This window comes from Garra rufa, chromosome 1, assembly GCF_049309525.1.
Source record: "Garra rufa chromosome 1, GarRuf1.0, whole genome shotgun sequence".
Lineage (NCBI taxonomy): Eukaryota > Metazoa > Chordata > Actinopteri > Cypriniformes > Cyprinidae > Garra > Garra rufa.
The window spans coordinates 101,142,721-101,213,412 of NC_133361.1; the positions used below are offsets into that span (position 1 = coordinate 101,142,721).

A 70,692-nucleotide genomic window follows, 5' to 3' on the forward strand; every position below is an offset into this window, starting at 1 on the left:
TTTTAAACATGATTAGCAAGTCGCTAGCCTGATTTTAACATGACTAGCAAGTCGCTAGCATGATTTTAACATGACTAGCAAGTCGCTAGCATGATTTTAGCATTATTTTTGCATGACTAGCAAAGTCGCTAGCATGATCCTAGCATGACTAGCAAGTCGCTAGCATGATTTAAGCATGACTAGCAAGTCGCTAGCATGATTTTAAACATGATTAGCAAGTAGCTAGCCTGATTTTAGCATGACTAGCAAGTCGCTAGCATGATTTTAGCATGACTAGCAAGTCGCTAGCATGATTTTAACATTATTTTAGCATGACTAGCAAGTCGCAAGCATTATTTTAGCATTATTTTAGCATGACTAGCAAGTCGCTAGCATGATTTTAGCATGACTAGCAAGTCGCTAGCATGATTTTAGCACGACTAGCAAGTCGCTAGCATGATTTTAGTACGACTAGCAAGTCGCTAGCATGATTTTAGCACAACTAGCAAGTCGCTAACATGATTTTAGTACGACTAGCAAGTCGCTAACATGATTTTAGCATTATTTTTGCATGACTAGCAAAGTCGTTATCATGATCCTAGCATGAGTAGCAAGTCACTAGCATGATTTTAGCATGACTAGCAAGTCGCTAGCATGATTTTAAACATGATTAGCAAGTCGCTAGCCTGATTTTAGCATGACTAGCAAGTCGCTAGCATGATTTTAGCATGACTAGCAAGTCGCTAGCATGATTTTATCATTATTTTAGCATGACTAGCAAGTCGCTAGCATGATTTTAACATGACTAGCAAGTTGCTAGCATGATTTTAACACGACTAGCAAGTCGCTAGCATGATTTTAGCAAGACTAGCAAGTCGCTAGCATGATTTTAGCATAACTAGCAAGTCGCAAGCATGATTTTAGCATTATTTTAGCATGACTAGCAAAGTCACTAGCATGATTCTAGCATGACTAGCAAGTCGCTAGCATGATTTTAGCATGACTAGCAAGTCGCTAGCATGATTTTAGCAAGACTAACAAGTTGCTAGCATGATTTTAGCAAGACTAGCAAGTCGCTAGCATGATTTTAACATGACTAGCAAGTCTCTAGCCTGATTTTAGCATGACTAGCAAGTCGCTAGCATGATTTTAGCATGACTAGCAAGTCGTTAGCATGATTTTATCGTTATTTTAGCATGACTAGCAAGTCGCTAGCATGATTTTAGCATGATTTTAGCATGACTAGCAAGTCGCTAGCATGATTTTAGCACGACTAGCAAGTCGCTAGCATGATTTTAGCACGACTAGCAAGTCGCTAGCATGATTTTAGCATTATTTTAGCATGACTAGCAAGTCGCTAGCATGATTTTAAACATGATTAGCAAGTCGCTAGCCTGATTTTAGCATGACTAGCAAGTCGCTAGCATGATTTTAGCATGACTAGCAAGTCGCTAGCATGATTTTATCATTATTTTAGCATGACTAGCAAGTCGCTAGCATGATTTTAACATGACTAGCAAGTTGCTAGCATGATTTTAACACGACTAGCAAGTCGCTAGCATGATTTTAGCAAGACTAGCAAGTCGCTAGCATGATTTTAGCATAACTAGCAAGTCGCAAGCATGATTTTAGCATTATTTTAGCATGACTAGCAAAGTCACTAGCATGATTCTAGCATGACTAGCAAGTCGCTAGCATTATTTTAGCATGACTAGCAAGTCGCTAGCATGATTTTAGCAAGACTAACAAGTCGCTAGCATGATTTTAGCAAGACTAGCAAGTCGCTAGCATGATTTTAACATGACTAGCAAGTCTCTAGCCTGATTTTAGCATGACTAGCAAGTCGCTAGCATGATTTTAGCATGACTAGCAAGTCGTTAGCATGATTTTATCGTTATTTTAGCATGACTAGCAAGTCGCTAGCATGATTTTAGCATTATTTTAGCATGACTAGCAAGTCGCTAGCATGATTTTAGCATGACTAGCAAGTCGCTAGCATGATTTTAGCACGACTAGCAAGTCGCTAGCATGATTTTAGCACGACTAGCAAGTCGCTAGCATGATTTTAGCACGACTAGCAAGTCGCTAGCATGATTTTAGCATTATTTTAGCATGACTAGCAAGTCGCTAGCATGATTTTAAACATGACTAGCAAGTCTCTAGCCTGATTTTAGCATGACTAGCAAGTCGCTAGCATGATTTTAGCATGACTAGCAAGTCGCTAGCATGATTTTATCGTTATTTTAGCATGACTAGCAAGTAGCTAGCATGATTTTAGCATTATTTTAGCATGACTAGCAAGTCGCTAGCATGATTTTAGCATGACTAGCAAGTCGCTAGCATGATTTTAGCACGACTAGCAAGTCGCTAGCATGATTTTAGCATTATTTTAGCATGACTAGCAAAGTCGCTAGCATGATTCTAGCATGACTAGCAAGTCGCTAGCATTATTTTAGCATGACTAGTAAGTCGCTAGCATGATTCTAGCATGACTAGCAAGTCGCTAGCATTATTTTAGCATGACTATTAAGTCGCTAGCCTGATTTTAGCATGACTAGCAAGTCGCTAGCATGATTTTAGCATGACTAGCAAGTCGCTAGCATGATTTTATAGATAGATAGATAGATAGATAGATAGATAGATAAGGTTTGAAGATAGATAGATAGATAGATAGATAGATAGATAGATAGATAGATAGATAGATAGATAAGGTTTGAAGATAGATAGATAGATAGATAGATAGATAGATAGATAGATAGATAGATAGATAAGGTTTGAAGATAGATAGATAGATAGATAGATAGATAGATAGATAGATAGATAGATAGATAGATAGATAAGGTTTGAAGATAGATAGATAGATAGATAGATAGATAGATAGATAGATAGATATGGTTTGAAGATAGATAGATAGATAGATAGATAGATAGATAGATAGATAGATAGATAAGGTTTGAAGATAGATAGATAGATAGATAGATAGATAGATAGATAGATAGATAGATAGATAGATAAGGTTTGAAGATAGATAGATAGATAGATAGATAGATAGATAGATAGATAGATAGATAGATAGATAGATAGATAGATAAGGTTTGAAGATAGATAGATAGATAGATAGATAGATAGATAGATAGATAGATAAGGTTTGAAGATAGATAGATAGATAGATAGATAGATAGATAGATAGATAGATAGATAAGGTTTGAAGATAGATAGATAGATAGATAGATAGATAGATAGATAGATAGATAGATAGATAAGGTTTGAAGATAGATAGATAGATAGATTGATAGATAAGGTTTGAAGATAGATAGATAGATAGATAGATAGATAGATAGATAGATAGATAGATAGATAGATAGATAGATAGATAAGGTTTGAAGATAGATAAGGTTTGACGATAGATAGATAGATAGATAGATAGATAGATAGATAGATAGATAGATAGATAGATAAGGTTTGAAGATAGATAGATAGATAGATAGATAGATAGATAGATAGATAGATAGATAGATAGATAGATAGATAGATAAGGTTTGAAGATAGATAGATAGATAGATAGATAGATAGATAGATAAGGTTTGAAGATAGATAGATAGATAGATAGATAGATAGATCGATAGATAAGGTTTGAAGATAGATAGATAGATAGATAGATAGATAGATAGATAGATAGATAGATAGATAGATAGATAAGGTTTGAAGATAGATAAGGTTTGACGATAGATAGATAGATAGATAGATAGATAGATAGATAGATAGATAGATAGATAGATAGATAGATAGATAGATAGATAGATAAGGTTTGAAGATAGATAGATAGATAGATAGATAGATAGATAGATAGATAAGGTTTGAAGATAGATAGATAGATAGATAGATAGATAGATAGATAGATAGATAGATAAGGTTTGAAGATAGATAGATAGATAGATAGATAGATAGATAAGGTTTGAAGATAGATAGATAGATAGATAGATAGATAGATAGATAGATAGATAGATAGATAGATAGATAGATAGATAGATAGATAAATAGATAGATAGATAGATAGATCGATAGATAAGGTTTGAAGATAGATAGATAGATAGATAGATAGATAGATAGATAAGGTTTGAAGATAGATAGATAGATAGATAGATAGATAGATAGATAGATAGATAGATAGATAGATAGATAGATAGATAAGGTTTGAAGATAGATAGATAGATAGATAGATAGATAGATAGATAGATAGATAGATAGATAGATAAGGTTTGAAGATAGATAGATAGATAGATAGATAGATAGATAGATAGATAAGGTTTGAAGATAGATAGATAGATAGATAGATAGATAGATAGATAGATAGATAGATAGATAGATAGATAGATAGATAGATAGATAGATAGATAAGGTTTGAAGATAGATAGATAGATAGATAGATAGATAGATAGATAGATAGATAGATAAGGTTTGAAGATAGATAGATAGATAGATAGATAGATAGATAGATAGATAGATAGATAGATAGATAGATAGATAGATAGATAGATAAGGTTTGAAGATAGATAGATAGATAGATCGATAGATAAGGTTTGAAGATAGATAGATAGATAGATAGATAGATAGATAGATAGATAGATAGATAGATAGATAGATAAGGTTTGAAGATAGATAGATAGATAGATAGATAGATAGATAGATAGATAGATAGATAGATAGATAGATAAGGTTTGAAGATAGATAGATAGATAGATAGATAGATAGATAGATAGATAGATAGATAGATAGATAGATAAGGTTTGAAGATAGATAGATAGATAGATAGATAGATAGATAGATAGATAGATAGATAGATAGATAGATAAGGTTTGAAGATAGATAAGGTTTGAAGATAGATAGATAGATAGATAGATAGATAGATAGATAGATAGATAGATAGATAGATAGATAAGGTTTGAAGATAGATAGATAGATAGATAGATAGATAGATAGATAGATAGATAGATAGATAGATAGATAGATAGATAGATAGATAGATAGATAGATAGATTAAAGCTTAATTGAGTATCAATGGCTTCTAGCAGTTTACATTAAACATAGTTCAAACAGACATGGACTTTTGGTCAATGAAAGTCTATGGGACCTTTTTATGATTTTTAATATTAATTTTTAAGAAAACCATAACTCAAACCAGTCTGAAAAGATATAGCAATCTAAGTCTGAACAGTATGAAGATCTGACCCGAGTTTGGAGTATGTAGCTTGAACGGTCTAGGAGGAGTTAGTGTCTAAATATTTTCCGCTCAGAAAAATAAGAAGAAGAAGAAGAAGAAGAAGAAGAAGAAGAAGAAGTTTAAATAGGATTTCAGTAAGTTGGCTTTCCCAAGCCAACTTAATTAAGTACCAAATGTAAAAAATGAATTCCTAAATAAGAAATATATCTTTAGTGTGTGTGTGTGTGTGTGTGTGTGTGTGTGTGTATCTTTATTAAAAGGGGTGCTATTGTGCTTTTTCACTTTTTAAACTTTAGCCAGTGTGTGGTGTGTATGTTTGGGCATAAAAACATCTACAAAGTTACAAATCTCAAAGTCCACTCCAAACGGAGATAATTAGTTTAAAAAAAATCCCTTTTCAAGAACTACAGCGAAACGACTCGTTTGGACTACAGCGTTTGTTTTCCGCATTCAATGATGTCACAACGCGGTATCCCGCCTACAGAAATTCAATTAGTTGGCGGGTGGGGGATTCGCCTAACTTTACCCATGTAATATGGACAGCCGCTTTTGGGATGCTACAACAAGCTGTAGGTCGGCTAATTTAAACACAGCTTTAACTAAAGGGTCCACGAACTGTTCCGGTAGCCGTGCTAAAGCAGCGCCATTCACGTTCACAGAGGGTCCAAACACACACAGATCCGCAGCTGATGTAAACAGGAACAAGTTCCTGTACTGGTGTGAATGTCTTTATTGATATATCTTTAAAAATCCAAATACATGTAAACATTATTAAGGGGCTTAACTTACCTCTTAACGTTAATTTCGTCTGCTCATTCAAAATGTCATGCGATCACTGCTGTTGTTGAGATTCAAATGAAGGTGACTCAATCAAAATTGGATTATTGGTCCAATTTTCTTAAAAAAAAAAGAAAAAAAAAAAGAAACCTTTGTTCCTCAATATTTTTGCCTACATGTTCCTCAAATTTAGCCTGGAAAAATTACCCAAGTTTGCTTAAAAATAGATGTGAAATTTATCTCTTAATTTTATTAGTGAAATGTTCTCAATATTTTAAAAGAAATACAGAAAACTGTTTTTTTTAATGAAATATGCACATTATTTTTAATGATTACATCAAATTTTTTAATGAAAATTACAAGCCTCATGATTAATTTTTTACAGTGTAGTTAACGTTTATAGTATGAGGAAGAAATTGAGGAGTATCCTGGCAAATAAAAATTATTTAAGACATCTCAAATTCTTAACTCTGCAAGTAAGTGACAAAATTCATGCAAAGATTGACATGAACCTTTTTATTATGTGACTTTGACTGTGTATAGATCCTTTTCACATTTATGGGGTTCTCAGAAATTGTAGTCAGCGTTTTGTAAACTTCTGTAGAGGTAAATAGAAACTGTGACAAATATATTGTCGTGTCCTCATTTACCCAAACAGCAAAAGAAAAATAAGATCCCTGACAGCGTTTCAATGATTTTTCAAGAGGAATAAATACACAAACAATATATCAAGACACTGATTACAATAGTCAAAAGAGTTATAAATCAAATTTGCCAGCAAACCCTCTTTGTAACAGTTACACAGCAGCATTAACTAGTTTAATGTGAGTTTAATGGTAAGGTATAAAAACAGAAAGCGGTAGTTTTTTTTAAATATACATAAAAAAATATAGAAAATATTCCTAGATTCACGATGTTAATAACTTTAGACAAGCACCATCATATGAGTACGAAATTTTATTCTATATACAACATTTCTATGATGTATTTGTGATTCTAGAGAGCAGTGCACCAATGGGACTTTTATTTTGCTCTGGTGATGTGACGTCATAAAGCTTCGCCGCGCTCCTCATCTGTTGTGATTCACATGAAGAAAGGTTTGTGGTTTTAAAGTTTTTAAACCAATGTATATTGTTGCATCAATAAAGCGTTTTTACAAGCTATGTAAAGTAAATCATCCTTATTAAATAAAACGTTGATGCTTTAGTGTTACTGAAGACGCTATCCTTTAGAAACAGAATGTGCGTCTCATTTCTGTCTCTATATCATGAATCAATCGTGTGTTGATGTTGATGTATGTTGAAGTGATGAGAGCAGGGGCGTCGTAGTTGGGGGAAAAGGGGGACTAAATTACCAGGGCCCCAAGTGTGGGGAGGGCCCCCGAGGATCAACCCCCCCCCCGGAACGTAGTACAGGGGGGCCCCTTAGCTGAGTCAGTGCACAGGGCCCAGAACGACACAGCGACGCCCCTGGATGAGAGAAACTGAGAATCCGAATCATTTGAATCAAATCATTTGTGAAATGATTCAGTGATTCGATTCAGCGGCACGCGGACTACAGACGACAACAACAAACACAAACGAGTGAATCACAACCGAGAATGATTTCATGAAAGTGTAATATATTAGATATGAACAAATATTTCAATACGAAATTTAAATAAAAAAATTGCCTGCCTAAATATAAACCTTCTGGGTAATTTGTGTATTTTATAAATTGTATATTAACTTTGTCTTACTAGTGCACTGAATACTGAACTAGGAGCTGATTGAGACGCACCCAGAGATTTAGTTTGCATTGATTTTTCTTTCTATTAATTATTCTCATCTTAAACAGGACAAAGTTTTCAAACACACAGAAAAACTGGAGAATCAACAGAGATCCACAAGATACACTATTCTAAAGATGGCTTTTATTAAAGAGGAGAGTGAAGACATGAAGATTGAAGAAACATTGAAACATGAAGATACTGAGGAACAAACACAGATGGTGTTTATTAAAGAGGAGAGTGAGGTCATGAAGATTGAAGAAACATTCAGAGTCAAACATGAAGAAACTGAGGAACAAACAGGTTGGTTTTTATTCTTAAAGCTGAACTCATCACAGAAATAAATATACAGAATATTTATTAATAATGTCTCACGAGTGTAGAAATGTTTTGACATTTGACAGAAGTTTAGGTCACATACTAACGCTGTCTTTAAGCGCAGCTGAGAAGATCCTGCTTTTAATCTGGCCATTTGTTATTATGACATCGGGCATTTAATTTGTAGCATTAATATGGAATTAGCTACCCTGGAAATCCAGAGGTCTGGCCAGAGCACAATTTGAATTGTCTCTGCAAGATAGACTTGTAGTCAAGCCCAGAAGGTATAGAGACCAAGACAAGACCAACACCAAGACCAAGACAGACCATGTCAAGACCAAGACCAAGTAGAGACCAAGAACGATACCAAGTCGAGACCGGAGAAAAAAAACAGACTAGTGTTGAAGCCAAGGTTAATGTACTTTAGTATAGTTTTCAAATTTTCTATAAAATTTAGTTTAGTTTTTATTAGTTTCATTAGCAATTTTGTTAGTTTTAGTTTAGTTTCTATTTTGTGAACACATTTCTATTTAGTTTTTATATAGTTTAGTTTCAGTTTTAGTTTTAGTTTTTTGAGATTAAATAGTGATCACGATTTCCTCGCAATTCTAAACTAAGCAAAATATTGTAAAATAAAAGTGTTTAATGCATTTGAATGAAATATTAATAATTTAATACGTAATATTTATATTTAAAATACAATATATTTAACACACCAATTTTTTATATTAAATTTATGAAAAAGTAGTTTGAATGAACAAATGACTTGCTCACAAAAACATCACTGGATGAATCTGCGTTTTTTAATCAATCTATTCATTGGAAAATCCATTTTTTAACAGTTGTTTCCATCTAGTGGCGAAACAATGCAATCGACACAAACTTTATTTGAAGCGTCAATTACTTTCAAAAGATGAAGTGCTCTGTTTTCATTTCTTCCATTGACATCACATCAGTGTTTATATCCAAACTATGACCTTTAATCATAATATTGCTGTGCTAATATGAATGACTGGGTATTTGAAAAGACTGTGAAGCTGTTTTTTACATGAACATGATGAATGCTCTCTCTGTTAGCGGCAGTGCAAATACAGATTTGAATGTAAGGCTTTTTCAAAGGTTTAATAGATATGGAAAATCGTTGTCATTTACAAATGAGATCGCTTGCGTGTTTGAATGTCTATCCTTTAATGATTAAGCAGCTCCAGTATATTGGCTTGATCTCTTGTGTTATATAAAATACATCAATAGAAATTGATGCAGTAGCCTAGATTTAATTCAGGTGCTGTTCAGGTCGCAGTCTTTATTTTTCTGCCATGGCTTTTGAACGCAATGATTACAAAAATGATTATTTATTTTAGATAATTATTATTTTGTTTCAGTTTTTCAAGAAAAATTTCAAAAACTGTTAATATAGAGGGCATAACGTTACATGGATGGATGAGCGCCAACAGCTGTCGCAAAAAACAAAAACAAAAAAAACATGCATGTGATTGGTTGCATTTGATTTGAAGGGCGCAAAATATTAATGTTACATTATCAAACGTTGTGTTTTCGTGGATACCAAAGATTCTAGAGCGTATATTTATTTATTTATTTATTTATTTATTTGCGTGTAGTACTGCTAAATCAGTCTTGACGGTCTGAGACACGTAAAAGTAGTCTCGAGACCGGTCTCGAGACATACATCACTACTGCAAGACACTCTGTTTTACAGATGAAAATCAGTTGTTTGAAACGGCTTTGGCTGCTACAATCACCGAGTTAGACTTGGCTTTTCATTTAAAAGAGGAACGGAAAGCCACGTTCGAATCGTTCCTTTGCAAGAAGGACGTTTTTGCTGTTTTGCCGACTGGATACGGCAAGAGTTTAATTTCTCAGTTAGCTCCGCTGGTAGTTAAGCGTATGGGGCGACCACTAAGAGGAAAAGATCCGAAGCGGGCAATGCCAGATAGCATTCGGCAGTCTCGAGTCCTGGCTGTTAAAAAGAAGTGGCGATAAATGTTATCGAACAAGGTCTCTGATTGTGGTGGATGAGGTCCATCTCATTTATTGATACTGGTAAGAGTCACTTGGTAAGCTTACTGTAACGAAAAACTGAACTATTCAATAGTTATACATAAACCTAATTTGAACAGGATGATATGTCTCGCTGCTGAATGAAACGCTAGTGACCATTCACATATTAGTTGATAGTTAATGAATAGTTTGAACTTTTCATTGCTCAATGCCAGACCCTTAATCTTAATAGATTAGGGTATGGATTTTTCCAGGCTAGGAATTAGCCTAAACCTCATAAAAGATCACTAAGACTATACAAATGCAACAGATGATACTCTTTCATACGATGTGATTTCATGAGATTATTTCATTTACCTTTTTTTTTTTTTTTTGTAGACCAACACAATGTAGGACATACAGAAAAACAGTACAAAATAGGAGAAAACAGAGTTGTAAATATAAAGCAAGTCTGATAATAATAAACACAAAATAAACAAATAAACAAAAGTAAGGCAAAACAAAAGCATTAACATTTAAGTTAAATTCTGATGGGGGGGGGGGGGGGGGGTTGCAAGGAATCAAGAAAACTAGAAAACAGTCCGAGATCGAAAACACGAAGGCAAGGCAGGGAAACAAAAACAAGGAAACTAGATAAATGCTACAGCTAAACAACAATCAGCAAACAAAGGTGTGAGGGACAGACTTGTATACCAAACAAACGTGAACACATTACAAAACCAACCAATGGGAAACGGACACAGAGAACAGAGGAACCAATCAGAAAATGACACAGACAAGGGTGAAACATGGTAGGTTGAGTGAACAAAGACAGAGTTTGTACTGGAGTGAACTCTACTGAAGTTCAGAGACACTCCAACTGATGACCGTAACAAATATCAATATAATCAAGTAAATAAATAGATGACCACTGGTCAGGAATCATAGATCAAACTTACACCAAGGTACTGTAATTTTAAGATGAGAACGGTATAAACCAGTGGTTCTCAAACTGGGGTATGTGAGGTGATAGAGGGGTACAAAAAAAAGGCTGAGCTTTGGCATTAATTTAATTCTACCCCAACTTTAGGTTAAGTTGATGAGTAGGCATACATTGGGCTCAGGTTGATGTGTTCCCCATGCATTGATTTATTTGTGGTGACACAAATATTATATATCATGAGAAGTGCCGGCGTTCCACAAGTGTCTGGGGGGCACCAAAAATTTGGGTCGTGAAAAATCATCACAACAGGCTACTAGTATAAATAACAAATAAAATATGTCTGAAGCATGTTGTCAAAATAAATGCCAATTGCATCATTATCAGAGCCGCGAGAGGAAATGACTCGCTGCAGATGAGATGATTGTGGTTTGTGTTTACATTCATAGTAATTTACATAGCAGACGGTTGTTTGCAAAAACCGATTTACACAGCAGTCTGGGATTTAGAGCGCCTGTTCACTACTTGTTTATAGTGTAAAATAGCTAAAAGTTTTAGAAGTTCCTCAAAATGTCCTCCTCAGTCCAAGAAAATAGCAGAAGCAGGGACCTAGAGCTGTACAATTAATCTCTAAAAGATTGCGATCTCGATTCGACCCCCCACACGATCTTAATCCAGCATTTATAAGATTCAGCCAATTATATTTTCCAGGACAGTAGACGAGCATAACTCGTTTTGCGACAGCAGGGCTTGAAATTGCGACCCTTTTGGTTTAATCTGCGCAACCTAAAAATTATATTTGAATATATAGAGCATTTGTGCGAGTGCGAGAAATTGTCGTGGTACAACTTGGTTTCAATCCTTTACACAACTTTCACTAGCCTGACTACTGATACAGTGACAGGTTCGGGGGACGCGCTTTTCAAAATCCCGTTCAAAACAACTTTCAAATGGTTTTGTTAAAGGAACACTCCACTTTTTTTTGGAAAGTTGGCTCATTCTCCAACTCCCACCGAGTTAATAAGTAGATTTTTACCGTTTTGAAAATTCATTCAGCCGTTCTCCTGTTCTGGCGATATCACTTTTAGCATAGCTTAGCATAAATCATTGAATCCTATTAGACCAGTAGCATCGCGTTCAAAAATGACTAACTATTTTCCGTATTTGTCCTTTTTAAAACTTGACTCTTCTGTAGTTATATTGTGTACTAAGACCAGTGGAAATGCAAAGCTGTGAGTTACTGGGCCGATAGGATTAGGAACTACACTCCCATTCCGGTACAATAGTCAAGGAAGTTTGCTGCCGTAATATGACCGAAGCAGGCGCAGTAATATCACACAGCGCCTGAAATTAGATCCCAGCTATGTAACTTCCAGTGTGACCGGTGCTAAGTTTGTGTAATTCCGGTTGTTGCAGCTGTCAGAGTTGCAGCTGGTAAATTGTAAGTGGCTGGATTTAACTGTGTGTGATTAGCTATGGTTATGTGCATTGTAAGGGGCTGTGATAGTAAGTCGAAGACGTACTCTACTACCATGTTTCATAGAATTCCCACGAAAAAAATAGTAATTTCGACTAATGAATCAATGGCTGGCTGCTCTGAACATGGATCTCAAAACACTGTGAGAAACGATCAAGAAATGGCGTGTTTGTTCCGAGCATTTTGATTGATATGGTTCAGGATCTGCACCAAAGTAAATATCTTCTAAATCGTCTCTCACAAATGTCTGGCGAGGAACGCTGCCTGTGCATGCAGTTGGTCACGTTGGATAAGTTGACGGAAGTAAACATTTGCACATGTGCTGTGTGATATTACTGCGCCTGCTTCGGTCATATTTCGGCAGCAAACTTCTTTGATTATTACGCTGGAATGGGAATGTAGTTCCTAATCCTATCAGCATAGAAAACCGCAGCTTTACATTTCCGCTGGTCTTAGTAGGCGATATAACTACAGAAGAGTCAAGTTTTAAATAGGATAAATATCAAAGCTCGTTGGTCAATTTTGAATGCGATGTTACTGGTCTAATAGGATTCAATGATTTATGCTAAGCTATGCTAAAAGTGATATCGCCAGAACAGGAGAACGGCTGAATGAATTTTCAAAACCGTAATCATCAATATTAAAACAATAAAAGGCTTGAACTACTTCAGTTAATGTGTAATGAATCTAAAATGTATGAAAGTCTAATGTTTATCAGTACATTACAGAAAATAATGAACTTTATCACAATATGCACATTTTTTAAAAAGGACCTGTATTTTACCATGAGAACGATATAAACCAGTGGTTCTCAAACTGATGGAGGAGTATGTGAACAAAATGCTGAGCTTTGGCATTTTTTTATTTCTACCCCAACTTAAAGTAACATCAAATTAAGTATTTCTGACAAGCAAAATGCCAGTTTCAGTATATACACAGTTAAATGTGATTTAATAAATGTCAAATTATATTAATTTACCTCAATTTTGAAATCTGACTGCATCTCGGTCTCCCTCTCATCTCTGAGAATTAAGTCCTGTGCTCCATGGAGCTTCGTGAGTCAACCATACAAGGGGGGTGTTCCATAAAACAAGTTTATCAAGTCAGGCTTATTTCAGTTAGTCTGACTTATTTTTAGCCAAATCGGTGACAATAAGTCAGACTAACTAAAATAAGCCTGGCTTATTTGGTAAACTTGTTTTATGGAACACTCCTCTGGTCTGTGTGCATGCTTCTCACAGGAGCTCCCATCATGTGACTGCTCTTATGGTTTAAGTTGGCAGTGTCTCCTAACCTTAACTCAGTTTATGTCATGTTTATGTCAAGCTCTGAGGGCTGTTTCCAAAAGACTCTTAGAAAAACTGGGATTAAAGTCCAAAACCTGATTTGAGATAAAATAATAAACCAATCTGGGTTAAAGTGGTTCCATAAATGACCATTTAAAGTCACACAATCTCTCTAATGTGATCCTGGTTCAGTCAGTGAAGGCAATTTGATGTGCACGCTTGTTTTTAAGCAGTCCTTAATCCGATTGTGGATCTATTTGAACAGTTTAATACATTTGAGATGTTGTGTTTTCTCAGGGCATATTCTTCATTTGTATATGTTAGAAAGACATGCAAACATATCAAGTTTACTGTCAGGAGTGGACGAGGTTTACACAAGTAAATGAGTAGTACACAAGTAAACTGCTGCACGCTAAAAAGACTGAGCACAATATAGTAGTAGCTCAATGATTCTGGGAAAAGTAGACATTTTGCTAAAATATTTGTTGTTGGACATTAAATGTGTCACACGTACAATTATTATCCTATATGTAAGTGTATTTTTATAATAGCAGTAAATGAAAATAAATTGTAAGCTGACTAATACAGTCTTAATTTCTAGCTCAAACGAGTAAATGTCTGTTTCTCTTCCCAGTTAAAATGTAGGCTTTTTTCTATTATTTCATTTTTAATTTAGTTCATTTAAGACTGTAATTTTTTTTATATATATATTTAAACAACATCATTAAATCTTGGGCACATAACATTAAATAAAGTTGTACGTAGTCTATGGTTTTTATTCTTTTTTTGCGTTCTATTTCCTATTTACTTTTATGTTTAAAGTGATAATAAAGTTAATTATCACATGGAATGTCTGGATACTGGATTCTGATTGGCTGGGAGGTATGCAGTAAAACTGTTGAATGCACAGGTAGTTCAAAGTCAGTTTAATCACCGTTCTATATTAATGCGCTGCTTTAATTGATGCACGCAAATGCACAGAGAGAGAGAGAGAGAGAGAGAGAGAGAGAGAGAGAGCAACAGGTCGGAGATCGCATTGTGCTCCGCACATACATAAACTTCTTGTCAGCGCTTGCCCGTGATTCTTATTAAAATAGCCTAGATACTAGATCGCTACATTATATTCCTCTGCAACGAGGTGGTAAAGCTGCTGTTTTTGAATGAATTCGTTGTTTGTAGAGAGAGCCGCACAGCAGGCAGGTATGAACAAACATACACACAAAACTGTCATCACTTTATGGCCTTCTCTAGGTCGACTGATCGATAATTCACTGAAACGAATGCTATATTTAATTCGAATGAATGTGATCTTAGCGCACTATTTCATCTCTGTGGCTGATTTGAAGCAGGCAGAATGCTAGAGCTGTGTCATAACTGATGAAAATAACCGTCTGTTTTAACCGTGTGCCGTACATTAAAGGATTTAAAATGCACTTCGTGGAGGCTATTAGACCTTGTGGGGAAATTTATTAGGTCCCCATGAGAATACAGGCTCATAAATCATGCACAATGAGTTTTTTTGAGGAAGTAAAAGTGTGCACAATCTCCTGTGAGGGCTAGGTTTAAGTGTAGGTCGATAGAAAATACGGTTTGTACAGTATAAAACCATTACGCCTATAGAATGTCCTCATAAAACATGTAAACACAACTTGTGTGTGTTTATGTGTGTGTTTGTGTGTGCACGCACAGTTGGATGGATTAGATGTAGAGCACAAATTCACCATACTTCAGCATATCTCACTTCACATTCAACTGGTGTAAAAATATTGACTGTTCCCTTCCAGGAACATCGAGCTGTGTCGAAACGCTATGGGAACGGCCTCAGCATGACCATGCTGTGAATCACGTGTGTAATCTGTCCAATGGAATCGCATGACGTCACCAGCGTGATGACGTCACCGACCAGGAAGCTTAAAAGCATGTTGCTCTTCCTATTTATTTTTTAACCATCAATACATAATGTCGGCCAGAAAGGAAGTGGGGAGGTGGGGCAATCGTACTCGAGCCCGGTTCACGGCAACCGTGCCTAGTGTCAGTACACCCTTAGAGAGTGATTGTTTGTCTGTGTGTGTGCCAAACAATAATTATAAGGGTGAAATGCAGAAACACCACAAGAACCGTGTGTTTCTCCGTGCACTCGTTTTATTTTGAGTGTGGACACACATGGCTTGTGTGTTGTTTGTTTGGCAGCAACGCATACGGCATCAGCCCTCAAGGCTGGTTGTCCGCACTGCGAACGCATGCATCTGCCTCCGCTCCCGGGAAGGCTATCTTTGAGGAGGGAGTTTTCAACAGCGTTCCTCGCGGGTCTGGTCCCGCTTCCGCCGAGGCAGAGCGGCGATTGCACCCGTGGGGATCGCAATTGGATCTGGCAGAGGGTACGGAGACGGTCGAGTCCCTATCTTCTACCTCCCCTGTCAGATCCACCGCCTGCTCACTGGAATCGGAAGCCCGCTCTGCGGTTTCTCCCCCCAGGGAAAGGGCGCGGTGCTTCTCTTGTCTTCCTCCGAGGAGGTAGATGTAGAGGGCGTCGATGAGGACGGTCCTGAGAGTGGTCTTGTAGGCTAAGAAGGGCCCGGCAAAAAGGCCCTAACTATTATGGAGAGCCGATAGGGACAGTCCCCTCTGGGCAAGAGCGATTAACACCTCATTACACGGTGCCCATCTCTCCTCAGTGTCACCAGGGGATCATTCTGCCAACCCTGCCACCTAGGATGCTTCAGGGAGCAGCGACCCCTGCGAGCATATTTGTCAACTACCGCCCGAGATCGTAGAGGTATCTGAAAGCTTATGACCTCTACGAAGTTCCCCTCGACAGTTGGCTGGGTGCATTCCTGTCGGTTTGCCACTTCAAGACCCCATGTCAGCTGTTTCTCTAACACCCGAGGTCAGGCTCGAGAGGCTGATTCCTTTAGTAGACTGTCTGGCAGCGTGGAAACTTCTGCTGAATGTCTCTCAATAGGTCCTGCACACTGTAGAAAGAGGTTACCGCATTTAGTTCGGTGTTCCTCCTCCCTGTTTCAGCTGAGTTTTTCCCACTAGAGCAGGCTCTGGTTGTGGAACAAGAAGTAAACACTCTTCTGGGGAAGGAGGCAATTGAAAAAAAAAAAGTAACTCCACATGAGCAAGAGTCCGGGTCCTACAGCCGGTGCTTCATTGTTCCCCAGAAGGATGGGGGCCTTAGGCCCATCTTAGATCTACGCTTGTTGAACTGTACAGTCATGCGCATTAATTCCATATGCTTACGGTCTAGCAGGTCGTGTCACAGATCAGGTCCGAGGACTGGTTTGTGACGTTAGACCTGAAGGACGCCTTTTTTTTTATTGTCTCCATCCTTCCCCATGACAGGAATTTCCTGAGGTTTTTTTTTTTTCAGGGGGGAAAGCATACCATTATCGGGTTCTTTTTTGGCCTTGCACTCTCACCCCACACTTTCACGATATATACTCAACTTTATCGTCAACTGGCTGGAGTTGGCGGTTCAACATCGTCGTACATGAAAGAGCTGGGGTTAAAACTAAACATCAAGAAAAGTGTGCCTTCTCCATCACAGAGAACCACTTATCCGGGTGTAGTGTGGGATTCATCCACGTTGTGGGCCAGCTGTCTCCTGCTCGTGTAGTTTCAATCCTCATAGGGGTCACAAGAGTAAGAGAAGGCCGGTCACTCACTGAAAAGCGGTTCCAAAAACTGCTGGGTCTGATGGCAGCTGCGTCCAACATAATTTCTTTTGGCCTGCTGTACATGAGACCCCTACAGTGGTGTCTCTAAACCAAGGGGTTCTTCCCAAGGGGAAACCCGATTTGCATGATCAAGGTCACGCGGTGAAGCTTTCGTGCCTTAGACATGTGAAGGAAACCTTGGTTTCTGAATCAGGGCCCGGTGCTGGGTGCTCCCTGACGCCGTGTCACACTTGCGATGGATGCATCCCTCAACGTTTGGGGAGTGGTCATGAGTGGCCGCTCTGCCAGCGGTCTGTGGAGAGTTCATCATCTCATGTGGCACATTATTGCCTGGAGATGTTGGCAGTGTCTCAGGCTTTGAGACTCTGCTCCCGGGAGTTCTGGCGAGAGTGCGCCGGGAAGGGGGTCCGACGACTTCTACACCGCGTTCCAAATTATTATGCAAATTATATCTTTCTCTGGTTTTCAAAATTAGTCCATGCAAATGACAGTCAGTATAATTTTTAAGTCATCAACCATTAGGGTATAATTCGAATTTTATTGAACAAACCTCCTAATGATAACAGTATTTATTTATAAAAATAAAAAAACTGAAAATGCACTGTTCCACATTATTATGCACAACAGAGTTAAAACATTGTATAGGTTGTAAAGAACTGAAAATGGGCATTTGCTGAATTTGCAGCATTAGGTGGTCAAATTTACTGAAATCTAAATCTATTTCAATCAAAAACGTCCTAACTGGGCAAGTTACATCTTACCATAGGAACCCTTCTTTGATATCGCTATCACAATTCTTGCATCCATTGAATTTTGTGAGTTTTTGGATATTTTCTGATTGAATTTGTTTGCAGGATGCCAGAATAGCCTCCCAGAGCTGCTGTTTTGATGTGAACTGCCTCCCACCTTCATAGATCTTTTGCTTGAGGATGCTCCAAAGGTTCTCAATCTGGTTGAGGTCAGGGGAGGATGGTGGCCACACCATGAGTTTCTCATCTTTTATGCAGATAGCAGCCAATGACACTGAGGTATTATTTGCAGCATGAGATGGTGCATTGTCATGCATGAAGATGATTTTGCTACGGAAGGCACAGTTCTTCTTTTTGTACCATGAAAGAAAGTGGTAAGTCAAAAACTCGACATACTTTGCCGAGGTCATTTTAATATCTTTAGGGATCCTTAAGGGGCCAACCAGCTCTCTCCCTATGATTCCGGCCAAAAACGCCACCTCCTTGTTGTGGTCGCAGCCTTGTTGGGATATGTTCCATCCACTACTCCATCTATCTGGACCATCCAAACATGCACAACACTCATCAGTAAACAAGACTGTTTGAAAATGAGTCTTCATGTATGTCTGGGCCCACTGCAACCATTTCTGATTGTGAGCATTAGTTAGGAGTGGCCGAATAGTAGGTTTATACACAGCTGCAAGCCTCTGGAGGATCCTACACCGTGATGTTCGCGGGACTCAAGAGGCACCAGCAGCTTCAAAAACCTGTTTGCTACTTTGTAATGGCATTTTAGTAGCTGCTCTCTTAATCTGATGAATTTGTTTGGCAGAAACCTTCCTCATTCTGCCTTTAACTGCACGAACCTGTCTGTGCTCTGAATCAGCCTCAAATCTCTTCACAGTACAATGATCACGCTTACGTTTTCTTGAAATATCTAATGTTTTCATACCTTGTCCAAAGCATTGCACTATTTGACGCTTTTCGGCAGCAGAGAGACCTTTTTCTTTCCCATAATTGCTTGAAACCTGTGGCCTGCTTAATAATGTGGAACATCCTTCTTAAAGGTTTATGAAACCCCAGGCAACTTTTCCTGAGATTTTAGCAGAAGTGTTTGTGTTGCACATCATAGAAAGCAACGTTGGCATCTGTTAATATTAATTGTTAGAGATAACTGGTTAATTTTGAGCATTTTTGCGCTATTTTCATCTTCCGGGTTTAAAATCTACATTGTCCTGACGTCACCTTTTGTGACGCGGCGATGGACTATAGTACATCGATGACGCGTCGGTGTCTCATAAATATTCATGCTGCTGCATGTTCTTATCCTATGAGAAGTCCATTTCGCTTAATTATTCACGACAGCACGTGCTGATTTGCTGTGGCAGGCGCTTCAGTCTCAGTCTATGAGATCGCCCAGAGCCGTTTGTTTCGCAATGGCTCTGAGATCGCTTACATTAACTGAGAGGAACGTTCATGAGTGAAAGAGTCTGACACACGCGATTCATTCACAAAGTAAGTGTAAGCGGTTTTTCTTTGACGCAACCCATCAAAAGGCTTATATAAACGCGCCAAAATAAGCCTTAACAGTTATTAGTGGTTCAACTGTGTGTTCATATATAGGTTTTCGATGCATAGTGCAAAAGGATGTACATTTATTTGTGTTTTAAACTCGTGGGGAGCGAAATGAAACTGTCTGAACCCAAAGTTGTCTGTGTGGTCTCTCTCCATGAGTTTAATTGAAAAACAAAAAACTGTGTGTTTATGACACTTACATACAATTTGGAACGCGGTGTAGACGCCCCGTACTGGCCGGGTCGAGTAAGGAAAGGAAAGGAGGTGAAGTGAGGCCAAGTATGGTGACCCATACTAGGAATTTGTGCTCTGCATTTAACCCATCCAAGTGCACACACACACAGTAGTGAACACACACACACCGTGAACACACACCCGGAGCAGCCATTGCTGTGGCGCCCAGGCAGCAGTTGGGGGAACAGTGCCTTGCTCAAGGGACTCACCTCAGCTATGGTATTGAGGGTGGAGAGAGTGCTGTACATTCACTCCCCCCACCTACAATGCCGGACCTGAGACTCAAACCTGCAACCTTTGGATTACAAGTCCAACTCTCTAACCATTAGGCCACGGCTGCCCGGTTCTCAGACCTGATTTCCCTCCTAGACAATTCCAGTCAGGAGGGATCTCCTCTCACAGGTGGAAGGTCTTATTCTCCACCCCACTCGAAGTTGTGAAAGTAGTGGGTGTGGCCCCCACAACTTCTCCAGTCCAGAGCTCCCTCCACGAGGAAACTGTTTGCCTTTAACATTTACATTTACATTTATTCATTTAGCCGACGCTTTTATCCAAAGCGACTTACAATTGGGAGTACAACAAGTGATTCATCCTAAGGAGGCAGATCAACATAGGAAGTGTTCAAAAATACCATATATCAGGCGTTGTTAGAAGAGTGCAGGCTAGAAGGAGAAGATCAAGAAAGAGAGGAAAAACAGGCTAGAAGGGAGGATTTTTTTTTTTTTTTTTTTTAATTGAGTCAGATAGTGTCGAAAAAGATGGGTTTTGTTGGAATTTGCCGGTATTGTAAAAATACCTACTTCCCCCCAGCTCGTTTATTCGCCCTTTAAATCACACAGCTCGAGTCCGCGTCAACGTTTAAAGCCAATTTAATAGTACAGTCAAAGAGTGCTGAGCTCAGGATTCCAGAACAGCCAATATCAAATCTGACATTCTGGGCAGTCCAGGAATGTCTCACAAAGCTAAAATATGCATTTATATTCTTGATTCTGCAGGCCTCTCCTCCTGATATCGTTCAACCATTCTCCTCCAATCAGGGCCTGTTATCGCCAACCGTTCCTGGACAGAAAAGAAAATACAGCCCCATCCCATTCTTCTTCTTAGAGTGACCAAAAGTCTAGTCTAAAGTGACCTTCAAATTGCTACTACTTTTGCAGGGCTTCTTTTCTCCTACGTGCCTGTAAACAAAGGTTTCTCAGAAATGACATAAATGTAGAGAGTTCGCAACTACACGCACACATTTTACTAACAGATTCTGTTACATAGTGTACACTTTGTCTTTTCATATGCACAGAACATTCTGTCTTCTCATAAGCACAGAACAACCAAAACACAAATTTAAAAGCATTAACAAAAAGTATTTTCTACAATTCCCTCTCTTGATCTCTGAAAGAGATCAAACTTCTTCATCCTCATCATCATATGCACCCTAATCTGTCAGCAAATGCATCTTGTACGGGGGAGGTTCTCTTTTCTCCTAACCAGATTGCTCTCAACCTGCTTCCACCTGTTTCCATTCAAAGTTAAAGGGAAAGCCATCCTCACCATAGCGCACAATCCTTCTGTTATTTCTGTGGGCCTAGCTACCATCACTCCTGTACCACATGCATAATACAGACCTGCTCTAGCCCATGACCCCACCATTTCCTGCCCCCTCTGGTGGATTACCTTGCACCATGACACTCTAACGTTTCCTACTATCAGCTTATTGTTTTTAGGGGATGTGAAATTGAAACAGGTATAGTTTCCTTCTCTTACCTTATATGCCCTATTTTCTTATGTCCATCAGCTAATGTAATTTCGCACCAATTTCTCTGAAAAGAGCCCACCAATGTTTTAGATTTGCTAGTGGAAGTGAAATTAAAACATGTGTAGTTCCCTTTTCTTCTAATCAAGGGAACCCCTAGTGATGACCCACTACCTGTAACAGGGTACAATTTACTTAAAGATGAGCAATTGGCTGGATTTTGTTGTTTTGTTAATCGCAGGATGCAATCGTATCCCCATTGATCGTTTGCATACAATGGGGCAGGCTCAGTATTCAATTCAGGTCTCCCAGCTGCACATGCTAAACATCCTTCAAAATCTAAATTTGTGGATGCTTCGTGAACCCATTCTAACCAGAGGTTGGACTCATGATAACCAGTTTCTAGGGTCATTACATCTAAAGGGGTCAAGTTGCTATAATCCGTGCTTTTCAATACTGTTTCTTTTTTCTTTTTTTTTCTTAAATCAACAACTATGGGGGCTGGTGTTACTTCTGGCTCTTGTACTAAAATTTTAATTAAACCCAATGGATCTGTCCCTGACACATCTACCCCTAGTGTAATGAAAGTTTCAGAGCTGTCAGGACCATCTTTCAGTGACATTATCAGCGTGTTTTTCCAGCTCCCCCAGCTATGTTGGTATCCTCTAAATAGTTTAAGTCTGTTCTGAATATTATTCTGGCTAGTTAGTGGGCTATTGGTTAACATCTTTTTAGTGTACCCTGGCTTGGTCATCCAATTAACATCGTGCCATGTGTGACACCATGGCCCAGTTGGTTTTGTTCCTGTTGTTGGCCACAGGCAGCCATAGACATCATACCCTCTCCATCCCAGTGCATCACCCCCACAATCTATCACTTGACACAGATCAAATTCCCACAGGCCATCCTTCCCTTTCTCCCTTACCAGTGTCAATTTCACCCCAGCCCCACCTCCTGTCAACACACTCCTTTTCCCTTTCTGTGTGTTTTGCCCCATCAATCCCCATATTATTACCCCTATGATTATTGTCAAGCTCAATACCCAACATCCCACTATTCTATTCATCTTTGTGTTGTTCATTTTACCACCACCACTATTTGAATCTCCCCGTTTTTGAACACCCTCTCTAGGATATTCTGTACAGTTTCAAACTGTAATTTATCAAGGCCACACCCTAGTTTGGGGACTGCTAATGTTTTCACTTTGTCTTTTAGGCACTGCAGTTTTAGATCTTCTAAACTCTTCTCTAAGTCTTCATATGTGGGCAGGTCCCTGCACCACCGCTTTAGTTACCAGGTGAAATATCTGTTTCTTGCCGTGTGTGGTCAGCACACACACTGACCCAGGGCGCTAATATGTTTCTGCAACTTTTCTACCCCGTATTTGTGTCTTATTTGCTTTGCTACACCCGCCCCTAGTGCATAGTCAGCGCTAATGCAGTGTGCAATTGGAATGTCTTCGCTAATTTCTAGCAGGTCTCCCACCCTCTCTAGAACAGTAATTTTGTGTCCCTGTGTTGGCTTCTGAGGGTTGAGCTGATTCTTCTGCTGTGTCCTTTTCTGCTTCCTGTTCTTCCTGCTCACCCTCTCTTTGACCTGCTCGCAGGTCAACTCTGGTCTCCTGCAGCGAACTGGAAGGAGAATCACAATTCACACAAGATGACAAATGATACCAAGTTTTTCCCTTACCCGCCAGTCGAACGCAATGTGAGGTCCTTGCAGTGACCTTCATGGGCTCAGACCATTTAGCAGGCAGCCATTTTCGTTTCATCAATTTCAGTCTTACCTACTTATCCTGGGGGCCTCAGTCACCTGCTGCCAGTCCTGTGAAAAGGTGGGGTTCTGGGGAGATAATATGTTAATAACCGCCCTTACTTTGTCATAGTAGTCCCCAGGTGGCAACTGGCCAGCCTCCATATTGAATAGGGCCCATGGCCCAGGAAACTGTTGCCCTGTCAACAGTTCAAAATGTGTTAAACCAGTTGTACTTATATCAAACCAATTGCAATAGCAGTAAGCCAATTAATCCCTGTATGAGAACATATTTTAGCCAATTTTTGTTCCAAAGTCAAATTCATAAGCTTTGTCATGTCTTTTTCCCACTTTGGCTCAGACTCAGCTTCTGACAGTACTGACACAGCTGTCGAAGCTGGTAGAACCAGTTTACCATTTTTTTAACCCCTCCAAATTCCCTCCCCATCTTTTATACCCCCCTTACACTAGCCCCTTGCTCACTGACATCCAAATGGAATGGTACAGAATAATCTGGGGTCTGCAGTTCTGCAGCTTTGGCCAAATCAGTTTTTAGTGTTATAGATTCCTGTTCTGCCTCAAAAGTCCATTTCAATACATTCCTAGCATTTTTCATCCCTGCCTCTTTCTGAAATTCTTCCATATATATACCTCATCTCCCTCCCTGTCATATTATAGAGTGCAATGCAACGGATCAACCGGGGCTGTCAGTGAAAATTTTGAGGACATCCATGATGTCCATTTCTGTACAATTTTGGTAAGTCTGGCATGTCTGGTGTAGTTAGCAATAACCAATAAATATCTGCCCCTTTTTCCACCACCTTTTCTAAAAACAATTTTCCTGTGTCTCCTTGTACCAGCCCCCCTCCAGTGGAGCAATTATGAATTGTGCCATCAGGAAATCTTATATAGATACCATCTGGGCTACAAAAAATGCATATCCCCAATTTCACTAAAATGTCTCTCCCCAACAAGGGTGATGGCGCATTTGCGGAGCATAAGAATTCATGAAGTTGCGTCTGTCCTGCCACCTTTATTGACAGCGGCTTTGTTAGTGGCCATTTTTCTGACCCCCCAGAGAACCCTCGCACTCTCACTGTTTTTAGATGAGAGGGCCCCTTTCTCCACCATGCCCCCTGTAATGGTAGAGAAAGTGGCCCCAGTGTCCACCAGGGCCCTTATAGGCTTGTTATCTACCAGCACCTGTAGGTAGGGCTCAGCCTTAGCCCCCCTGCTGGTTCTCTGTGGGCCTCGTCAGTAACACTCCGCATCACCCGCCTGGTCCCAGACTGGGCATTGACCGGGCACCTGTTGGTTGGCAGGCCATGAGAGTGTATTTGGGACAGCTCCCCCCCTTCCTGGAGCCCCTCCTCTAAAAGGAGCCCGTCCCCTTGCAGGAGGTTGTCTTTCTGTCTCTGTGGACATTCCCTCCTCCAATGACTCGAGTCCCCGCAAATGAAACAACCCCCCGATGGTGGAGCAGACAGACTCCTTCCCTTATCATTTTTCATATTCATACCCCTTTTTAATCCCCTGCCCCTGTTGGTGGGAGGCCAATCTGTGTATGTATCATAGGGATCATATTGTTGACTGACACTCTGCCAATAGGGCTGTGGTGTGGCAGGCTGTAGAAACTGTGGTGGGGAAGCACTCTGGCTGGTTTGGTTTTGCACTGACATTTGCTGCACTTCCTTCCCTTTCTTTTTAGATTTGTCTTTCTCGGTTTCTATCTGCATCTTTAACAATTGAGTTTTCAGTTTGTCTATTTCTGTCTCTTCCTTTCCTGCTTTCTCTACAGCTCTATCAACATGATGTACAAAATGTCTCACCCACGTGTCACTGTCTCCCCCTGCCATTTCCGGACTGTTTTCTATGCTAGAAGCATCAGCTTGTGGGACCCCTTTTATTACAGCCTGTCTGTAAAATTCTTGACATAGTTTACTAGAATCAGGGTTTTCTCCAGTCTGCTCCTCCCACTCTCTCTGTATCTCAATTTCTCCTTTGCCCACAGCGAATACAGGCAGCTGTGTTGCCATAGGGGCGCTAGGAGCATATGTGGGATGCCTTTTACTTACAACTGTGGCAGTGGTTGCAACTCTGGTCCACTTTCTCAATAAGGCTTGTTTGTCCTTTATAATCTTATCTAATTCTGCCCTTTCCTGTCTTTTTTCCTTCAATTCTCCATGGGCACTTTTTTCTTCCATTTTAATATACTGAACTAGTTTGCCTGTATCCTTACTATCATTGGTCCATTGTTGAATATTTACTAGGTGGGACCAACACCCCAATAATTCTTTCTGTCTTTCCTTAATATCTTTTGGCTCTGTCTGCGCCAACACCATCTCAGCTATCTTCTGCCAATTTTCTTTGTAAGTTGCCATTTCTTACTTCTTATTAATCAATTTACAATCTGGAAGATGTCCAAACAACCTACACAACCAATTTTTTGCAATATTTTTAGTTCTTTCTATTCTTTTGGTTCAGCTTGATGCATCATCTGGCTACAGATGGCATCCCACACTCCCTTATACGTACTCATTTTATTAAAGGTTTTGTTTCTTTCAATGGATCACACTTCTCACAGTCCTCTCTATGCCCTAATAGTCTACACACCCACCACCTAGGAACGTTCTTAACTCTTTTTCTACTAGTAGGAAATATCAGTTCTAACACCATCTGCTAATTGGGATCTCTCCATTCATACATTCACTTTCAAATTTTATTTTCTTTCATACAGTCCCTTTATCACAGGGCTCATCAATTTCCCCCTCCTCTCTGAGCCGTAAGAATGCTGCGTCCGTTCCTACCAGGTCACACTTAAGTGACGGTCCAGAGAAGGTGCGCAGCACTCCAACCTCCCAGATACGGAGTAGTTCACACTCACACACACTTTCAGAGATTGTTCAGTAGACAGACACTTTTACACGTTAATCACGCCGGGATTTTACAGGATTTCTTATGAGTTTTTATAAAATTACTTTAACCAAGCCTTGTCAAGTCAATCCTAACCTTGCCAGGATTTGACAATGACCTTTTAACCTTTTACACTATCCTTTTAAACTGATCTGATTCTTTTTGTATAAAATTACCTTTACATTGGTGTTCAATCCACTCTCAACCTTAAAATTTTGAATATTTCCAATTTCGCAGTACTTTTATGAAAAAGGTGACTGCTTACCTTGTTTTAGATGCTCTGCAGAGAGGATGGAGACTGGACCGTTCCCCAACGCCCGTCAGCGTCGTGGTGAATCGGTACCAGTTAATTCATATGCTACAGTTCTCTTTATGTATTCTCTATCATATGTTAACTGTATCTACAATCACCTGATATAAACTACACACATACACACTTGTTTCACTTCACACAACGCATATGCCACATACACTTGATCTCAAATTTAGGAGGTTCTTAAGAAAATCAACCTTATTAGGCTTCGACCCCGCCGGGTTTTACGATGTTTCTTTCACCTTTCTACCAATATGTCAGGGAATCCTTAGGAAAACTTAACCTCGATGGGCATACCTTTACAAGTTTTCTGTCACACCCTAATTTATTTTATTGGACACCTTCAAAGTCAAAAGAAAATTCAACCTTGCCGGGAAACGTTTTTACGAATTTTCTGTTATGTCCTTTCTAATTTGTTGGAAATCCTTTGGAAAACTCAACCTCGTCAGGAAAACCTTATGTTTTAGGAGTTCTCTTTCATTTACTAATTTAATTCCTTTATTTGAGATCACTGGATATCCTTTACCTTATTTTACTTTCTTACTCTTTGACTTTACCCAATTTTGTACAAAACGCAAAACTGATATTCACTTCCTATTCAACTCTTCAATTTAGTAGTAGCCAAACTGCAGTTTTTTATGAAAAAGGTAACTGCTTACCTGTTATTTATTTCTCTGTGCAGAGGAGTTGAAATGGAGATGTCCTTCAGTTTCGGATTCCTCGTCTCGGGAGAATCCGGGTGCCCCCTCCAATTGTTGGAATTTGCCGGTATTGTAAAAATACCTACTTCCCCCCAGCTCATTTATTCGCCCTTTAAATCACACAGCTCGAGTCCGCGTCAACGTTTAAAGCCAATTTAATAGTACAGTCAAAGAGTGCTGAGCTCAGGATTCCAGAACAGCCAATATCAAATCTGACATTCTGGGCAGTCCAGGAATGTCTCACAAAGCTAAAATATGCATTTATATTCTTGATTCTGCAGGCCTCTCCTCCTGATATCGTTCAACCATTCTCCTCCAATCAGGGCCTGTTATCGCCAACCGTTCCTGGACAGAAAAGAAAATACAGCCCCATCCCATTCTTCTTCTTAGAGTGACCAAAAGTCTAGTCTGACCTTCAAATTGCTACTACTTTTGCAGGGCTTCTTTTCTCCTACGTGCCTGTAAACAAAGGTTTCTCAGAAATGACATAAATGTAGAGAGTTCGCAACTACACGCACACATTTTACTAACAGATTCTGTTACATAGTGTACACTTTGTCTTTTCATATGCACAGAACATTCTGTCTTCTCATAAGCACAGAACAACCAAAACACAAATTTAAAAGCATTAACAAAAAGTATTTTCTACAGTTTTCAGCAGTCGTTTGAAAGCTGTTAAGGAGTCTGCATTCCGGATAGGGGTGGGAAGATCATTCCACCAGGCAGGGACATTGAACGAGAATGTTCTGGACAGTGATTTAATACCTCTCTGTGGTGGTACAATGAGGCGTCTTTCACTAGAGGATCTCAGTCTTCTGGAAGGAGTGTAGATGTGTAGTAGTGAATGGAGGTAGGCAGGTGATGATCCGGTGGCTGTCCTATATGCCAGCATCAGTGTCTTGAATTTGATGCGTGCTGTAACCGGTAGCCAGTGCAGGGATATGAAGAGAGGTGTAACATGGGCCTTTTTGGGCTCATTGAAGACCAGTCGTGCTGCTGCATTCTGAATCATTTGTAGAGGCTTGGTTGTACATGCTGGAAGACCAGCTAAAAGAGCATTGCAGTAGTCCAGCCTGGAAATGACCAGGGCCTGGACGAGGAGTTGTGTAGCATGCTCTGTTAGGAAGGGCCTGATCTTTCTGATGTTGTACAATGCAAACCTGCAAGATCGAGCGGTCTTAGCTATGTGGTCTTTAAAAGTCAGTTGGTTGTCAAAGATAACACCCAGATTTCTGGCTGAAGTTGATGGGGTAATTGTTGATGAACCTAACTGGATGGAGAAGTCATGCTGTAGAGATGGAGTGGCAGGAAAGATAAGGAGTTCCGTCTTTGCTAGATTGAGCTGTAGATGGTGTTCCTTCATCCATGCAGAGATATCCGCCAGGCAACCTGAGATCCGTGCAGCTACCGATGGATCGTCTGGTTTGAAAGAAAGATAGAGCTGTGTGTCATCAGCATAGCAATGGTAGGAGAAGCCATGTGCCTGTATGATGGGGCCCAGAGATGTAGTGTATATGGAGAAGAGGAGAGGTCCAAGAACTGAACCCTGAGGAACCCCAGTGACCAGTTGATGAGTTTTGGATACCTCGCCTCCCCAGGCCACTCTGAAAGACCTACCAGAGAGGTAGGATTTGAACCAGCGAAGTGAAGTCCCTGTAATACCCAGCATTGAGAGGGTGGACAGGAGGATCTGGTGATTCACAGTGTCAAAAGCTGCAGATAGGTCCAGCAAGATGAGTACCGATGATTTGGACTCAGCTTTTGCCGTCCGCAAGGCTTCAGTGACAGACAGTAGCGCAGTCTCAGTTGAATGGCCGCTTCTGAACCCTGATTGGTTAGAGTCCAGTAGATCGTTCTGTGAGAGGAATAAGGATAGCTGGTTGAAAACAGCCCGTTCCAGTGTTTTTGCTATGAATGGAAGGAGGGAGACAGGTCTGTAGTTGTCTATGAGTGAAGAGTTAAGTGTAGGTTTTTTGAGCAGTGGGGTTACCCGGGCCTGCTTAAATGTAGTGGGAAAAGTGCCTGTGAGAAGAGATGTGTTGATGATGTGTGTGAGCGCCGGTAGGATTGTAGGGGAGATTGCTTGGAGAAGGTGTGAGGGGATAGGATCTAAAGGACATGTCGTCGGATGGCTGGAGAGGAAAAGTTTGGTTACTTCTGCCTCCGAGCAAGGACAGAAGGAGAAGTGGGGGGTTCCAGCCGTGATTGTGGTCAATTTTAGTTCCTGTATGTGTGGAGCTGAGAACTTATTATTGATCGATGTAGTTTTGTCTGTAAAAAATGTGGCGAAATCATCAGCTGTTATAGAAGTTGTGGGAGGTGGTGGAGGGGGACAAAGCAGTGTATTAAATGTTTTGAAAAGGTTGCGTGCGTCCGGGGAATTGTTGATCCTGTTGTGGAAGTATGAAGATTTGGCTGTATGTACTTGGGTAGCGAAAGATGAGAGCATAGACCGATACATACTGAGGTCGGATGGATCCTTAGATTTGTGCCATTTTCTCTCGGCTGCCCTAAGTTTGGAACGATGCTCACGAAGAACATCGGATAACCAAGGGGTTGTCGGAGCAGATCGTGCTGGCCTGGAGGAGAGAGGGCATATAGCATCTAGACAGGAGGTAAGAGTGGAGCATAAGGTGTCAGTTGCTGCATTAGTGTCCAGGGATGAGAAGTGAGTAGGAGAGGGAAGGGAGGAGGATACTAAAGAAGAAAGATGGGAGTGTGAGAGAGAGCGTAGGTTTCTTCTAAAAGTAACAGGTAGAGGGGTTGGGAGTGCACAAGTAGCAAGATGTAGGTCAAATGTAATGAAGAAGTGGTCAGAGATGTGTAGGGGTTTGACCACAATGTTGTCTGAAATACAATTTCGCATGTAAATGAGATCAAGTTGGTTGCCAGATTTATGAGTGCATGTAGTGATAACACGTTGTAGATCAAATGAAGCTAGAAGTGAATTGAAGTCAGCAGCATAGGGTTTGTCAAGGTGAATGTTGAGGTCCCCAAAGACTAGAAGTGGGCTGCCATCCTCTGGAAACGAGGACAGCAGCCCATCCAGCTCTTCTAAGAAGATGCCAAGTTGAGTAGGAGGGCGGTAGATTACCACAATGTGGAGTTCGATAGGAGATGTTACAGTCAAGTCAAGTCAAGTCACCTTTATTTATATAACGCCTTTTACAATACAGATTGTGTCAAAGCAACTGCACAGTATTTAAACAGCACAATAGTGTGTAAGTAACGCATTATTGTAACAATCAATTTTCAGTTAAAGGCAGTTCATCAATGAATTCAGTGATATCATCGTCAGTTCAGTTCAAATAGTATACGATATCGCTGGAAAATGTCCCCAACTAAGCAAGCCAGAGGCGACAGCGGCAAGGAACCAAAACTCCACAGGTGACAGAAATGGAGAAAAAAACCTTGGGAGAAACCAGGCTCAGTCGGGGGACCAGTTCTCCTCTGGCCAGACCAAACAACAGTTTGTACCAATGTCTGATTGTAGAGAACTCATCAGGATCCTGTGGTGTAGTGCCGATGGCCGTCAAGGTTGACGAGGTCTTTATTGATGATCCGCCTTGGAGCTCATCTGGTTGACATCCACGGCTATTGAAGTCATCTCTAGGTGGTGATCCACGATCTAAGCTGGGTACGGACTGGATCCGGGGGACTGGAGTGACCATCTGATCCAGATACAGGCTGGATCTGGTGGCTACGGTGACCTCGGAATAAGAATGAAACAGACTAATATTAGCGTAGATGCCATTCTTTTTACGATGCAACGAGTGCATCAGGTGTTATGGGAGGTGTTTTCGGTTCCGGTTGACCTAATTAATGCAGCCTAACAATCCTTTAACGGATTTGAATTATAGAAATGTGTTAATGATTTTATGTGTAAGCCAGGTTAAAGAGATGTGTCTTTAATCTAGATTTAAACTGACAGAGTGTGTCTGCCTCCCGAACAGTGTTAGGTAGATTGTTCCAGAGTTTAGGCGCTAGATAAGAAAATGATCTGCCGCCGGCAGTTGATTTTGATATTCTAGGTATTATCAAATTGCCAGAATTTTGAGAACGCAGCGGACGTGAAGGACTATAATACGATAGGAGCTCGTTCAAGTACTGAGGAGCTAAACCATTGAGGGCTTTATAAGTAATTAGCAAGATTTTAAAATCTATACGATGTTTAATAGGGAGCCAATGCAGTGCTGACTGAACCGGGCTAATATGGTCATACTTTCTGGTTCTAGTAAGAACTCTAGCTGCTGCATTTTGGACCAGCTGGAGTTTGTTTATTAAGCGTGCAGAACAACCACCCAATAAAGCATTACAATAATCTATCCTTGAGGTCATGTTTCATAATGTTTCAGCATTTGACATTGATAGCATAGGTCGTAATTTCGATATATTTTTAAGATGGAAAAATGCGGTTTTGCAGATGCTAGAAATGTGGCTCTCAAAGGAGAGATTGCTATCGAATAGGACGCCTAGGTTCCTAACTGATGATGACGAATTTACAGAGCAGCCATCTAGTATTAGACTGTGTTTTAGGTCATTACTTGTGGAGGTTTTAGGTCCAATAATTAATACCTCTGTTTTTTCAGAATTTAACAGTAAGAAGTTATTCGCCATCCAGTTTTTAATATCAGCTATGCATTCTGTTAGTTTTTCGAATGGATATGTTTTGCCGGGCTGCGAAGAAATATAGAGCCGAGTATCATCAGCGTAACAATGAAAGCTAACACCATGTTTCCTGATGATATCTCCCAAGGGTAACATGTAAAGCGTAAAAAGTAATGGCCCTAGCACTGAGCCTTGAGGTACTCCATACTGCACTTGCGATCTAAATGATACCTCTTCATTTATTGCCACAAACTGATGACGGTCAGACAAGTACGATTTGAACCATGCCAGTGCACTACCACTAATGCCTACATAATTTTCAAGTCTATTTAAAAGAATGTTGTGGTCAATAGTATCAAATGCGGCACTAAGATCCAGTAGCACTAATAGAGAGATGCAACCACGATCGCTTGACAATAGCAGGTCATTTGTTACTCTAATTAGAGCAGTCTCAGTACTATGATATGGTCTAAAACCTGACTGGAAATCCTCGCAGATACCATTTTTCTCTAAGAAGGAGCATAATTGTGAGGATACTACCTTTTCTAGTATCTTTGACAGAAAAGGGAGATTCGAAATTGGTCTGTAGTTAATTAATTCATAGGGGTCAAGTTGTGGTTTTTTAATGAGTGGCTTAATAACAGCTATTTTGAAGGTTTTGGGGACATATCCTAATGATAGTGACGAATTAATAATATTCAGAAGAGGATCTATGACTTCTGGAAGTACCTCCTTTAGTAGCTTAGATGGAATAGGGTCTAACATACATGTTGTGGGTTTAGATGATTTAACAAGTTTATACAATTCCTCCTCTCCTATAATAGAGAATGAATGGAATTGTTCCTCAGGAGATCTACAACGCACTATCTGATGCGATACTGTAGCGGGCGGCTGTATGGTTACAATTTTATCTCTAATAGTGTCTATCTTGGAGGTAAAGTACGTCATAAAGTCATTACTGCTGTGCTTTTGGGAAATGTCTAAACCTGTTGCTGCAATATTTTTAGTTAATTTAACCACAGTATTGAACAAATACCTAGGGTTATGTTTGTTTTCTTCTAAGAGAGATGAAAAGTAATCCGATCTGGCAGTTTTTAATGCTTTCCTATAAGATAAATTACATTCACGCCAAGCAGTACGAAAAACCTCTAGTTTTGTTTTCCTCCAGCTGCGTTCCATTTTTCGTGCTTTTCTCTTTAGGGCGCGGGTATGATCGTTATACCACGGTGTTACACTGTTTTTCTTAATCTTTTTTAGGTGCACTGGAGCAACTGTATCTAAAGTGCTAGAAAAGAGAGAGTCCATAGTTTCTATTACATCATCAAGTTTTTCTGAGCTATTGGATATGCTGAGGAATTCAGATAAGTCAGGAAGATTACTTACAAAGCAGTCTTTTGTAGTAGAAGTGATGGTTCTACCGTATTTGTAGCAAGGAATTGAATTAACAGTTTTAGCTATCTGGATTATACAAGAGACTAGATAATGATCTGAGATATCATCGCTTTGCTGCAGAATTTCAACGCCATTAACATCAATTCCATGTGACAGTATTAAATCTAGAGTATGATTTCGGCAATGAGTAGGACCTGACACGTGTTGTCTAACCCCAATCGAGTTCAAAATATCTATAAATGCTGTTCCTAATGCATCTTTTTCATTATCAACATGGATGTTAAAATCACCCACTATTAAGACTTTATCTGCGGCCAGCACTAATTCGGATAGAAAATCAGCAAATTCTTTAATAAAGTCTGTATGGTGCCCTGGTGGCCTGTATACAGTAGCTAACACAAACGTCACAGGGGATTTATCATTAGTACTTGTTTCTCTGGATAATGCTATATGAAGCACCATAACTTCAAACGAGTTATAATTGAAGCCCGTTCTCTGAGAGACATTGAGAATACTGCTATAAATAGTAGAAACACCTCCTCCTTTACCTTTTAGACGCGGTTCATGTTTATAACAGTAATCTTGGGGGGTGGACTCGTTTAAAATAATGTAATCGTCTGGTTTTAGCCAGGTTTCTGTCAAACAGAGCACATCTAGGTTATGATCAGTGATCATATCATTTACAAAAAGTGCTTTCGTAGAAAGGGACCTGATATTCAATAAGCCAAGCTTTATCAATTGTTTCTCTGTATTATATATATTTTTTATTTGTTGAACATCAATTAAATTGTTAGTCTTGATTTGATTCAGGCGTTTTTTGTGTTTTCTAGCTCGGGGAACAGACACAGTCTCTATAGAGTGATATCTAGGTGAAAGGGTCTCTATGTGCTGAGAATTAACTGATTTCTGTGACGTGAGGCGGCTAGCAGATGGTCGGTTTAGCCAGTCTGTCTGCTTCCTGACCTGGGCCCCAGTGAGTCAAGTGCAAACTCTAAGACTATGTGCCATATTTCTAGATAGAAGAGATGCTCCACATCCGGAGGGATGAAGACCATCTCTTTTCAACAGGTCAGGTCTGCCCCAAAAGCTTGTCCAATTGTCTATGAAACCTATGTTATTTTGCGGGCACCACTTTGACATCCAGCCATGGAGTGACCACAGTCTACTGTGAATCTCGTCACCACGATAAGCCGGGAGGGGACCAGAGCATATTACAGTGTCTGACATCGTACTTGCAAGTTCACACACCTCTTTAACATTATTTTTACTGGCGAAGTCGAACATCATTAGCGCCGACGTGAATAACAATCTTACTGAATTTACGTTTAGCATTAGCCAGCACTTTTAAATTTGCCAAGATGTCAGGCGCTCTGGCTCCCGGTAAACATTGGACTATGTTGGCTGGTGTCTCTATTTTCACGTTCCGTACAATAGAATCGCCAATTACTAGAGCACTTTCATCAGGTTTCTCAGTGGGTGCTTCACTGAGTGGGGAGAACCTGTTTGATGTTCTGATCGGAACGGAAGAGCGGTGTTTTGACCCGCGACTATGCCGCCTCACAGTCACCCAATTGCCCTGCTGCATGGGCGTTGTTACCGGAACCGAACAATGTACAGGGCTTTCTGAGCTAGTCACATCCAAAACCGTATCTAAGGCCCTCACATTCTTACTATCCTCCATTAAAGTTTGGATGCGTGACTCTAGTTCTGAAATCTTCTCTGTCAGCCTGACTATATTCCTGCATTTATCACATGTATAAGGCTCACTGCTGACAGAGATAGATAAGCTATACATGTGGCAAGCAGTGCAGACTACAATTGTAGGAGAAGAAGCCATTACTCACCGTGATTGTAGAATGATTTCAACTTACCAATGTTGTTAGAGTTCCTGAAGAACAGATCAGGGGGAGAAAAAACGGAACGGAACCGGCTAAAAGAGTACTAACGATATTAAACACGAGAAAAAGTAAATAAAAACGTGAATGGAACGCAGATGGCAAGTTAACCGGCCAGCGCAATGCTAAAAATAGTAAACAAGAGTTAAAAGCGTGAATGGAGTGCGAGCGGCAAATTAACCGGCTATGGAATGCTAACGTGCTGCACTCGTGATTATAGAATAAGGCGAACAATCAAATTAGTCAGATTAGTTTGATGGATAAGACCAGAAATTAAATTAAGCTATATCTATCAATTTAAAACGGCAGAATTAACAATAAGATAGAGAATCCAGTAGAAAATCCAGTAGAAAAACGAAGCTGCAGAGAGCTAACGTTACAAACAAACAGACCACACTGCAGCAAGGCAAACAGGAAGCAGGGAAACAGCGAAACAGCGACACCCACAGGACAGGAGGAGAGCAAGCTCTACAGCAGCAATGGACAGAGTGATTACAGTGATTGTATGAGATTCAAATGAGTTATAATTGCATAGAGGAGAATGGGTTGAGTATTTCCAGTTGTTAGAAATAAGAAGTCCCGTCCCCCCGCCCCTTCCAGTGTGACGAGGGGTGTGAGAGAAGGAAAAGTTATTAGAAAGAGCAGCTGGGGTTGCAGAGTCTTCTGGACGAATCCAGGTCTCAGTCAAACCTAGAATGCTCAAACCAGATTGCACAGAAAATGCTGAAATGAAGTCAGTTTTGTTGACAGCTGATTGACAGTTCCAGAGTCCAACCGTGAAAGAGAAAGGTTCAGTGGAAGAAGTGTCGATAGGACGCAGGTTAGATATATTGCGTCGACGTGTGCGTGTGATATTAGTGCGGTGTGAAGAGACCACCGGAATGAGTTGGAAACACATGATAGAGGAGGACAGAAAGAAGAGTGAAATAAAGGAGAGGAGTACTTAAGTGCGTTGTCGGTGTCGTTGCTCGGTTAAAGTCGCGCAGGAAAAGTCGCAAGTCTTTACTCTCGTCGGTCTTCACGCGAGGAGGCTGAACGCTTCCGCTGAAGCTTCAGCGTCAGCTGTTCTGACGCAGTTAAATAGACAACCAAACAGTGCTTCAATGATAAAAGCTAGGGACGCCTCCTAGGCTCAGTGAGCCGCAAATGTCTCGCCCGCACGCAAAATGGCTCAATCGAAACTCAAAAAGCAACAGCTTCGCACTTGTAATAGCTCCAGAAGGGAACGATATAACAAAAACAAAAGCTTCCCTTGGCCGTACGCTCAGTTATCAATTTTAATGATAGCAATAAAAACTAGAATTTAAAGCAAAAACAATCGCAGGACAAATAACAGAAGAACACTCCTTTTCTAACAGTGAATAGATGTAAATAAAACAAACGAATAATTAAATAGAACAACAGAGTACTTTAAGAAGCAGCTCAAAATTAATATTAACGAATAAGTGAATAGAAACTACAGAGTGCGTTTTAGAAGCAGCTCAAATTTAATATTAACCAATAAGTAAATAGAAACTACAGAGTGCGTTTTAGAAGCAGCTCAAAGTGCGTTTTAGAAGCAGTTCAAATTTAATATTAACCAATAAGTAAATAGAAACTACAGAGTGCGTTTTAGAAGCAGCTCAAATTTAATATTAACCAATAAGTAAATAGAAACTACAGAGTGCGTTTTAGAAGCAGCTCAAATTTAATATTAACAAATAAGTGAATAGAAACTACAGAATGCTTAAGAGAACAGCGGCTTAAAATTAATACTTAGGAATAAGTAATTAAACAGAAACGACAAAGTGCTTTTAGCAGCAACTCTAAGTAACGACCGCCTAGCGAAATAGTATTAAAGTAGACACTTACGCGCCGTCGTTCTTTCTCGTCTGAGGACTGAACTCACTTTCCCGCAGTATGGAAAGTAAGCAAACTACTTAAGCAGTATTCTCGCTAGCCACGCCTCCTAGGCTCAGTGAGCCGCAAATGTCTCGCCCGCACGCAAAATGGCTCAATCGAAACTCAAAAAGCAACAGCTTCGCACTTGTAATAGCTCCAGAAGGGAACGATATGACAAAAACAAAAGCTTCCCTTGGCCGTACGCTCAGTTATCAATTTTAATGATTGCAATAAAAACTAGAATTTAAAGCAAAAACAATCGCAGGACAAATAACAGAAGAACACTCCTTTTCTAACAGTGAATAGATGTAAATAAAACAAACGAATAATTAAATAGAACAACAGAGTACTTTAAGAAGCAGCTCAAAATTAATATTAACGAATAAGTGAATAGAAACTACAGAGTGCGTTTTAGAAGCAGCTCAAATTTAATATTAACCAATAAGTAAATAGAAACTACAGAGTGCGTTTTAGAAGCAGCTCAAAGTGCGTTTTAGAAGCAGTTCAAATTTAATATTAACCAATAAGTAAATAGAAACTACAGAGTGCGTTTTAGAAGCAGCTCAAATTTAATATTAACCAATAAGTAAATAGAAACTACAGAGTGCGTTTTAGAAGCAGCTCAAATTTAATATTAACAAATAAGTGAATAGAACTACAGAGTGCTTAAGAGAACAGCGGCTTAAAATTAATACTTAGGAATAAGTAATTAAACAGAAACGACAAAGTGCTTTTAGCAGCAACTCTAAGTAGCGTCCGCCTAGCGAAATAGTATTAAAGTAGACACTTACGCGCCGTCGTTCTTTCTCGTCTGAGGACTGAACTCACTTTTCCTTTAAGTGAATGCTCTTCAATTCCTGGTGCGGAGACTGCCAGTTTGGCCCAGTTAACTGTCCAGTTGGTACAGTGCTGGAGTTCTTACAGGCCCGTCTCTCCTCCGGGTTAACCCACTCCACCATGAAGGTTTACATGGCGGCCATAGCAGCTTACCATGCCTCTCTCTTGGTGGCACTTCAGTGGGCAGACACCCATTAGCTACGTTTCCTCCACGGTGCGTTGAAACTGGCTGATGAGCAGTCATGAGTGGCCGGTTAGCCTTTGATCTACGGAGGGGTCATCATCTCATGTGGCCCTGTTTTGCCTGAATATGCTGGCCATTTTTCAGGCTCTGAGACATGTTCTCCAAGACCTAAGAGATCACCATGTAGGTCACCTTCGATAGGTTCTTCGGCCTAGATTTCCGAACCTCTCCTGTCTACTTCGTTCTCTCGCCCTTTGACAGGGACACTTCTTCAGTATGGTGGCGTGGGCATCTCGTTCCCATAGCGTTTCGACGCAGCTCGACATTCCTGGAAGGGAACACGTCTAGGTTACGTATGCACGTCATCACGCGATTCCATCGGACTGATTACACACGTGATTCAAAGCGTGGTCACGCTGAGAGCGTTTTCATAGCATTTCGACGCAGCGTCTCATTCCCTTCTGGGAACTAGGGTTACATACATAACCTAGAGGTGTTTTCATTTAAAGGTTATCTTCTGATGTGATGTTTTGTTTTTTTAATGTAAGTTATAGGGTATTTTCCATTTAAAAGGTCAGTGTTACAGACCAGTGGTTCCCAACCACGTTCCTGGAGGCCCCCAAAGACTGCACATTTTGCATCTCTCTTTTGTCTCACACCCCCATTTTAGTGCAGGTGTGCACAACCCTATTCTTAAAGATTTACCATCCTTCAAAGTTTAGCTCTGACCCTGATCAAACACACTTGAACCAGGTAATTTATCCCTTAATCTGAGAAACATGCAGTATTGGGGGCTCCATGAACGTGGTTGGGACTCGCTGTAACAGCCCATTTTTATGATTGGCTTACATTATGGCCCCCTTATTAAAACTTCAGAAAGAATTATTGTGTGATGAATTGTTCATGTGATGGTTGAGTTGGGAGTTTGTCCATTTCCTTGCCTTTCTCATATTTGTTGCATTTGATCACCTAGAAGAAAAAAATGGTACGTCAAAATTGAGATACGTCTATATCTAGGTTTCCTAAACTATTGTTAGATTAAATAAATTGTATAGCAGCCAGCTTAAACTCTATCGGACACCAGCCAACTATGATCAGGTTTGGACACCATGATATGAGATCTATCATACATACATTACATACATTATCTACATGTTTTGGTGTTACCTGCTTTGTGGCATTAAACTGGGGTTAACTTTTATTTCTTTGTTTTCCCGCCTTAGGCCCAACAGCACTGAAAGAGGAGAGAGAAATACTGAATGAAACTGAAGAGAATGTCTTCATAACTGGAAAAAAATCATTTTGTTCCTTACAATCAGAAAATACACTTACACAAAAAAGAGCTCAAAAGACAAGAACTAGGAGTTTCTTCACTTGCTTTCATCATGGAAAGAGTTTCAATGAACACGGAGAATTTAAAGTCCACAAGAAAATTCACACTGGAGAGAGGCATTTCATCTGTCAACAATGTGGAAAGAGTTTCACTCGAAATACAAACCTTAAAGTCCACATGAAAATTCACACAGGAGAGAAATCTTTCATCTGCCAAAAGCAGGGAAAGAGTTTCAATGAACGAGGAGAATTTAAAGTTCACAAGAAAATTCACACTGGAGAACGGCGTTTTATCTGTCAACCGTGTGGAAAAAGTTTCAGTCACAAAGGAACCCTTAAAATCCACATGAAAATTCACACTGGGGAGAAGCCTTTCATCTGCCAACAGTGTGGAAAGAGTTTCAGTCAAAAAACAAACCTTAAAGTCCACATGAAAATTCACACAGGAGAGAAGTCTTTCATCTGCCAACGGTGTGGAAAGAGTTTCAGTCAAAATACAAACCTTAAAGTCCACATGAAAATTCACACTGGAGAGAAGCGTTTCATCTGCCAACAGTGTGGAAAGAGTTTCACTCGAAAAACAACCCTTGAAGACCACATTAAAATTCACACAGGAGAGAAATCTTTCATCTGCCAACAGTGTGGAAAGAGTTTCAGTCAGAATACAAACCTTAAAGTCCACATGAAAATTCACACTGGAGAGAAATCTTTCATCTGCCAGCAGTGTGGAAAGAGTTTCATTCAAAAAGAAACCCTTAAAGTTCACATGAAAATTCACACAGGAGATAAGACTTTTACCTGCCAACAGTGTGGAAAGAGTTTCAGTCAAAAAACAAACCTTAAAGTCCACATGAAAATTCACACAGGAGAGAAGTCTTTCATCTGCCAACAGTGTGGAAAGAGTTTCAGTCAAAATACAAACCTTAAAGTCCACATGAAAATTCACACAGGAGAGAAATCTTTCATCTGCCAACAGTGTGGAAAGAGTTTCACTCGAAAAACAACCCTTGAAGACCACATTAAAATTCACACAGGAGAGAAATCTTTCATCTGCCAACAGTGTGGAAAGAGTTTCAGTCAGAATACAAACCTTAAAGTCCACATGAAGATTCACACAGGAGAGAAATCTTTCATCTGCCAACAGTGTGGAAAGAGTTTCAGTCAAAATACAAACCTTAAAGTCCACATGAAAATTCACACAAGAGAGAAGCGTTTCATCTGCCAATAGTATAGAAAGAGTTTCACTCGATAAGTAAACCCTGAAAGTCACAAGAGAATTCACACAGGAGATAACTCTTTCACGTGCCATCAGTGTGGAAGAAGTTTCAGTAATCCTGGAAACCTTAGAGTCCACCTGAGAGTTCACCCTGGAGAGAAGCCTTACACATGCAATCAATGTGGAAAGAGTTTCAGTAAATGAGGAAACCTTGACAAGCACATGAATATCAACATTAGAGAAAGCCTTTTTATCTGCGAACAGTGTGGAAAGAGTTTCACTCTAAAAGAAAATCTTAACAGGCACATTAAAATCCACAATAGAGAAGGCTGACAGATCCCCTCAGTGTGGAAAGAGTTTCAACCAAAATGTATAAAACCTTGATTCTGATTGGTTGAGCCACATATGAAGCTGTCGTAAATTGCTCTACAAACAGACATTCTTTATTGCCAATGTGTTGCTCAGAAAAAAACAATCTAGGGTCCGGACCAATCAGACACAGTTGTTCATTAGATTTACCAAATAATAAATTTTTCATTAGATTAACAAATGATCACAGTCCCCCTTCACCCAATCCACAACACTTGCTGCCATGATGTCTACAAATTGTCTTACTATGGCAACCAGGACTCCTCTGCCAGACCAGATAAACTTTATGACTCAAAAGTATGTGGAGAAAAGATGGTTCTCTTACGAGAGGTCTCTCGTACTGAGTAAGTATCTTACGCTCGGGGAAAATCCTTTTCTGCGAGATATTGAAGCCAAAAATTATCCTTAATTTTGAAATAATGTAAAGCGCGTTGCAGCAGCATACAGACATAGGCGAAACAGCTTGCGTGCCTATTGGCTGCTCTGCGGCAACTGCTGCAGCCTATAGAGTGAGGCCTGGCGCGACGGCAAATCCAATGGGGGCATTTCTCGCCCTTTGCGTCACGTCCCGCCAAAAAGGGCATGGTCTAGGCCTATAAAAACCGCTCGCAGGCAGCTATTATCTGATTTTTCATCCTTCAAGCGAAGCACACGCATCGCTGGAGCTGGATAAGAAGCCGCCGTCGACTGCAAGCATCTCAGCGGGACGAGCCACTGAAGCTGCTGGCCACGCCGCCTTCCGTGCCTTCCTGCTGCGCTTTCCGGCGCCTATATCCTTTCTTACCTGAAGTGTGTGTCGCCGCTGCGATTGGGAGAGCTTTGCGGACCTCGCTTCCCCCACCCACGCTCCGTCAGGTACGAGAGCTTCGATTGAAGCAGAGTTAATGAGGATCCTCACACAGGCCAAGGCGAGCCTGGGCCTCGAGTGGTCTTCACCAGAACAGCCCGCTCTCAACCGGCTGGATGGCTGTTTTCTGCCGAAAGGGGAGCGCGCTTCAAGCCTTTTCTTCCTGAGCTACATGAAGAACTGGCTAAGTCCTGGAGCGCCCCCCACTCGGCGAGAGTGCGCCCATCCTCTCCACTTTCACCCGCTGGCCTGTTTGGATCCTCTGTCAAAGATTTCGCAGAGAGATTCGCAGAGGTGCGGAAAGCGTCTCAGGCAATGAGGCACTTCCTGCCAAAGCGTTCCAGTTCTGCAGCCGGCCGTGATAAACCACCTGTGCAGAGCTCACGCCCTCAGCCACAGCCCGCTGCCGCAGCTTCCAAACGTCACTGAGCGCAAGACGCGAGACCGCGTTCCCGCTCTTCTGGCCGCCGTCCCGTTGGGCGTGGCCCGGTGCCCAGAATTGTGCTAAAGCCTGAGCCTCCGAAGCTGTCCTAGCAAAGCAAGTAAAAAGACGGTGCACAAGTCCCACTGTCGCCGGACCCCCACCAAAGGTATTTGCTAGTTCAGTTCCAAAAAAATGAGACTGTTCCAGTGTTATATGCAGCCAACAAACCATCGGTTCAGGATGCTCATGACCAGAAAAATCCTCTCGCAAGTTCGCCAAGGAGACGCCAAGGTTCGTGTCAGTGGATGTGAAAGACGCATATTTTCAAATACAGATAGCTCAAAAAATTTCAGAAAATGCTGGGTCTCATGGCCTCAGCATCATCAGTTCTCCAGCTGGGTCTGCTCTGCATGCACCCACTGCAGTTCTGGCTGAAAGCGTGGTCCGGTCGGCTTCGTCTCACGGTCAATCAGAAATGTGTCACAGCCCTGAAACCGTGGAAAGTAGTCGACTGGTTCCAGTCAGGTGTAAGCCTGGGGACTTCCTCGAGAATAAAAGTGGTGTCTACGAGCGTGTCCACCTCGGGATGGGGGGCTCTGCTCGAGGGAAGACCGTCTTTTGGCCAGGGGTCAGAACGGGAAAAGCTCCTGCATATCAACTGCCTCGAAATGCTGGCAGTACAGAACGCGCTGACGCGCTTCTGTCCCCAAATAAAAGGAAACCATGTACTAGTCTGCTTGGACAACATGTCAGTGGTTTCCTACATAAATCGCCAGGGCGGTCTCAGGTCCAAAAACCTATACAGACTTGCAGAATGCATCCTGGTATGGGCGCAGCGCAACCTGTGCTCGCTGAAAGCAGCGCATGTGTTGGGGCTTCTAAACATAGGGCCAGACAGACTGTCCAGGAACAACATTCCAGCAGGCGAATGGTCTCTACACCCACAGTCAGTACAACTACTGTGGAAAAAATTTGGCAGAGCGGAAGTAGACCTGTTTGCATCTCTGAACAACGCTCACTGTCTGGAATTTTTCTGAAAAAGCAGATACGCTCTGGCCCACGAATGGCCCCGCCGTCATCTCTATGCGTTTCCCCCCATTTCTCTCCTTCCTCAGGTGATAGAGAGGGTCAGGGAAAAAGGATGTTCAATACTGCTGGTAGCGCCATTTTGGGAAAACCAGCCCTGGTTCCCAGCGCTAATGCAGCTGACGAGCACTGCCCCGTGGCCGATACCAGTGAGGAGAGACCTTCTCTCTCAGGCCAGCGGCTCGATTTGGCATCATCACCCAGAGCTGTGGTCCCTTCATGTCTGGGCCACCAGCGAATATATGATGAACTCCCTAAAGGAGTATGAAACACGATCACGCAGGCTAGAGCCCCTTCTACGAGATGGCTCTATTCCTCAAAATGGTCTGTGTTTTCGCTTTCCTTTCTACAAGAGCTGCTGGACAAGGGCAGAACCCCATCCACGCTCAAAGTCTATGTGGCGGCCATAACAGCGTTTTTGAGGATAACGTTAGGTCAGTCAATAGGACGGAACGATTTAGTTATTCGCTTCCTGAAGGGAGCTAGAAGACTGAATCCCCCCAGACCTCCCTCAGTCTCAGTATGGGACCTTTCTGTGGTACTAGAGGCCACGAAAGGTGGACCATTCGAGCCTCTGCAGACGATTGATTTGAAATACCTATCTCTTAAGACTGTGTTTCTGCTGGCTCTCTGTGAGCACGACGTGCATGGAGTTTGGACCTAATGACTCTAAAGTCATTCTCAAACCCAAACATTGTTACGTTCCAAAATCCCTCAACACACCATTAAGGGCACAGGTCATCGCGCTGTCAGCCCTACCGGTCACTGATGAGGAAATGGACGCGAGCCTCCTATGCCCAGTCAGGGCATTACGAGCTTACATGTCTCGCTCGTCTGCTTTTAGACAGACAGAACAGCTTTTTGTTTAGTTTTATAGGCGTCCCAAGGGACTGGCCGTGTCAAAACAGAGCTTATCCAGATGGATAGTTGATGCTATTGTGCTGGCATATGCTTCCAAGGGCATGCAGTGCCTGCTAAGTGTCAGATCACATTCCACGAGGGGCGTGGCCTCATCATGGGCTTGGTCGAGTGGGATTGCCTTGCAAGATATTTGTACGGCGGCGGGCTGGGCCTCTCCGTCTACATTTATAAGGTTTTACAACCTGGAGGTTCCCGCCTTACACGCCAGGCTGCTGTCAGTCTAGATGTTCAGTGTTGTCTGACCTGATGTTATCAGCTTGGAATGCTGCGTCTACTGAGCACAGCTCTAGGATCGACAGTGAAAGTAGTAGCACAAGATGTGCCTGGGCAAACTGTGTGAAGACCCTTATTTTTACGTCAGCTCAAGCCGTAACCCCACCCTGTATGTACGTTAACTTAGCGTCTGAGTGACGCTGCACTGTGTGGAAAAGTGCGGCGTTGCCCCTCCGTCTTCCCCGGACTCCCTGTGAGTTCTATAGGTGATTATGAACTGTATGAACCCTGGGACTTTGCCCTTGGGTATTTGGTGTCAGATCTCAGCATGCACGGCAGAAAAACCAGATAATAGCTGCCTGCGAGCGGTTTTTATAGGCCTAGACCACGCCCTTTTAGGCAGGAAGCGACGCAAAGGCCTCGCTCTATAGGCCGCTGCAGTTGCTGCAGAGCAGCCAATAGGCGCGCAAGCTGTTTCGCCTTTGTCTGTATGCTGCTGCAACGCGCTTTACATTATTTAAAAATTAAGGATAATTTTTGGCTTAAATATCTCGCAGAAAAGAATTTTCCCCGAGCGTAAGATACTTATGCAGTACTCTTTCCCTCTCTAGAGAGAGCCGAGGTTACGTTAGTGACAGAGTACGCTTATGTTATCTTTTGATATCTATGCAACATATTAGTGTTTTATGAATCTATAGTAGTTTTTGCATGTACAACCAATCCCAGTACATATGCAAATACCATGCTTACAGACAAAAAGTCACAAACATTTCCTCCAAAAGCTAAAAAGTCTCTCTAGCCTCCCAATGATCAATTGCCCTGGCCTCCCAATTACCTTTTTCTCCTAACTGTAAACCCCATAGGACATAAAGGCTTCACACAGTGACTCGGTTCAGTTCTCCTGGCTTTTCTCAGTTCTTTTAGTCCCGTATCTCATCACCTTGCCATCTTCTGGTTGATAAGTCCTAGAGCCGATGCTTCTGCGGCTGGCAGGCCTTAAACTCCTAGGAAGATGAGGAAAACTTGTCTTTACATTCCCCAAAGATCACAGGATTTCAGCTCTGTCTCTCAGCTCATCATTCTTCTTTACTTCCCACCTTGGAAGAAACTCCCAATCACCACAGAGTGAGGACACCTTTGGAACTCATCGATTTTCAAACCAAGAAAAACGTGATCCCAAGTCCAAAAACTTGAAACCATCAAGACTTTCATCCGAGACTAAATCCAAACACTCTTCAACGACCAAGGCAATGCAAGTTTCATACATTTAACTAAAAAAATAAATAATTTAATTTAATAGTTTAATTTATAAACCCTGTTGTAAAATGGCACTGATGGTTTCATTCAGGTGGTTAAGTGACTATTCTCATAGCGTCATTTTTCTTGTTTATCTAATGGCTCCATTTATCCAACCTGACTTGCCCTTTCTCCATGTATGAGTGATTTTATGTTTGTTTGTTGATTAGTCATGTGTTAGTCCTTAATTAATAAAATTCTTGTGCACAAATTACATGAGGTTCTGATTCTGTCTTGTAAATTAATGTCCCTTTACGAATCTGATCAAGCTACATATTCTAATGCATTAATACTGTAAGAACTTTTTTTTTTTGCGGCCAAGAAAATATCATTGCTTAGAGTTGTTGTGAAATTAACCTGAATGATTGCTGGACGAATACATTAGTTGATGGCGATATTTAATTCTGCTACAGTAACTACTGGCAGCTGATATAAATAATTGAAATCAAAATTAGTCATAAATTAATTATTTACATACATTTCCCTCTTAAGCTAATTCACAACAACTATTTGTGAGGAAGTTGTAGAGAATTTTATTAGCTCAAAGAATTTCAAATTGATCAACATGTGTGTACAAGTGTTTCTTACTTCACATGTGTTCTGCAAATCTCCACCAGGTCTTTTGACCAATGAATAGGATGAAATGAGTTATTTAAAACATACATTTCAGTCAGGGAAAGTAGTTTAACTCACAGGAAATTGTGTATAATAATCGCAGGGGTTAAAGTAAAAAAAAATCCTGAGCCTGAACTTTTTTTTGGGGGGGGGGGTTACTTCAAATATTGACGATAATAAAAAAATTAAGTAACAAAAGCTTTAAGTGCTTAAAAAACTGAACTGCTAAACTGAAGATTAGAAGTAAAATCAAGGCCATTATCACTTATTTTTCCTTTTTTTCTGGGTTGTATATCCTGAATGACAAATCATGTTCTGCTATAAATGTGCACAAACGTATTTTTAAATCGCAGACACGGTCAGCAGTGATGCGCGGATCAGTGGATAAACAACCCGAACCCGACCGCTGTTTTCAACTAACCCGCCCGCAACTCGAACCGCAAAATAAAAAAAGAAGATCCGCTTCCTGACCCGCATGTTTAATATTAGTGCGATTATGCGGTGGAGATGCGTTCATTGTCAAACATCATTCGGCATTAATTAGGTAATTTTGTCAAATGAAATGTTCTTGATTAAAAGAAAAATACAGATTGTTCATGTTGTGATTTAGTTTGTCTTGCCTTTATACAGATTTAAATAGTTTCACTTTCGAAGTAGGCTACTCTAAATTATGTCAGTGATTCTCCGATGTTAAATATGATCAAGAGTTATTTTATTTCGATCTAATAAAAGTTAAGAAATAAGATTAGCCTATAGTCCTAAATATTAGAGACTATAAGCTAATTTCTTTTTTTCTTAACTGTTATTCTTCTAAAAATGATCAAGAATATCAAATCAACTTAATAGACTAGGTTAACGACTTTACTTATACAAACATAAGAAGGCATTTCAAAATGAAGTTTTCATATATAAATTCAGGAATCACGAATATGACAAAATTTTATATATTTATATATTATGACAAAATTTTATATATTTATATATTATATATAAATATATAAAATTTTGTCATATTCGTTATAAATATATAAAATTTTGTCATATTCGTGATTCCTGAATTTATATATGAAAAATTCATTTGAAGTCCGGATTAACCATACGGGCAACTGGGCAATTGCCCAGGGGCCCACGACATCTAAAGGGCCCAGGACAGCAAGGGCACGAGCAAAATAAATTGCCTTATGTTATTTATCTTATTTACACAAAGGCATGTCATTTCTGTCTCTACATAGTCGCGCGTTTACAATGTCTCCTCCGCGAAAACACGGACGGGATCGCGCGCTCCATTCATAAAAACGGAATTTACTATAGCACGGAATACCACGGAATTTGTCGATTTTTGGATTAATAAATCAAAAGTTGGTCTGTCACTTAATTCAAATCGCGATATGGACTAGTGTCTGTGAAAGCTTAAATGCAAAAAGACCGTTTTAATATGAATGGTGGAGACGCGTTATTTTTTTTACTACGCTCGACGCTCACGGTAATTTTTTGCATTTGCACCTCACATGAACAGATAAACTCAATCTCCAAAACTGCTGTGAGTGTCACTTCTACCGTTTCATTTAAGAAAACTAGCATCATATCATAGTGTACACATAAAAACTTCACGGCAACCTGTCAAAATAAAAGAACGATTCAACATGTAACAACAATATTAGTCTTGTATTCCTTTTGCACAGAATAATGTAGGTGTTTATTTATTCCTATTTAAATAATTTACATAAAACAATATATTTTAATTTACATAAAACATATAACAATATATAACAATATATATATATATATATATATATATATATATATATGATAAAAAATAAATATTACAACAAGATTAACCACTTAATTGTAGAAAAAAATACTACAATTATTATTTAAACGTTTTAAACTGAATATAATTTTCTTCCATGTATTGATTTTAACAGTAAACCTCTGTTTGTTTGCCAAAAATTTAAAGGGTTTATTTTTCATTTGATTAAAAATAAATAAATGTTTATGCTTTCATTTGATTATCAGAAAAATTAAAACACATAAGAATTTCAAAAAAAAAAAAAAAAAACGTTGGCTACTGGCAAATTGTTTGAAAGTGGTTGCTTATCTATTCATTTTTTTGTAATTCAAGTTTTTATTGTTTTCATTCGGTACATGACAAAACAAAAATGTATCAGTACTGCTTGCAAGGCCAGATTATTACAGTGGCTGAAATTAACAGAAATAGATGTATTAATAAATAAAGAGAGAAAATAAATAAACAGACAAATAAAACTTACAATGGTAATAATAGTAATGATAAGCCAAAATCATTGTGTCACATGAAAAGACAGTGTCACAAAAGACCAAAAATCTTCCCAAACCGGAATGTCCACAGGGACCCCTGCTTTTTTCTTATTATGTAGTTTGCAAAGCAAACGTTCGTACGAAGCTGTCTTAGTCATTATGTTGACCCATTCTTTTAACTCTGGGGTTCTGGGAGTTTTCCAGTGTTTCAAAATGACTCTAGCCGTCACAGAAACCCCCACCATAATCACTGCGAACTCTCCCTTTGTAGTATTTGGCATCTGCTCCCTGTCTCCTAATAGACACAACCTTGGTAATAACGGTATTGTTGTTCCAAGCCATTTGCTTAAAATATTTAAAGTTTGGTGCCATAAAGGCTGAATAATTGGACAATCCCAGATACAATGAATAAAAGTACCTCTATCCTTTTGACATTTCCAACAAACATCATTATTTGTCAGACCCATTCTATTGAGTCTAAGAGGTGTCAAATAAAACCTATGTATGATTTTGTACTGTGTAAATTGTCCTCTAGCTTCTCTTACATATTTGCCTGTATTTGACAATATTTTTTTCCACTCTTCGACCCCAATTACAATCCCAATGTCCTTTTCCCATATCGTCTTTAAATTAATGCAGTCATTGCTGAGCACCTGGTTGGTCGTCCTGTAAAATACGGAGGCTTTTTGTTGGGGATGAGGAAGTGTTAGGAAGTCCAAGACATGATTTCCGTCCATGTGCTGAATTTTTATGGAAACACAATTCCTAATTTGAAGATATTTCCAGAAGTTATCTTTTCCCTTTAAATTATACTTCTGTACAAGATTATTATAAGACATGAACACACCCTGTTCAAACAAGTCTGTCACAGTACACAAGCCATTCATATGCCATTTCTTCCAATATATGGGTGATTTCCCAATACAAATGGCAGAATTATACCATATGGAAGAGTATGGTTGTTTACATTGTGATAATTTATGCATCTTGTGGATCTTCGCCCAAACCTCTTTTGAGTGCTTCATGATAGGATTTGTGGTTGTGTCTAAACACTGGGACAAGTGGTCAATAGGACTGTATGGCCGTGACAAGGTTTTCTCAATAGTAACCCAATCTAATTGAGTATTATTATTCCAATGCTTGGCCAATTTGGCCATTTCAAAAGATATCTGATAGAGCCGAGGATCTGGTAATCCCAGCCCTCCCTTATCACGAGATGCACATAATTTGTTAAACTTTATCCTAGGCCTTTTCCCATTCCATAGGAAATGTTTAACCATTATATCATATTGTTTAAAGATCAACTGTGGTACTGTAAGGGGTAGCATCATCAGCACATAGTTAATTTGAGGCGAGACCACCATCTTAATTATATTTACTTTCCCCCATAAAGTTAGCTGAATTTTTCCCCATTTATCCAAGTTATTTTTTATGTTTTGTAGAAGTGGTGCCAAATTTAGCATAGAAATTTCTTCTAACTCCCTGCTTATCTTGATACCCAAATATTTTATTCCTTTTGGGATCCATCTAAAGCCAAATTTAGTTACCATATTTGCATTGCATATTCCGGATATAGGTGTAGCTTCCGACTTTGTCCAGTTAATTTTATATCCAGACACTTTGGAATAGGATTGAACTGTTTCCATTAAATGAGGTAAGGACTTATCTGGATCTTTTACCATGGCCAGAATGTCGTCGGCATATAGAAACAATTTGTGCTTTTTGTCGCCTCCCTGTACGCCTAAAATGTTTGCATTAGCCCTAACAGCAATGGCCAATGGTTCCAGTGTGATATTAAACAATAATGGCGATAGCGGACACCCCTGTCTTGTCCCCCTGGTGAGGTCAAAAGATGGAGAAACTTTACCATTGGTAATCACGCATGCCTTAGGTGCCTTATATAATGTTTGAACCCACTTTATGAAACAAGGCCCAAATCCAAAATGTGACAAAGTTGTAAATAGGAATTCCCAGTGAACCCGATCGAATGCCTTCTCTGCGTCGAGTGAGAGGGCAACTACTGGGTCAATTTTTTCTCTGTTTAACCAAATTAGATGGAGTAACCTTCTCATGTTATCTGTTGATGACCTATTCATCATAAATCCAATTTGATCAGGGTTTATAATGTTGGATAATACCTTTTCTAACCGTAACGCAAGAATTTTGCTAAGGATCTTGCAGTCTACATTAATCAAACTTATTGGCCGAAAATTTGAGGGTTCAGTTGGATCCCTATCTTTCTTAGGGATTACTGATATTAGAGCGTCGTTAAAAGAAGAGGGAAGAGATCCACTAGTATATGCCTCATTATATACTTGTGTTAAGGTGGGTGCAAGTAAATCTATATACTGTTTATAATATTCAACCGGGAGCCCATCTAACCCTGCTGACTTTCCATTCCTCATTATAGATATAGCTTTTCTGACTTCAAGTTCTGTTATTGGGCCTTCTAACATATTCATCTCCTCTGGGGACAATTTAGGCATTTTGAGTTTGGAGAAAAAACTATTCAATTCTTCTTGTTTAGGACTAATATCAGCTGTGTATAAATCTTTGTAAAACTTCTGTAAAACATTATTTATCTCCTTAGTTGACGTTACTACACTGTTTCCTTTCTTAATAGCTGATATCAAATTACATGTATTTTTTTGCTTCAGCTGTCTAGCAAGCAATTTACCAGTTTTCTCCCCTTCCTCATAGAAAGTCGTTCCCAATCTGAATAAGGCATATTCCACCTTTTTATTATAAATTTCCTGGAGTTCAAATTTGAGTTTACAAATATCTTGATATAACTGATTTGAGAAACATTGGGCTAATTGTTTTTCATAATTCTTAATTTTGTTGTCTAATTCCTGTATTCTGTCCCGATCCTCCCTTTTCCTTTTAGAAGCATAACCTATTATCTTCCCTCTGACATAAGCCTTAGATGCTTCCCATTCAGTTGCTCTTCTATCAGTACTGCCCGTATTAATTTCGAAGAAAGACTGTAAATCATCTTTTAACGATGAACTAAATGCCTCGTGGGACAACAGTGAGGTGTTTAATCTCCATCTACCTTTTCGCTCTTTGTCACAGTTAATATCAATGCCTAACTTCACGGCAGCATGATCTGATAAGGCAATAGCATTTATTTTACAGTGTGTTACATGCTTTGTCATGGTATTTGAGATCAAAAACATATCAATTCTGGAGTGGGATTTATGACAATGTGAATAAAAAGTGTATTCCCTCTCGCGTGGATTCACAAGACGCCAAATATCCACTAATCCATTATCCTCACTCATCATATGGATTGCTGCTCTGTCTTTAGGATATGGTTGGTTACTAAATTTACTTTTATCCATAAAAGCATCCCACACTTGATTAAAATCTCCCGCTAGTATTATTTGGCCATCCATTTCCCCTAATTTTTTATTTAATTCATAAAAAAAATTAGGATCCCCTATATTTGGAGCGAAGATGTTACATAACACCACTGCAGTGCCATTTATCATGGTCTGTATGCACACCATTCTCCCCTCACTATCTTTGACCTCACCAGTCAGAACAAAATTTAGGTTCTTGTTCACTAGTATGGCGACCCCATTCCGTTTACTGGAAAAGGAGCTATGAAATACGTGTCCAACCCACCCGTACTTCAATTTTAGAGCCTCTTCCCCTTTAAAGTGTGTTTCCTGAATAAATGCGATATCCACATTATTATGTTTCAGATAAGTCATAACTTTGCCTCTTTTTATAGGACTCCCACAGCCTTTTATGTTCCAAGACATACATATTATATGATTCCCCACCATAATGCACCATGAAATATCGACATCAGGAGAAAGGGAAAAATAAAATAAAATAAAATAAATTCCAACAACAAAGGAACCCACTGTTGTGTGTTTGTACCTATACAGACTTTCCTGCCTAGCAAATACAATAACAAGTTTTTAGTAGTAAACTTTGTCATGACCAAACCTTTTTTCATGAAAAATTTGCAAAAAGCATAACGAACACCATCAAGTAACTTAAAATGCTCCCTTAAAACAGAACCCGGGAGCTCTGACCAGTCCCTGGTCTCTAAACCAAAGCCTGAAAACAAAAAAAGTGTTGCAAATATAACACGCAACAACAGAAAATACCTCCTGTTGGTCCGTGGGGCACCCCCCATGCAGCTCATAATGTCACTGTCAGCTGCACGCTGCTCGGGCAGCATACCATAAAGCTCAAAACCCACTCGTGTTTAATTTACCCATGGTTGACTTTTATATAATCCGCATCGTCCGAAAGCATCACTGTCTTATAAGGGCAATACGGCATACCTGTTTATGACCCATCATTGCGTAAAGTGCTGATAAAACGCTCCGCTTCCTCCGTGCTGGTGAAACTACGGTTTCTACCTTTCCAAGTAAATCTCAGAGTAGCGGGGAAAGCAAGTGTGTATCTCACGTTTAGCTGTTGAAGCGATTTCTTGGCAGGCAAAAAAGTCTTTCTTTTTTCAGCCAGCTCCTTCGTCATGTCGGGAAAAACGGATAGCTTAACATCCTCCCACTCGATTCCACGGTGCTCCCGCGCGGCTCACAGTACTTTTTCCCGCGCTGACTGCCTCAAAAACCTGATCAGCACCGGTCTCGGCGGTTGATCCTCACTCGGCATGGGAGCCAGTATTCGATGGGCTCTCTCAATTTCGAATTCCCCCTCCATATCGATCCCCAGGCCTTCGCTCAAAACTTCCTTCACACATCTCTCCAAAGTGCCGTTCGTTCCATACTTCTCTTTCAGCCCCACGAGCCTTACATTATTCCTCTTACTATGGTTTTCAAGCATTTGAACCCGATCCCACAAAACTTTTATCTTCTTTTCTTTAGCATCTTTGTCTGTCGCCAGCCTCTCTGTCACATCCTCCATTTGTGAGATACGGCCCTCGGCCTCCTCCATTCTGACTTGCAGCCCATTCACAGAATCTTTTAGCTCCGTTATTGTCTCTTTAATGGCGATTGCGTCCGCTGCCACTACCTGGAGGGTCTTGCTCATTTTAGTAACTTCAGCAAAAACTTTCTCCAGGCTCACTTTACCGTCAGTCTGCTTTTCGGGCGGACTCGAAGCTGCCTTAGCCTCCGTTAAAGGTGGGGTCTGCCTGGTCGCCATGCGGTTTGCCTCTTTGAAGTATTTAGATGTTGTAGTCATCGTGATACAGTCAAAACGTAATTAATTTCTCAGCATCCGGATCATAAACGTGTTCAATGTATTTTTTCCAACAAAATGTCAACTACTTCATCATAAATTATGTAATTGGATTGCGAGTGGGTAGGAGCTCGTCTAGATAGCCGCCATCTCGCTTGGGGTACTCACGTGACCCCTACTCTGAACATTTTAACTATTTATTGACTTTTTAATTGTAAGGTGCATATTATAAACTGAAATATATGAGAGTTAACTCTGACGGCAGCTACATAATGTCACCACTTCATGTGCGCTTACTGATGGGGAGACAGTATACCTTTCTGTTAGAAATGGCATCGACCCTGAATTTGAAGAGGGGCAGTCTTACGTTGTAAAAAACTTCACCCTCTCGCACAAATATGGGCGGCCATGCGTGTTCGTCAATCGAGCAACGATAAAATTCAAAACAGCTCCACTGCCCATTACTGACGAGGCCAGAAGAGCAGCTAAAGAGGCCCTCTATCCACCTTCCCCATGCAAGACTGGTGAAGAAGAGGACATCTTCACAAGCAGGAGTTACCTAAGTCTCCAGGGGCAGATAGAAAAAGTGAGTGACTTTAAAAGCATAACTGAATATCTAACACAGTTATCCTGATTTACTTACTATAGGCAACTGTAAGCTATAAGGGGCTTTCCGCTGGAGAGACAGGTTCATAGTTCCCTTAACTATTGGTGGGCATACTTACTTTTTAGCATGTTCACCCTGAAAGAACAGAGGATGATTTTAGGGTCAGAACAAGGTCAAAACCTATTGTATGCCATAAGAAACACCGACACAGTATTTTAAAAAGTTTTAAAAGATGTAAACAAACTTATAACATACTACAACTGAGCTCTTATATAACTACCCTGTGCAAAAGCCCCTATTGTACTTGTGTTTCTCAATCATGATATTGAAGTCTACTAACAACATTATCTAACATACACAATTTAAATGAATTAATCTTGAATGGAATACAATAGAAGTAATGCACAAAATATTTAGTGTTAAGGGATTGCCAGACCAGGATTGATGCTGTGTTCCAATGTCCCTACTTACACTACACCCTTTAAGTACATACTCATTTGGTGAAGAAAAAGTACACACTTTTGAGTGTGTAGTAGAGGAGCATGCAAGCTTTGGGACATACTATCATGTCACACAACTGTGTCTTAAACTGGCCTATCAATTGTCTTGACACAGTTCACATCCTCCATATTTAATTTAATTTATCATCCTACATATTGGAGAAAAATATTAAATATTTTTTTCCAGGTTAAATGTTGATTATTAGCAACTTAAACCCCTTTTTCTAAACATCTCTACTTAACTGCCGGTCACGCACAACCGCCATGCTTGTAATTTTTTTAATGGGTTTTATTTGTGTTTGTAGTTCTGGACCAAATCCTTTGCCAAAGAGCAATGGATTGTGGGCAATATTAGCCATTAGAGCAGGGTTCCCCAAATCTTACCCTGGAGGTCCAATGCGCTGCAGAGTTTAGCTCCAACCCTGATCATACTCACCTACCTGTTATTCTCTAATGATCCTGAAGACCTTGATTAGCATGCTCAGGTGTGTTTGATTAGGGTAAGAGCTAAACTCTGCAGGAAAATGGATCTCGAGGTCCAGATTTGATGATCCCTGCATTAGAGGGTGCACGCATCCACACTTCCAAAAATCGGCCTGAAATAGTGGACCATCCTGGGATTTTGGCATACTCTTTTCATCATACTATGCTTTGGGACACACTCATTGTAATTTTACATACTATTTAGGACAGAGAGGATAAACATTAGGACGCAGGGTCAAAAATACTTCTTACCTGCATTGTCCTCACCCGTGTGTCATTTTTCAGGTCGAAGCAGCCAGGATGACCCGAGCGCAGGTACCCATCCTGGACTTGCGTATGAGATGCGGGTCCATGCTGTTTGACATCGCACTGTGGAGAGAAGAGGCCTTACATGAACTCTATGTTGGGGACTTGGTGGAGTTCACCCACCTTAAGTCCACCATAACACCAGACGGCAAAAAAAAAATTGTCTCATCTAACTACACAACTGTCAAGGTACACAATTTATGCTGCACATCACATCCATACAGATCAGAGATGCCCAAACTTGCCTCAACACCAGCTGGGAAGTTTCTAGTATGCCTAGTAAGAGCTTGACTAGCTGGTGTGTCTAATTAAAGTTGGAGCTAACTTCTACAGGGTAGGGTTGCACCAGCCATTCGTAAGTTCTTACTTAAATTGGAACATAAAGTCCACACTAGAGGCTTAGTAACTACCAGCTAGTTTGTTACTAAATCTATACATTATTTGGTTGCACCAGTTGTTCGTAAGGCAGGACTTAGCTTGTAGTTCGTAAGCTCTCCGTAAAGTAATGCGTAGTCGCATAATATGACGCTTACACTAAATCATCCAACAGCAACCTTCAAAATACGCGAGCGGAACTTGTTTAAATGCTATGAATTGTAATTTATCCTTCATTCTAACTTTTGCCTCACATATACTAACGGTAAAAACAAGTTTCCATTAAAAACAAAAAAAAAATAACATTAGACACATTTGTAAATAACATTCAGAGACTAATTGAAATAAATAAGGATCAATAAAAAAAAGAAAAAAAGAAATGCCATTTATTTATCATTTCATCTGACATGCGCAACACGAAGCGCACAGAGTCACGCTGATGGGGTGTTAAAGACACGCTAAAAAAGAAACAAGTAGGTTTATTCACATATTGTTCTCTCTCTTAACATGTATGTGAGTGTAAATGTCAGCAGCATCATATATGCCTAAATGATTGAAGGTTGTCGGTTAAAAAAAGAGCATACTGATGCAGTTCACTCAGTCTGCTATTTTATTCCAACCGTTATTCCTGACCAGACGCTTCCGTAAATATTTAGTTTATACGTAAAGTTACGTTGAAACTAAGTTTAATGGTGCAACGCAAAAATATTTAGTAGTGCGTAAGTTGTAACCTGGTGTCCATTTACGTCGCAACTAGGCTAAGTTGTAACTTACACACAGCTGGTGCAACCGGCCCCAGGACACTGGCCCTCCTTTTAATAATGTATTAGTAAATGTTGAAATTAACATTAACAAAGATTAATAAATGCTGCATAAATGCAGTTCATTATTAGTTCATGTTAACTAATACATTAACTAAAGTTTACTAATGAACCTTATTGTAAAGTGTTACCAAAAACTATTTATGACATTTATTTTTGATAATATCCTCATTTTACAGCATTGTCACACAAGTGCCTAAAATTTTTAACAGTACTGTAGTTTTGCAGGTAGGTTTCTTGAAGCATCTTGGAGACATGGCCAAATTTTTTCTGGATTTTGTCTGTCTCAGTTTGTTCTGTTTCGTCATGTCATTCCAGACAGATTTAGAAATGTAAACTGACATTTCCTACTGACACACTACAGCAAAAGTTAGAAATAATAATTGACTTTAAATTAAATAGCTGGTAAAAATACTAGAGGCCTAAGATTACATTGTTACCAATATAACCATAACACTAACCCTTACCCTATATGTGATTTTTTTATTTTTTTTATTTCCAGATTATTGACCGGCAGATACTGGACCAAGACCTGGAAATAATTGGGGTGTCCCAAAAAAAACAACACCCTTATACTACTTGACAGTGGGCTGGATGATTATGTTGTGCCAGCCCACTTCTATACAGGCAACCCAGATGATTTAGTGAAGCAACTACCATTGCAACTGAGAGTACGGCATGTTCAAAAGCATGTCCTAAGCATAAAATCCCTGAGTTCACCTACCAATTAGAAAGCACAGGATCAGGCATCCCTAGATCCAGAACAGGATGGGGAATCACCTGATCCATTTCAAGGAGGGGCATCCTTGGATCCATGTGACATCAGGGGTTCAACTGTAATTTTACAAGACTATGAGAATACTTTTTTTTGTGTGAAGAAAACAAAAATAATGACTTTATTCCGCATTTTCATCTTTACTGCGTCATTGGTGGACACGAGTTCACTAGAGTACCCCGACACATGCGTGAGGCGGCGCCGGCGCTGTTATGATGATGAACACGTGCGCCATGCCTTGTTTACATGCAGTGAAGATGCACGTTGTATAAAAGCTATTGAAATCTATAAATCGGCGTCAGGGTTGTAGGGATATCAGCGCGAATCAAACAATTTGGGAGAGTCGATTAAAAGTAAAAACACTACAGACTCACATTCCACAAGAGGCCCGTCATAAATCTGACGTTTGATAGCCTGGCGCCAGACCGCCAGCCTGAAGCCAACCTAACTAACTAAGAACTCGCAAAATTAACACAAAGACACTTCTTCATAATCAAATCCTTCGAATAAGGAGATTGTCAAATTTGGAGCAAGTAACCAAGATTAATGGTCAAAGAGATGCAGATCTTGAACATCACATGAGTAAAGTCATTAGCGATATGGTTGGTTTTCCCCCACACACAGGACACAACGGAAATTCCTTCCCTAAACTTTTGACCTCCCAGCTTAGAGAACAGACCCTCACAGAAGGGCACAGAAAACTGTCTATTGATGTACATATGCGCCTAAAATGTGCTAAAGAACTAAGGAGCAACTCCTCATTTCTATGTATAACTTCCTATCATATATGTAACCCACACATTTGTCTATTATGTTTTAATCACTCATTGTGTATGTCCCTTTTGATAACTATTGAATAGTTTAATGGTTTATATTGATGTTTGATATGCACGGTCTGGAAATCGCATTCTCAAAATGTTCCTGTAATTCAATTCTTTGCGAAATGTATTATTGTCTTGTTATAGAAATCATGTCCAAATTTATCTCTGCAAAGAGCGGGAATTTGGGATCACGGGACTAATAAGATAACATGGTGATTTATGGTTTGGAAGGTGGAACCAGCAGCCCACCGGAGTTCAGCCAATGTTCTAATTGGTCAAGACATCATTTTGGGAGGTGTCCAAAAGCTGAGTTTAAATACCAAGGACACCCTCAAATCTCTCTCTTATCTCTTGCAACTCTTCTCACTCCTTACAACGCTCTTCACGTGCTTCGCGCCGCCGCGTCTCGACGCCGCCTGGCCTGCATGCCAGCCTCCTCTCCTCAAGGAAACATGAGGAGATCACCACACCTCTATCTTTTTCTTTAATCCTTTTTATTTCTTTCCGTTGAGAGTTTCGTTTCTAGTTAAGTTTTTGCAAGCCGCGACCGACCTAAACGTCTTCGCTGACCTCAACTTCAACAGCACGCAACTCTCATATCCAGCCAACGCCCAAGCACACAAAGGACCACAGAACCAACCAATCAGCAACCTCGGGAAAGCCCCTTTCTGAAGCGACGCAACTAAAGGAATTCCCAAAGGCAACGCGCAAGTAACCTCCAGAATCTTACTGAACTGGTGCATTTTGATATAAAGTTTAATAACCTCTTTGAGAGACTCAATACGAGGGTTAATTAAGTGATTGATGGTTGTTCAGGTCTAAGCAAATGCACATTGCTATAACTTGGGACTTCATATTTTCATTCCTTTAAACTCATTCTTTCCTCACTTTCTCTTTCTGCAACCTGTGTGAATGCGTGTGTTTATGTTAGTTTAGTTTGTATGTGTTAGGTTTATCCATTAAAATCATATTTTTATTAGAAAAGATAAGTATCTTGTGTTTTGTGCTTACAAGTTAATGTCTTAAACTGCTGATTTTGCTACTGTGCTAATATATAGTGTTTTCACTATATTCTGGATAGTAATATCCATCGCAGAGTTTCTGTTACGGCTTGTGAATGAATCGCAGGTCGACTCTTGAACAGCCGTAAAACAGCGATTCTGTAGAAATTCCCTATTGAATCATATTCGATTTCCCTTTGAGCTAAATTATAAATTATATGTGTAATTAATCCCTTTTACAGTCTTACAGGGTAATCTCGTGAACGCGCATCCACAAGTGACGCAGTAGAGACAAAAATGTAAAATGAAGTAGCTTTTATTTTCTTTGCGCAAAAAAAGTATTCTCGTAGCTTTGTAAAATTATAGTTGAACCACTAAACACAAACTAACTTTGTCAATCATCTTGGGCCTTAAACGTGGTAGGAACTTTGCTGTCTATGGGAGTCGAGGACCTCTCGGATTACATCCAAAATATCCTAAATTGTGTTCCGCAAAATGAAAGAAGGTGAGTAATTAATTAAACCTAAAGTATTAAGAGTTAAAGTATTAAAGCTAACAGACTGTTAGCTTTAATACTTTAACTCTTAATACTTTAGGTTTAAGGACCATCATAAGGCTAAGTACATCGAAGAACCATTAAAACCAATGGAGTTTCGATCATTTTAGGCTTTAGGGAAATGCACACCAGGACAGAAATAACAATGAATGCTGCGATCGATTTGCCTCAGAAGTCGGATGTCGATCTGATGCTCCTTTCCGGAAGAAAATAAAGGACTACATGGCCAGAAGATACACAAGTGATGCAGACTTTAGGTCACATCACATTCTACTTTGTACTCTCCATAAGAAACAGAGGTGTCTCGCTGATGCTGGATTCCACATTCTTCACAAGCTGAAATGTGCATTAAAGATCAAAAGAAAATACAAGCAATACATTCGTCCCAGTCAGGATACAGCCAATTCTGACTCAACAAACCAGCCTGTGTCCAACAGCTTGGTGCAAAAGGCCAAATCTGCATTTCGGTGTCAAGTTGCTCATGGTCCAACTTACGTCTGCAAAGTGTGTCACAGGACTCTTTTTCCGAACCAAGTCAAGGTGTGTAATAGAACACGATACGTCAAGAAGGTTCTTGTTGCAGCCTCTTACTTAACCAGAAAATATGTTCATGCTTATGACAGTGCCTGCACAGTTCCTTTTGCAGTTCCAGAAGAGAGAAGACAGGAATGGATCTGCCACACTTGTGACACTCATCTGAAGAGAAGATCTATGCCCTATATTGCAGAAACAAACTCGAATTCCCTCCCATCCCTGCAGAACTACTCGAACTGAACGTGCTTGAGCGACAGCTCATTGCCAGAATCGTTCCCCTTGCAAAAATAGTTGCATTGCCCAAAGGACAGCAAAGAGCAGTGCATGGTGCTGTTGTGTGTGTTCTCTCTGAGGTGGAGCAAACGGTCAACTGTCTGCCACGGCCTAGTAGTGAGTCCCAGCTTCTACAGGTAAAGCTGAAAAGGCACATCAAGTTCAAAGGATACCAACACTTCCATACGGTGAATATGCACAATGTGCTAGCCGCTTTAAGGAAACTGAAAGCTACGCATTCAGATTACAGGGACATCGTGATAAGTGAAGCTTCCACATTTGAACTTCTCCCTGATGATGAGCTGGATGACACAGCGGAGAAACAGGAAGTTGTTGCCTCTGAACAGGATGACTAGAACGTCAGCACAGAGGAAAATGATGAACTCAGGCCTGGTCTCACTCTGGACACATGCATGCAGCCACTTGCCATTGGACAGGACTTGCTGTCGTACGGCGAGGGAATTTTCAGTATTGCGCCTGCTCAGGGGAAAAAGGCAGTCGGTTTTTTCCGGATTCCCAAGTTGGAAGCCATGTCTTTCCCTGTCCAGTTTTTCACTGGACAGAACACAATTGATGAGGCGCGACAAGTTGCATTGTCACCGAGCATGTACTTCAATGCTAGACTGTTCTGCGTGGATACTCATTTCACCAAAGACCAGAGTTATCTCTTCTTTGCACAGTTTGTCACTGAAACGCACATGGCTAGAAACAACATGTCTATCCAGTTGCGAAAAGGCAAACCCGTTATGATAAACATAGGATCTCCAACAAGCTTCTTCAGGACGATCGTGAGGTCGAAAGCCTGGTCCACAGCCGTGACGCCACAAGGTTCATGCAACCCTTGAGGGGCACTCCATTTTACTGGGAGAAAACGTTGAGAGATCTACAGGCCATGATCCGGCAGTTGGGGACTTTTTTTTTGCACTTTTAGTGCAGCCGAAATGCGATGGCCGGAAGTCCTAACGGCAGTCAAGGCTCTGCAAGGTGAAGAGGTTGACTTTTCGGAGCTTGACTGGACGACGAAATGTGAAATCCTTCGAAGTAACCCCGTCACCGTCATGCGGATGTTTGAGAAATGAGTGGATGCTTTAATGACTCATCTGCTTTTGTCACCTGCTCAACCCATCGGTGAAGTCGAGGATTACTTTTATCGAGTCGAGTTTCAAGCCAGAGGAAGCCCTCATATTCATCTGCTGGTCTGGGTGAAGGGGGCGCCAGAGTTCGAAAATCAGTCTGATAAAGAAGTGTGTGACTTCATTGACCGTTACGTTACCTGCCAGTTGCCGGACCCTACCACCGATCCTGAGCTTCATAAAATCGTCACCGAAGTTCAACTTCACAGCAGAAAGCACTCCAAATCTTGCAAGAAAGGAAACCTGTTGTTTAGGTATGGGTTCCCTAAACTCCCCGTCTCCAAGACCACCATCACCCGTCCACGTCCACCGTGTCCTGAGGAAGATGAGGACGAAGACCAAAACCGCCCAGACGGAAAGAAGGCAATACAGGAGGCTGTCCGAAAAGCGATAAACGACGCAAGGAAGAAACTCAAGCCGGTGTGGGATTTGTTAAATGATCCCCAGGCCTCCTTTGACAGCTTGGAAGATCTGCTGGCCAAATGTAATCTGTCCATGAAGGATTACAATGGTTACGTTGAGGCATTGACCACTTCGAGTGTGATTTTTCTGAAGCGTGATCCAAAGAAAGCGTGGGTGAATGGATACAACCCGGATCTGCTGAGGGCATGGAACGCTAACATGGACATTCAGTTTGTTCTGGACTCTTTCAGCTGTATCATGTACATGCTGTCCTACATTTCTAGGCCAGAGCACGGAATGAATGATTTCCTGAAGAGCGTCATCAAGGGTGTTCGCGAAAGCAACTTGAACGAAGGGGAACGAAATGAAGCACATAATGCAGGCCTACTCCAAACACAGGCAGGTGAGCGCTCAGGAGTCTGTGGCAAGAACATGCAGCTTACCAATAAAGAAGTGTTCGCGAAACGTTGTGCTTATACCGACAGACGACGATGAGCCCCAGAGACAGTGAAGACCTCATCACCTATATGGCCATGGACGCAAGACAACGATAACCAGATGAGTCCTCTCCAATCTGACTTTGTGGCAACATGGAACTCTTGCTTCTACTTTTTTTTTTTTTTATTCAGAGGTCACCATAGCCACCAGATCTAGTCTGTATCCAGATCAGGTGGTCACTGCAGTCGGGGACCCGATTCCTGGACTGACTCAATTTCTCACCACACCGGTGCGACAAGCTAAATTTTTTTAAAGATCAGTGCGAAAGACACTAAAAAGCTTTTTGGTTACACACTGAGTCACTAAAATTAACCAACACTCTGCACACAGTCACAAGAGATACAGTATATCTATATAAAGTCTTAATACTGTAAACACAGCTTTATTGGCACGTTACATTATCATTTACATTCAGAACATTAAGAAATCTAAATCAAAGGGAAAATGAATATAAACAATAAGCCTAATATAAATATTACAGGAAAAAAGGATCAGTCAACGGACTTATAACTGCATAAAAATGTTTCTTGTAGGCCGATTTTATTTGATGTAGCCTACTTTATGTAATATTAATTTATGATTAACTTCTTTTGAACCACTGATATCACTATTTTGACCTTGTTCTTGATACCTTTTCGGACCTTGAATGTGGTAGTACCCTTGATATCTGTATAGGCTCAGAAATCTTTTGGATTTTATCAAAAATATCTTAATTTGTGTTCCAAACTTGAACAAAGGTCTTACAGATTAAAGCTTTAGATACATATAGGCCTTGTCGTTACCTTTGTTTTTTTATTTCATTGCCCAAGGGGGTTTGGTTTATTAACTACATAAATACACAAAATTATGTTATGTCTGTTGCATAACCCAACCTTTTTCTCTAGGTAAAATACTGCCCTATAAATACTACAAAATTCTTTAAATGAAAATTTAAATGACCATGCATTTTATTGAACGCATGATCCTCTTTGCCTTCTGCTCTGTATTGTGACAATTAAAAAAAAAAAAAGAAAATGCATCAAAGAAAATATGTGGCCTTCTCTTAAATACAAATCTCTTTAACTCAAACACATTTTCATATTTTTCACATTATCAACAAACCGTTAACTTTTTTCCCAAATAAAACATTTGTTATAAATTCAAAACAATATTAACAAAAACGTTAAGCACAATAAAATAAATGCATGACAAAAATTAATCTGTGGCCTTGTTTCTCGAAATAAAAGAAAAATGTGGAACGGGATTATTTTAGCCAAAACTTTGCTTGTTATCTTACAATGAACGAAAGTTTCAATCGGAGTGATAGCACAGCCAGGCTTGACACGAACTCAAACACTTCAAAAATGTCATATTTCTTTTATAATCAAATAACGACGTATTAAAAAAAAATCATAGGCTCAAAACAACATTAAAAAACGTGAATAAAAGAACCAACGAGCATAAGCAGAGAAAATCTGGCCTTCCCCCTCAAAAAACTACACAAAAAACAACCAAACGGATTGTAGTAGCCACGAAGCTTGTACACACACGATGAAAACATTCACTCTACCTCTGCTCATGTTCAGCTTAACCTTAAATATCATTTTCTGCACAAAAAACATGTTATTGGATAAGCAACATATGCTTTAACCGGAGCATTTGCACAGCTCGTCTTTCCTCAACCACGCTTCACACGAACTGAAGAAGAAGACGAGACAAACCCCAAAATGACGCTCTCATTGGGCGCAAATGGCCGCACCCCAGATTTGATAACCTACCCAAAACCAACGCTAAATAGGCTTTATGCCGAACGTCACATGCCCAACCCTGGAAAACAGGTCTCATTGCTTCCGCTTGTCGGAGAACGTGTTAATAGCCGTAATAAATAATGGCGATATCGACGGACTTTTAAGGTAATCAGTTAAACAAGCCAGCTGTTTATTGTGGACGTTTCATTCGATATTTATATATAAATGTTAGTGAAAAGAATAAAAATTTAAAACTTTTATATATCAATCCACATATGTGATGGACATTGGTTATGATCATTTTTAGTGTCTACTTTGAATGAATCTTGAGTAAATCATGTTCATATTTAAAGAGGGATATGCAGAGCGCGTGAACCGGAAGCAACGAGACCTGTTTAGCAGAAAACGGAAGCCTGTTGGGCATAACCCCTATGAACGCATTGTGACGAGTCTCTCTGGGCTCATCAGCGTCGCCCTGGCAACCAACGCAGCACACCTGCACGTCCTCATCACGGGCTGATCGGTCCCAGCTGCCAGCAATCACCAAGTGGCTTTAAAAGCCACCACCGAGCACACTGAGACAGACAACCGTCTCATGCTGATCGCATTGGCACTAACCCTTTGTCTCTCTTCTCCCCGAAGGCAGCGAGTGACCGACAGCCCGACTGAGCACGCCTGGCCACCCACCTTCACGAGCACGAGGACTTCACAGGAGCACCAGCCACGACAGCATCACGAACTCTAATTCCCCCTCACGTACTTCACTTTTTAATAAATCCACCCTCCGGGGCTTTTGTTCACCAGCCAGCCTTGTTGTGTGTTTTCTCCCCCGTGACATCTGGTGGAGAATGCGGGCATTGCAGGAGAAATCACACACAAGTGTTGGCACTGCACCGCATTAATTTGTTTTTTTTCTTTCTGTTCACCCCCTCAGCATCAATCGGCGCCCTCTCTCCCCTTGGAACATGGACGAGCTGCTACAACGCCTCACAGAAGTAAGCATCCGCCAGCAGCAAATTGTGGAACATCTGGCCACTCGGCAGGGCAGAGCTGAAGAAGAACTCGCTGCCCTTCGTGCCCAAGCTGCCCAGCCAGTTCCACTACCTGACCCCCGGATGCGGGCTGCTCGGCTTCTACCCAAGATGACGGCTCACGACGATGTTGAAGCATTCTTACAAATGTTTGAAACCACAGCCAACCGAGAAGGATGGCCGCTTGAAGATTGGGCTTCGGCGCTGGCACCCCTTCTCACTGGTGACGCTCAGCGGGCGTATTTCTCTCTTCCCCCTGTGATCGCGGGGAGCTATACGGAAGTAAAGCGTGAGATCCTCGCCAGGCTTGGTCTGTCCCCCATCTGTGCGGCACAACAATTCCACGAGTGGGAGTTCAAAGCCCGGGTGCCAGCCCGAACCCAAGCTGCTGACCTCGTCCGCCTAGCGCAGCACTGGCTGCTTGATGGGGACCCCGACGCAGCTCAGGTAGTGGAACGAGTGGTCATCGATCGCCTCCTCCGCGCTCTGCCTCGGTCCCATCGTCAGGCGGTCGGGATGAGGAACCCCGCCACCGTCCTCGCCCTTGTGGAGGCGATCGAGCTGGCGGATGCTGTCCACCATCGGGAGGCAGGGGAGAGAGCGCCGCCGTTCCCCCGGAGGGTGGTCCAGGAGCGACGCACGCCGGAGGGTACCTCGCACGCAGTTGGCAGACCGGCGGTTCCCTCTCCGATGGACGAGCCCATGCCCACCGCTGAACCCACGACACCTCCACGGGCATGGCTGGCGGGCTGCATCGTCCATCAGCGCGTGCCACCTGCGGCTCCAGAGGCGGAGGTAAAGCTGAACGGCAAGCCCTTCCGAGCGCTTCTGGACTCGGGCAGCGCGGTCACCCTCGTCCAGGCCCAGCTGTGTCCTCCTCGCCCTGGCCAAAAGAGTTACTTACCAATCACGTGTGTGCACGGGGACACCCAACAAGTTCCAGCTCGCCGCGTGAACATCACCGCCGCCCATGGCACCTGGTCTGTGGAGGCTGGATTAGTGAAAAATCTGCCCGTCCCCCTCCTCCTCGGAAGAGATTGGCCGGGGTTTGACCGCCTGCTCGCCGCCGCCGCTCAGCCCGCCAGCCCGGAAGGGAACCGTCGCCGCCGCAGCCGGCCCAAAGGACCCCGCCGCCGGCCAGCGCTGCTAGCTTCGGACAGCGGGAGAGATGGTGAGTCCCCCTCCCAAAATACTAATCTCTTTTATGATGTGTTCCAGCAAGCAGGCCAGGGGGGCTCTTTTGCCAGAGAACAGCGGGAGGACGATCGTTTAAAACACTGCTGGAACCAAGTCAGGACCATTGACGGCAACGACGTCCTCCCGCACTTCATCGTCCGAAGCGGTCTGCTGTACTGCGTTGCCCAGCGACGGGGGGAGGAGAAGGAACTTTTAGTTGTACCACGGACGAAGACGGAGACTATCCTGGAGTTGGCCCACTCCCATCCGATGGCAGGTCACCTGGGGGCAGCAAATACCATCCAGCGGATCCGGGACCGCTTCCATTGGCCGGGCCTGGAGGCCGATGTGAAGGGGTTCTGTAGAGCCTGCCCGACCTGCCAGCGCACGGCACCCAGGACTCCTCCCCCCAGTCCGCTGATTCCTTTGCCCATCATTGAGGTGCCCTTCGAGCGGATCGGATTGGATCTGGTGGGGCCGTTGCCTAAGTCTGCCCGAGGACATGAACACATCCTTGTCATCGTGGATTACGCCACCCGGTATCCGGAAGCAGTCCCCCTGAGGAAAGCCACAGCGAAAGCCATCGCCCAGGAACTGTTTCTGTTGGCCAGCCGGGTGGGCATACCGACCGAGATCCTGACTGACCAGGGAACACCGTTCATGTCCCGGCTAATGGCTGACCTCTGCAGGCTGCTGCGGGTGAAACAGTTGAGGACAACCGTCTACCACCCGCAGACCGACGGACTCGTTGAGCGCTTTAATCAAACACTGAAGCAGATGCTCCGAAGAGTGGCAGCCGAAGACCGGCGGGATTGGGACCTCATGATCCCCTACGTCCTCTTCGGCATCCGTGAGGTCCCCCAAGCCTCAACTGGTTTCACCCCCTTTGAGCTCCTGTTCGGCCGCCAGCCACGGGGGCTGCTGGATGTCGCTCGGGAAGCTTGGGAGCAGCAGCCTGCCCCCCATCGCACGGTCATCGAACACGTCAAGCAGATGAGAGAACGGATTGACCGTGTCATGCCATTAGTCCGGGAACATCTCAGCAAGGCACAGCAGGCCCAACAACGCCACTACGATCGGGCAGCCCAACCACGGGAATTCCAACCGGGAGACAGGGTGATGGTCTTGGTCCCCACCTCCGCGTGCAAATTCCTGGCGACCTGGCAAGGCCCGTATACGGTAGTGGAGAAGGTTGGACCAGTTACCTACCGGATACGTCAACCTGGACGAAGGCGAGCGGAACAGTTATATCATATTAACTTACTGAAAAAGTGGCAAGGGACCCGAGACCAGCTCGCCGCCCTCAGTCTCACCGATCCCGTGGTTGTCGACATGGATCCCCATCTGTCGGCTGCCCAGAAGACCGAGCTGCAGCACCTGGTCAGTCAGTTCCAGGATGTGTTCTCCTCCAGGCCCGGGCAGACCAACGTCACCTACCACGACATCAGGACGCCCCCTGGAGTGATCGTCAGGCAACGGCCCTACCGTGTCCCAGAAGCTCGTCGGCAGGCTATAGAGGATGAAATCCAAGAAATGCTGAAGTTGGGGGTAATCGAACCATCTCGCAGCCCATGGTCCAGCCCCATTGTGATGGTACCCAAGCCGGATGGCACCCTCCGCTTCTGCAATGACTTCCGCCGCCTCAACGAAGTCTCCGAATTCGACGGCTATCCCATGCCTCGGGTCGACGAGCTGTTGGACCGCCTGGGGAGGGCCCGGTACATCTCCACCCTGGACCTAACAAAAGGCTACTGGCAGGTACCTCTAACACCCTCTGCTAAACCGAAAACTGCTTTTTCTACCCCTAGTGGCCACTGGCAGTACCGGACCCTCCCCTTCGGCCTGCATGGAGCGCCGGCCACATTTCAGCGCATGATGGACATCATTCTGAGGCCCCACCAAGCATACGCGGCGGCCTACTTAGATGACGTAGTCGTCCATTCCGAGGCATGGGACGAACACCTGGAACGTCTGCGGAGGGTGCTTTCGAGCTCCGGCGGGCTGGACTAACCGCCAACCCCCGCAAATGCCACCTAGCGCTATCAGAAGCGAAGTACCTGGGCTTCCAAGTCGGCCGTGGGCTCATCCGACCCCAGGACAAGAAGGTGGAGGCGATCCGGTCCGCTCCAAAGCCCCAACGAAGTCCCAGGTACGAGCCTTTTTGGGGTTGGCGGGGTACTATCGCTGTTTTATCCCCAACTTCTCCTCTTTAGCCGCCCCCCTGACAGACCTGACCAGGAAGGGGCAGCCCGAGAAGATCTGTTGGACAACAGCCACGGAGGAGGCCTTCGCTCGGCTCAAGACAGCCCTCTCCTCGTCGCCTGTGCTCCGCGCTCCCGACTTCGGCTGCCCCCTTCCTGCTGCAGACGGATGCCTCCGATACCGGACTGGGAGCCGTCCTGTCACAGATCCAGGAAGGTGAGGAGCATCCCATCATCTATATCAGCAGGAAGCTGTCCAAGGCAGAGAAGAACTACGCCGCCGTCGAGAAGGAGGCCCTGGCCATCAAGTGGGCAGTCCTGGAGCTGCGGTACTACCTTCTCGGCCGTAAGTTCACCCTGGTGACCGACCACGCCCCCCTACAGTGGATGGCACGGGCCAAGGACACCAACGCCAGGGTGACCCGCTGGTTCCTCGCGCTCCAGGACTTCCACTTCGAAGTGCGACATCGGGCCGGGGCCGCCAACGCCAACGCTGATGGACTCTCGCGGATGTGGACAGCTTTTGCAGGTCTGTCAGGGGTCATTCCCCACCCACCCCTTATTTCACCCCTACTGTCTGCTCTCGTTCCCAGGACTAGGACGACGCTTAGGGGGGGGATGTGACGAGTCTCTCTGGGCTCATCAGCGTCGCCCTGGCAACCAACGCAGCACACCTGCACGTCCTCATCACGGGCTGATCGGTCCCAGCTGCCAGCAATCACCAAGTGGCTTTAAAAGCCACCACCGAGCACACTGAGACAGACAACCGTCTCATGCTGATCGCATTGGCACTAACCCTTTGTCTCTCTTCTCCCCGAAGGCAGCGAGTGACCGACAGCCCGACTGAGCACGCCTGGCCACCCACCTTCACGAGCACGAGGACTTCACAGGAGCACCAGCCACGACAGCATCACGAACTCTAATTCCCCCTCACGTACTTCACTTTTTAATAAATCCACCCTCCGGGGCTTTTGTTCACCAGCCAGCCTTGTTGTGTGTTTTCTCCCCCGTGACAGCATGAATATAAGATTTTCAAATGAAATGAATATACCACATTAATAATTTCCATAATAATAAAATAATTGACAAAAGTAGAGTTCTATAGGGAAATTAATGAATTAATGTGACACTGCTATGTGTATTTTTATGTTAAATATATTTAAGTTCAAAACACAAGACTCAAATGTCCTTTTCTTAAGGTTTACGAAACTTCAGACAACTTTTTCTGAGATTTTAGCAGAAGTGTTAGAGGATTCCTATTTGAATGTATTTTAAGGTGAGTTAAAGTAAACTGCAAGACACTAAACTAATATAAACAATAAAAAAGCGTACCGTTAGGATTCTTCAAAATTCTTGAAAAATGCTTTAAAATAACTCTCCATTAAAATCCTGTAGAAATTATCCTACAGGATATGTTTGTCTTGTCCTATAATAAAATCCTATAAGACAATTCCTAATGGAATCCTTTAGGAAAGGTTCCAAAATATGATAGAAATTCTAACT

At 41.5% G+C, this 70,692-nt stretch overlaps 1 protein-coding gene across 1 annotated transcript; it reads left to right on the top strand.

Moving 5' to 3' along the window:
- Positions 1-7,821: 7,821 nt before the first annotated feature.
- LOC141326162 (uncharacterized) lies at positions 7,822-41,644 on the top strand. Its single transcript, XM_073834880.1, has 2 exons — positions 7,822-8,048; positions 39,431-41,644. Exons 1-2 carry the CDS (start codon positions 7,883-7,885, stop codon positions 40,765-40,767), a joined length of 1,503 nt encoding a protein of 500 aa, XP_073690981.1. The 5' UTR covers positions 7,822-7,882; the 3' UTR covers positions 40,768-41,644.
- The last annotated feature ends 29,048 nt before the right edge of the window (positions 41,645-70,692 follow it).

Excerpts from the sequence above, each read along its gene's own strand:
- LOC141326162 (XM_073834880.1), top strand. The coding sequence starts at position 7,883 with ATGGCTTTTATTAAAGAGGAGAGTGAAGACATGAAGATTGAAGAAACA. Across the intron at positions 8,049-39,430 it reads AGAAACTGAGGAACAAACAG|GCCCAACAGCACTGAAAGAG; the intron begins GTTGGTTTTTAT and ends TTCCCGCCTTAG.